At 51.3% G+C, this 72,089-nt stretch overlaps 1 protein-coding gene across 2 annotated transcripts; it reads right to left on the bottom strand.

The window, feature by feature from the left end:
- Positions 1-24,246: 24,246 nt before the first annotated feature.
- HEPACAM (hepatic and glial cell adhesion molecule) lies at positions 24,247-67,288 on the bottom strand. Of its 2 annotated transcripts, none has more exons than XM_075328595.1 (7): positions 66,910-67,288; positions 47,804-48,145; positions 45,130-45,411; positions 44,041-44,134; positions 32,863-32,936; positions 31,786-31,856; positions 24,247-24,711 (listed from the first exon to the last, which is right to left on the bottom strand). In XM_075328595.1, the coding sequence occupies exons 1-7, from the start codon at positions 67,013-67,015 to the stop codon at positions 24,430-24,432; spliced, it is 1,251 nt and encodes a 416-aa protein (XP_075184710.1). In that variant the 5' UTR covers positions 67,016-67,288; the 3' UTR covers positions 24,247-24,429. The 2 variants fall into 2 exon arrangements, with proteins under 2 accessions (XP_075184710.1, XP_075184711.1); XM_075328596.1 differs by having other exon boundaries at positions 24,247-24,708; positions 66,910-67,287.
- Positions 67,289-72,089: the final 4,801 nt, after the last annotated feature.

The raw sequence follows: 72,089 nt of genomic DNA, 5'->3' as shown, positions 1-72,089 counted from the left end.
TCCCCCTAGTGGTGGCTGTATAAATCTGTATGTAGTGAGCTCCTCTAGTGGTGGCTGTATAAATCTGTATGTAGTGAGCTCCCTCTAGTGGTGGCTGTATAATCTGTATTGTGAGACTGTGACCGGGGTTATCTATGACGGCCGGTATGTCTCGCCCCGATTGTGCTCACTCCATGATAGAAAGTGGATCCACTCTAGGGTTAATGCTGTTTCCCTACAGGATGAAGGAAGGGTTAAATGGAAACAGGAACGAGGGGCAGGTGTGCCGGGTGTGAGGGAGTGATCACAACTCCCTGAGTCTCTGCTGGAGAGACATGTATATTGCTGTGGATTTTTGTTTGGACATTAAACACCGTGTGCTGTGAACCTATATGCCTGGATCCCGTGTCTTCTGCTGCGCAGCCGACCGCGCTACCTCACATATGGTGGAGAATCGGCGGGCATGCCAGCCCGGTGAGGTGTACTTCCTTTTCTGGTGATCCGGTAGCACATGTCCTGGATTCAAGCAGCTATACTACGGCCCAAACCCAGCGACGCCATGGAGGACATACTAAGGCATTTGGCTCAGGCTAATGCACAGCAGCAGCAGGCTAATGCACAACAACAAGAGGCTAATGCACAGCAACAACAGGTGAATACCCACCTGCTCCGGACGTTGGAGCAACAGCAGCAACAGCACCAGCAATCCTTGAAATTGCAGGAAAAAAGGCACCAAGAACAGATGGTTCTCCTGGCCAAGTCAATCCGTGCCGGACCGGCAGCAACAACCCCGGGACCGGGTGACGACGGCAGCGTCCGGAAAGCGGTGAGACAAGCGTTGCAAAAGATGACCCCGGGGGATGATGTGGAAGCGTTCCTGGCAGTGTTTGAGCGGGTGGCCGAGCGGGAAAAGCTGCCGACCCCCCAGTGGGCTGAGGTATTGTCGCCCTATCTGACGGGGGAACCCCAAAAAGCGTACCTGGACCTCGGTACCGAGGACGCCATTGACTATGTGACCCTGAAAGCCGAAATACTGGCTCGGTTGGGGGTGAATACCTATGTACGGGCTCAGCGGGTAAATCAGTGGTTCTATGAGGAAGCCAAACCCGTACGCTCCCAGGCCTATGACTTATTACATCTTGTAAAAAAGTGGTTGCAGCCTGACACTCTGAGCCCGGCGCAAATGGTGGAAAGGGTAGTAGTGGATCGTTTTGTGCGCACTTTACCCGTCACCGTTCAACGGTGGGTAGGACTGGGTGACCCGAGTACCCTGGACCAATTAGTGTCCCTGGTAGAGCGGCATGTGGCTACGCAGGACTTGATACGGGACACTGAGACTTTGCGTACCGCCCGTCGGTCCGGCCCCTCCAAGCCTAGGGCCAAGGACCCACCGCCGACACCGGTACAGGAGTCCGCTACCATCCTGGCTGAGGCCGCGCCCGCCGTTCCTGAGGTCCGGAAGGCCATGTACCCTAAACGACAACTTGTCAAGGGGGTTTCCTTCCCTATTAGATGTTGGCGGTGCCAGCGGGTGGGACATATGGAAGCCCAGTGTCCCCTGACCACGGAGCCCATGGATTGTGGGGTTACCCGGCGGGGTTCAATGTATGCTCAGGTGGTGTGTACCGCTGACCTGGTTCCCCCAGAGACTGAGCCCCACTTGTGCCAAATACAGGTGAATGGATGTCCGGTTACAGGATTGTTCCTTTCTCTGCAGAACGTCCGGTTTACGGTTGAACACCGGGCCGGTAGGTTGCAGGTCAACGCCGATGCCTTGTCCCGCGGCCCGTGTTTGATGGCGGGAGTTCAACCCCGCACGCTTGAACTGAGGGGGGGGGTATGTGAGACTGTGACCGGGGTTATCTATGACGGCCGGTATGTCTCGCCCCGGTTGTGCTCACTCCATGATAGAAAGTGGATCCACTCTAGGGTTAATGCTGTTTCCCTACAGGCTGAAGGAAGGGTTAAATGGAAACAGGAACGAGGGGCAGGTGTGCCGGGTGTGAGGGAGTGATCACAACTCCCTGAGTCTCTGCTGGAGAGACATGTATATTGCTGTGGATTTTTGTTTGGACATTAAACACCGTGTGCTGTGAACCTATATGCCTGGATCCCGTGTCTTCTGCTGCGCAGCCGACCGCGCTACCTCACAGTATGTAGTGAGCTCCCTCTAGTAATGGCTGTATAAATCTGTATGTAGTGAGCTCCTCTAGTGGTGGGTGTATAAATCTGTATGTAGTGAGCTCCCCCTAGTGGTGGCTGTATAAATCTGTATGTAGTGAGCTCCCTCTAGTGGTGGCTGTATAAATCTGTATGTAGTGAGCTCCCCCTAGTGGTGGCTGTATAAATCTGTATGTAGTGAGCTCCCCCTAGTGGTGGCTGTATAAATCTGTATGTAGTGAGCTCCCTCTAGTGGTGACTGTATAAATCTGTATGTAGTGAGCTCCCCCTAGTAATGGCTGTATAAATCTGTATGTAGTGAGCTCCCCCTAGTGGTGGGTGTATAAATCTGTATGTAGTGAGCTCCCTCTAGTGGTGGCTGTATAATCTGTATGTAGTGAGCGCCCTCTAGTGATGGCTGTATAAATCTGTATGTAGTGAGTGCCTCTAGTGGTCTCTGTATAAATCTGTATGTAGTGAGCTCCCCCTAGTGGTGGCTGTATAAATCTGTATGTAGTGATCTCCTCCTAGTGGTGTCTGTATAACTCCTGATGTAGAGAGCTCCCTCTAGTGGTGGCTTTATTCATTTGAATATAGTGAGCTTCCCCTAGTGGTGGCAACAGGAAGTTGAGCCGCAGCTATGTCTGAGAAATACACTTATGGATCTACAGAAAAAATATGGAAGGAATAGCATAAATAATACTCAGTTACCTGTATATAATTTCTGGATGTGGAGGCCGTGTCCACATTTTCATCACAGAATACAGTTCCATGATCCGTGTCTCCATCGGTGCACACAACGATGATTTTTTATTCTTCTGCCATCATATCCAACCACAATCGTCCGCACACTCCTGAACCCTTGCATTGCTGACACCCGGTGATATCAGTACATGGCGCCATGCTGTTCTGTGTCTGCTCAGATCATTTTCGCATTGTAGCTTCTACTAATCCTCTCCAGGACGTCTGCTCCATAACATTCTTGCACACGCAGTGAGTATTCTATATAGTATTGGTCATATATCCCATATCATGTCACACGTATATGGCTTATTACTGGAGCAGGAAGAACAGCCGCTGCTATCCCATAGCCCGTGTATCACACATCACCACCGGCCTCCACTATCACATATTGCGTATATCACACATCACCACCGCCCTCCACTATCACATACACCGTGTATCACACATCACCACCGCCTTCCACTATCCCATACACCGTGTATCACACATCACCACCGGCCTCCACTATCACATACACCGTGTATCACACATCACCACCGGCCTCCACTATCACATACACCGTGTATCACACATCGCCACCGGCCTCCACTATCACATACACCGTGTATCACACATCACCACCGGCCTCCACTATCACATACACCGTGTATTATCTCACATCACCACCGCCCTCCACTATCACATACACCGTGTATCACACATCGCCACCGGCCTCCACTATCACATACACCGTGTATCACACATCGCCACCGCCCTCCACTATCACATACACCGTGTATCACACATCACCACCACCCTCCACTATCACATACACCGTGTATCACACATCACCACCGCCCTCCACTATCACATACACCGTGTATCAAACATCACAACCGCCCTCCACTATCACATACACCGTCTATCACACATTCCATACACCGTGTATCACACATCACCACCGGCCTCCACTATCACATACACCGTGTATCACACATCACAACCGGCCTCCACTATCACATACACCGTCTATCACACATTCCATACACCGTGTATCACACATCACCACCGGCCTCCACTATCACATACACCGTGTATCACACATCACAACCGGCCTCCACTATCACATACACCGTGTATCACAAATCACCACCGCCCTCCACTATCACATACACCGTGTATCACACATCACCACCGCCCTCCACTATCACATACACCGTGTATCACAAATCACCACCGCCCTCCACTATCACATACACCGTGTATCACACATCACCACCGGCCTCCACTATCACATACACCGTGTATCACACATCACCACCGCCCTCCACTATCACATACACCGTGTATCACACATCACCACCGCCCTCCACTATCCCATACACCGTGTATCACACATCACCACCGGCCTCCACTATCCCATACACCGTGTATCACACATCACCACCGCCCTCCACTATCACATACACCGTGTATCACACATCACCTCCGCCCTCCACTATCACATACACCGTGTATCACACATCACCACCGCCCTCCACTATCACATACACCGTGTATCACACATCACCACCGCCCTCCACTATCACATACACCGTGTATCACACATCACCACCGCCCTCCACTATCACATACACTGTGTATCACACATCACCACCGCCCTCCACTATCACATACACCGTGTATCACACATCACTACCGCCCTCCACTATCACATACACCGTGTATCACACACATCACCACCGCCCTCCACTATCACATACACCGTGTATCACACATTACCACCGCCCTCCACTATCACATACACCGTGTATCACACATCACCACCTCCCTCCACTATCACATACACCGTGTATCACACATTACCACCACCCTCCACTATCACATACACCGTGTATCACACACATCACCACCGCCCTCCACTATCACATACACCGTGTATCACACATCACCACCGGCCTCCACTATCACATACACCGTGTATCACACATTACCACCGCCCTCCACTATCACATACACCGTGTATCACACACATTACCACCGCCCTCCACTATCACATACACCGTGTATCACACACATCACTACCGCCCTCCACTATCACATACACCGTGTATCACACACATCACCACCGCCCTCCAGTATCACATACACCGTGTATCACACACATCACCACCGCCCTCCACTATCACATACACCGTGTATCCCACATTACCACCGCCCTCCACTATCACATACACCGTGTATCACACATCACCACCGCCCTCCACTATCACATACACCGTGTATCACACATCACCACCGCCCTCCACTATCACATACACCGTGTATCACACATCACCACCGCCCTCCACTATCACATACACCGTGTATCACACATCACCACCGGCCTCCACTATCCCATACACCGTGTATCACACATCACCACCGGCCTCCACTATCCCATACACCGTGTATCACACATCACCACCGGCCTCCACTATCCCATACACCGTGTATCACACATTACCACCGCCCTCCACTATCACATACACCGTGTATCACACATCACCACCTCCCTCCACTATCACATACACCGTGTATCACACACATCACCACCGCCCTCCACTATCACATACACCGTGTATCACACATCACCACCGCCCTCCACTATCACATACACCGTGTATCACACATCACCACCGCCCTCCACTATCACATACACCGTGTATCACACATCACCACCGCCCTCCACTATCACATACACCGTGTATCACACATCACCACCGCCCTCCACTATCACATACACCGTGTATCACACATCACCACCGCCCTCCACTATCACATACACCGTGTATCACACATCACCACCGCCCTCCACTATCACATACACCGTGTATCACACATCACCACCGCCCTCCACTATCACATACACCGTGTATCACACATCACCACCGCCCTCCACTATCACATACACCGTGTATCACACATCACCACCGCCCTCCACTATCACATACACCGTGTATCACACATCACCACCGCCCTCCACTATCACATACACCGTGTATCACACATCACCACCGCCCTCCACTATCACATACACCGTGTATCACACATCACCACCGCCCTCCACTATCACATACACCGTCTATCACACATTCCATACACCATGTATCACACATCACCACCGTCCACAGAGAATGACCGTCTGAGGGAGAGAACCGCCTCAGTTCTGTCTTACAGTGCTGAGGTAAAATGAAAGCTGAGCTCTTATTGGCTGCTCTGCTGTGCTCAAATGAAAACTAAGCTGTGATTGGTTTAATTGCTGAGGTAAAATAAACACTGAGATCTGATTGGTTGCTGTGGTGAAATGGAAGCTGAGCTGCTGAGCTGTGATTGGTTGCTGTGGGTAACCGTTTTCCTGTCAGACCTTCTGTCCGTGTTTCTTCACGGCCCGTTTTCCTCAGGAGTGTTGGATAATGGCGGCTCCTGCTTTAGCTGATGGTCAGTCAGTCAGGGATGAACACAGCAGGAAACCTAAAACTAAAGTAAAATGTGGGAAAACATTTCATGTGGTTGTTGGAGTGGTACATTACTAAGTAGGTTTCACCACAAAATTTGGGGACATTGAGATAATACCGATAACTCTCCGAATTCCCACAAATCCCTGGTGACCTGCTCAGTGGTGACTGCACTCCTCCATAGCCACATTCCCACCAGGGGGACGATGTTTGAGGCCGATAACCTCCGGCCAAGAAAGTGTCGCATCAGCCACCATCTCGAATATTTGCAGGACACCTCTCCGGTCTCCGAGCGCCCGCTCCCGCTTTCTGAAACGTCCCCCTTGAGATTCTGGTCACACGTGCAAGAAAAGAAAGACCCCTCCATTTCATGTGCCACCAACAATGGCCTCTTTCATGGTAAGACTTTCAGGCTGCAGTGTTTGCTAACATGAAACTGGAAATAAGACCGAAGATGTCTTTGTAGCTCTTCATCCCAAGAGCAAATAGATTGTAGCTTCCCTGACCATTATATTCATAGACTTGTAACAACGGACTGCAACATGTCTCCATATAACTGCAACCAAACACACGACTGTCCTCAGAAACAGCACTGCTATAATACTGCCCCTATATACAAGAATATAAATGCTATAATACTGCCCCTATATACAAGAAAGTAAATGCTATAATACTGCCCCTATATACAAGAATATAAATGCTATAATACTGCCCCTATATACAAGAATATAAATGCTATAACACTGCCCCTATATACAAGAATATAAATGCTATAACACTGCCCCTATATACAAGAATATAAATGCTATAACACTGCCCCTATATACAAGAATATAACTGCTATAATACTGCCCCTATGTACTAGAATATTACTGCTATAATACTGCCCCCTATGTACAAGAATATAAATGCTATAACACTGCCCCAATATACAAGAATATAAATGCTATAATACTGCCCTGATATACAAGAATATAAATGCTATAATACTGCCCCTATATACAAGAATATAAATGCTATAATGCAGCCCCTATATACAAGAATATAAATGCTATAATGCAGCCCCTATATTCAAGAATATAACTACTATAATACTGCTCCTATGTACAAGAATATAACTACTATAATACTGCCTCCTATGTACAAGAATATAACTGCTATAATACTGCCCCTATATACAAGAATATAGCTACTATAATACTGCCCCTATGTACAACAATATAAATGCTATAATACTGCCCCTATATACAAGAATATTACTGCTATAATACTGCTCCCTATGTACAAGAATATAACAATTATAATACTGCCCCTATATACAAGAATATAAATACTATAATACTGCCCCTATGTACAAGAATATAACTACTATAATACTGCCCCCTATGTACAAGAATATAACTACTATAATACTGCTTCTATGTGCAAGAATATAACTACTATAATACTGCCCCCTATGTACAAGAATATAACTACTATAATACTGCTCCTATGTACAAGAATATAACTACTACCGTATAATACTGCCCCCTATGTACAAGAATATAACTGCTATAATACTGCCCCCTATGTACAAGAATATAACAACTATAATACTGCCCCTATATACAAGAATATAAATACTATAATACTGCTCCTATGTGCAAGAATATAACTACTATATCATTGCTCCCTATATACTATTTTGCTGTTGTGTTCAGATACTGTGTAGCGGTCGTGTACTGATGCCATATAGCTGTAATGTACCGATGCCATGTGGCTGTCGTGCACGGATATTATGTGGCTGTTGTGCACTGATGCCATGTGGCTGTTGTGCACTGATGCCATGTGGCTGTTGTGCACTGATGCCATGTGGCTGTTGTGCACTGATGCCATGTGGCTGTTGTGCACTGATGCCATGTGGCTGTTGTGCACTGATGCCATGTGGCTGTTGTGCACTGATGCAATGTGGCTGTTGTGCAATGATGCCATGTGGCTGTTGTGCAATGATGCCATGTGGCTGTTGTGCAATGATGCCATGTGGCTGTTGTGCACTGATGCTATGTGGCTGTTGTGCACTGATGAAATGTGGCTGTTGCTGTTGTGCACTGATGCCATGTGGCTGTTGTGCACTGATGCTATGTGGCTGTTGTGCACTGATGCCATGTGGCTGTTGTGCACTGATGCCATGTGGGTGTTGTGCACTGATGCCATGTGGGTGTTGTGCACTGATGAAATGTGGCTGTTGCTGTTGTGCACTGATGCCATGTGGCTGTTGTGCACTGATGCCATGTGGCTGTTGTGCACTGATGCCATGTGGCTGTTGTGCACTGATGCCATGTGGCTGTTGTGCACTGATGCCATGTGGCTGTTGTGCACTGATGCCATGTGGCTGTTGTGCACTGATGCCATGTGGCTGTTGTGCACTGATGCAATGTGGCTGTTGTGCAATGATGCCATGTGGCTGTTGTGCAATGATGCCATGTGGCTGTTGTGCAATGATGCCATGTGGCTGTTGTGCACTGATGCTATGTGGCTGTTGTGCACTGATGAAATGTGGCTGTTGCTGTTGTGCACTGATGCCATGTGGCTGTTGTGCACTGATGCTATGTGGCTGTTGTGCACTGATGCCATGTGGCTGTTGTGCACTGATGCCATGTGGGTGTTGTGCACTGATGCCATGTGGGTGTTGTGCACTGATGAAATGTGGCTGTTGCTGTTGTGCACTGATGCCATGTGGCTGTTGTGCACTGATGCCATGTGGCTGTTGTGCACTGATGCCATGTGGCTGTTGTGCACTGATGCCATGTGGCTGTTGTGCACTGATGCCATATGGCTGTTGTGCACTGATGCCATATGGCTGTTGTGCACTGATACTATGTGGCTGTTGTGCACTGATACTATGTGGCTGTTGTGCACTGATACTATGTGGCTGTTGTGCACTGATATTATGTGGCTGTTGTGCACTGCTACTGTGTAGCTGTTGTGCACTGATGCTATGTGGCTGTTGCTGTTTTGCACTGATACTTTGTGGCTGTGGTGCACTGATATTATGTGGCTGTGGTGCACTGATACTATGTGGCTGTGGTGCACTGATATTATGTGGCTGTGGTGCACTGATATTATGTGGCTGTGGTGCACTGATACTATGTGGCTGTGGTGCACTAATATTATGTGGATGTTGTGCACTGATGCCATGTGGCTGTTGTGCACTGATACTGTGTAGCTGTTGTGCACTGATACTATGTGGCTGTTGTGCACTGATGCCATGTAGCTGTTGTGCACTGATACTATGTGGCTGTTGTGCACTGATGCTATGTAGCTGTTGTGCACTGATGCCATGTAGCTGTTGTGCACTGATGCCATGTAGCTGTTGTGCACTGATACTGTGTAGCTGTTGTGCACTGATACTATGTGGCTGTTGTGCACTGATCCCATGTGGCTGTTGTGCACTGATACTGTGTAGCTGTTGTGCACTGATACTATGTGGCTGTTGTGCACTGATGCCATGTAGCTGTTGTGCACTGATACTGTGTAGCTGTTGTGCACTGATGCCATGTAGCTGTTGTGCACTGATACTATGTGGCTGTTGTGCACTGATACTATGTGGCTGTTGTGCACTGATGCCATGTAGCTGTTGTGCACTGATACTGTGTAGCTGTTGTGCACGGATACTATGATGCTACCTTTTACACATATTTGAACTGTAACTTTTAGTCACCGTCATCTTATCATCTTTTGCCTTTTTTACGTGTGCTCGGAGACTTTACGCGGCAGACATAATACAGCAGGGGTCTAATATATACCGTAGGTGGGTGTATATATTATATAGGTAGTGTAACTGTCTGCAGTATTGTGTAGGGACCCCATTTCCCCCTCTTTATACCCTGGCATCTGTCAGGCCTGTTTTGCAGTCACCTGTGCACCGCGGCTGTCACTGGCAGAGGACACACTCCAGCCCGGCAGGCAGGTAGTCCCACCATAGACCGAAGCAGCATGAGCCCTTTCCACAGAGCTTGACCCTTAAATTGGACCCTAATCATCCCCACAGGGACCCTCCTCGGCTTTGTTGTGCCCCCTGAGGAGAGGCCATTTCTCTTTGCCCCTGGCTTTTTGTTGCACCATGTTGTCATTTGACAGCACACTGTGGAGCCCAATGCCTCTGCAAGAAATGGCTAAATTCTTCCTCTCTGCAGGTGAGCCATTTGGCGGTTACTTTTTGAGTCTTGCATTTGGCACAGGCCACACAAAACTCCCCTAGCAACTCCAGTGAGTGCAGCAGCCCGCGCCTTTCATCTTGCCTCTCTCCACAGCCCAACCTGCTGACCATGAAAGGGAATATGAAGTGTCGGAGCCTTTCACAGTCCCTCATAATGAACAGTACATGGCTCTGAATGGAGGGGACGTGTCCCGCAACGTGCTAAAAGGTGCTAAAAGTGGAATTTGGATAAATGCAGACAAAAAGGGGAAGAGGGATTTGAAAGGGCCGAGTCCGAGGTCTTCTTCTGCATGACTGATACTGAATGGCGGATCCTCAGCCTGTGAGGAAGGCCATTTCTTTGTCACTTCTTCCCAGCTGGATCCTGACAAAGGGTGCCATACACAATCTCCAATGACAGGGCGATACAGAGCAGTATTGTTCCTGGCTTTTTCCCACTCTGAGCGGGGAATGGTGGGGGGCGAATTAGTTGGCAGATCAAGGTGCTGCTGAGCCACCCATAGTTATGTAGATATTTCCACTCTTATACCGAAATCCCTGGGTATTGCCTCTACCGGGGCAGACAGAGATAGAAGAGGCCCCTGTGCAAGAACAGTATGGGGGCTCTCTGGAGTCTGATAGTTTATCATAATGCACCTTATGTGCTGCTCTGAAGGTGGGTGTGGGCCCCATTACCCCTTGGGCCCCTGTGTGGTGGCACTGGTGACACCAATGGTACACCCGCCCCTGCACTGGTGACACCAATGGCACGTCCGCCCCTGCACTGGTGACACCAGTGGCACGTCCGTCCCTGCACTGGTGACACCAATGACACGTCTGTCCCTGCACTGGTGACACCAATGGTATGTCCACCCCTGCACTGGTGACACCAATGACACGTCCGTCCCTGCACTGGTGACACCAATGGCACGTCCGTCCCTGCACTGGTGACACCAGTGACACGTCCGTCCCTGCACTGGTGACACCAATGGTATGTCCGCCCCTGCACTGGTCACACCAATGGTACGCCCGCCCCTGTACTGGTGGCACTAATTGTATGTCCGCCCCTGCACTGGTGACACCAATGGTATGTCCGCCCCTGCACTGGTGAGACCAATGGTATGTCCGCCCCTGCACTGGTGGCACCAATGGTATGCCTGCCCCTGCACTGGTGGCACCAATTGTACGCCCGCCTCTGCACTGATGGCACCAATGGCACGTCCGCCCCTGCACTGGTGACACCAATGGTATGTCTGCCCCTGCACTGGTAATGTGCCGCCACCATGCCAGCAGCCGCCGCTGCTCAGATCCGGACCTCCTAAGGGGGTGGCTCCAGGGTCTCTGGACCCAGGGGTCTCGCAGACACGCCGAATAAATGGGGGGACATAGATGTACGGGCTAGCCTGTATTAAGTTTGTGATGCCACTCACGGTGTGTGGTGAGTTGGGACACCACTGCTGCTGTTATGGGGCACCCGGGGAAGATGTAGTGGCAGATAGATGTTAACCCCTCCGTGGGTAGGGATGGTTGCCCTGGGACCCAGTGACTTCATGCAGGGTATAGCGATGGCAAGGGGATGCTTTATTACTCACAGTCAATGAATCACACGAGTCTTTGGTAAACCAAAGTGCTGGTGGCCGGCGCCGCGGCCGGTTGCATTCGGATCCCCCACCCGGGCTGGTGGTCTCTATCCTTTTCCTCTGCACTGACTTTGTGTATGGTGGACTGCCTGGTCTGGAACTCAGGAGTCTGCTCCTGGGTGGCTGTGGCCTAAGGAGCCATGCCTGCAGACGCTGGCCCGTGGGATCTATGGGCCCTGGCGGTGACCTCCTATCCTTATCGGTGGGCTGTTGGCTTCCATGAGGGACTTTCTGTGGGACAGGACCTCTAGTCCTTGCTTCAATCGGTTAATTAACCAGGCCGCTGATTTCCGGTCCTGGCTTCAGGGTCCGAGTACCCCCCTTTGTGCTCCGGTTTCCGGGTCGGTTCCCAGTGTCGGTGCCGGCGGGCTACAACCCTGTCCCGGTCCACCTTGGTTCTGCCGAGCCGTCTTCCTGTCTCATGCTGACGGAGACCACCGTCTGCCACCTAGCCAAAGGCACCGGGGCTCCTACCCTGGCACCGTTCAACTTGAACCTCCTCTGCTGGAGCTACACCTAGCCCTAGCCTACGCTCCTCTCCACTTGAACTACAAAGCTAGACTGCTTTTTTTCCCGCCCCGGGCCGTCTAGACCCCTGGGTGGGCGTCTCCAACCGCCTGGTCCCACCCACTGGTGTGTCTGTCTTTCCCTAAGGTGGGGTGACTAGGGTTTCAGGTCGGCTGTGTGTTTCCTAAGTCAGGGAAGGTGTTGTGCAGGGGCCTATCTGTGACTACCTGGTTTTGCCAGGGCGTCACAGTAACACCAGTGTTAAGCCTGGTTTACACGTTGCAATTTCGCATACGATTTCGTATGCGATTTGCAACGCCCCCATCGTATGTGTGGCACGTTCAATTTGTTGAACGTGCCGCACAAACGATTAACCCCCGTCACACGTACTTCCCCGTCCATATGACCTCAATGTGGGCGGCGAACGTCCACTTCCTGGAGTGGGAGGGACGTTCGGCGTCACAGCGACGTCACGCGGCAGCCGGCCAATAGAAGCGGAGGGGCGGAGCTGAGCGGGACGTAAACATCCCGCCCACCTCCTTCCTTCCACATTGTGGGCCGGGAGCCGCAGGACGCTGGTAAGATCTGTTCATCGTTCCCGGGGTGTCACACACTGCGATGTGCCCTACCCCGGGTACGATGAACAATCTGACGTGCAATTCTAGAGAAAAGTACGATGTGTATGTGATGAACGTTTTAACGTTCAATCACAATTGCACGTACCTGTCACACACTGCAATGTACTTACAATGCCGGATGTGCGTCACTTACGACGTGACCCCGCCGACACATTGTAAGATACATTGCAGCGTGTAAAGCCGGCTTTATGTCCGCCCCTGCACTGGTGACACCAATGTTATGTCCGCCCCTGCACTGGTGACACCAATGGTATGTCCACGCCTGCACTGGTGACACCAATGGTATGTCCGCCCCTGCACTGCTGACACCAATGTTATGTCCGCCCCTGCACTGGTGACACCAATGGTATGTCCACGCCTGCACTGCTGACACCAATGTTATGTCCGCCCCTGCACTGGTGACACCAATGGTATGTCCACGCCTGCACTGCTGACACCAATGGTATGTCCGCCCCTGCACTGGTGACACCAATGTTATGTCCACACCTGCACTGGTGACACCAATGGTATGTCCGCCCCTGCACTGGTGACACCAATGGTATGTCCGCCCCTGCACTGGTGACACCAATGTTATGTCCACACCTGCACTGGTGACACCAATGTTATGTCCACACCTGCACTGGTGACACCAATGGTATGTCCGCCCCTGCACTGGTGACACCAATGGTATGTCCGCCCCTGCACTGGTGACACCAATGGTATGTCTGCCCCTGCACTGGTGACACCAATGGTATGTCCACCCCTGCACTGGTGACACCAATGGTATGTCCACACCTGCACTGGTGACACCAATGGTATGTCCGCCCCTGCACTGGTGACACCAATGGTATGTCCGCTCCTGCACTGGTGACACCAATGGTATGTCCGCTCCTGGTTGCTTTGAGGCAAATCTTGTCCGGCATTGATGATTTCCCAACAGTGTACAATTATAGCTGGTGTGGGGGAGCCTGAAGGGCCCTAAATTGGAAGTTTATTGGGGTCAGGAGCCATGTGCACAGGTACAGGGGGCCAGGCTGGCACCATCCAGACTCTTCACTTTAGAGTGCGTTCACACTGAGTTTTTTGGTTGAGGCTTTGGAATAGAAACCACAAGGAGTTAATAAATTACAAGTTTTGATTGGAGAGTTTCTGCTCCAAATATTGGCTAAAAAAACTCAGTGTGAACACACCCTTAGGGCTTTTAGATAAAGACCTGGGCAGCAAAGTGCATCATTGCTGCAGGTGATGAGACCCCTTTAAGCAAGAAAGGTTCCCCCGCCCCATAGAAGTCCACTATATATCAGGTGGGAGCCATGTTACAGATTTTGTGAATCAGAGTGTGGTCGCAGCCACAGTGGAGTGTCAGCTCTTCTCCCGAGTCCTGATCGTTGTAGGTTCTGTTTTCGGGCACACAGGTCATCCACCTCCTCGCAGATTCCCTGGGCTCCAGCCTATTCTTGCCATAGATTAGGAGATAGATCCTGTTCATGCTCCATTCTTTGCTTTCACAAATCCGTTTTCTGTACAAGGAGAGCAGCGGATGATGGGGGGCGGCGCAGGACCCCGCTGAGCCGCACAATGCGCCAATGATTATGTGACCGCTGAGCCCTGACATTTATGACGTCCTGTCAGCGGAGGGGAACAATGTGTGAAGATGAGAGGCCGCCATGCCTGTCACTCCTCATCCCCAGCGCTAGTCACAGCCCAACCTCCGAGAATCCATCCTTGGGACCACCATCTACTACTCCCTGTTATCAGCCATTACTGGGGGAGGTGACTGTAGGAGAGGTGAGTACAATCTATTACTCCCTGTTATCAGAAATTACTGGGGGGGGAGGCGGCTGTAGGACAGGTGAGTACAGTCTATTGCTCTCTGTTATCAGCCATTACTGGAGGAGGAAACTGTAGGACAGGTGAGTACAGTCTATTGCTCTCTGTTATCAGCTATTACTGTGGGAGGAGACTGTAGGATAGGTGAGTACAGTCTATTGCTCTCTGTTATCAGCCATTACTGTGGGAGGAGACTGTAGGACAGGTGAGTACAGTCTATTGCTCTCCGTTATCAGACATTATTGTGGGAGGAGACTGTACTCACCTCTCCTACAGTCTCCTCCCACAATGTCTGATAACGGAGAGCAATAGACTGTACTCACCTGTCCTACAATCTATTACTCCCTGTTATCAGCCTTTGCTAGGGAGGAGACTGTAGGACGGGTGAGTAGAATCTATTACTCCCTGTTATCAGCCATTACTGGGGAGGAGACTGTAATGTTGTTCCACGTGATGTGGCAGGAGGCGCAGAATGTTCCGTCCCTTTCATTAGATGGCTCCCTCGGTGACGGGATTATTGGGGTCTGACTCAGGACCCCCACATTCCACTGTTTTTCTATATACACTATTGTCTGCTAGTGACGACCCATCGTCTTTTACGTCTCACGACCAGACAATGTCTTCTTTACTGTTCGTCGACAATCCGAAAAGATGAATGAACAGGGAAATGGGGCGCCGTGGACCCCTCAATACTTCAGCAAGTTCATTAATAATACGAGCTGTCCCCCGTCCACAGCCTGTGCCCCCGGTGTACCCAGCGCTCATCCACCATCATCGGCCTCCAGGATACACAACCGGAACTAATAGGATTGACTCTGTGTCATTAAATCCTCTTTCTTCGGGCCGGATTGGCTTCCATCACACGTAGCAAAACCTTTCCCCAACATCCATCCTGCGCTGAGGAATGCGGTGAGCTAATAGGACGCCATACATCTCGCCGGCCGCGCTCAAGGGGATTATGGCGCTGTTCCTTTAATACGTTTTCACGCTCATGGGCGTTTGGGTCGTGCATTTAATGTGCTGCTCCGAGCCGTGGGCGTGCTACATGTTTTATACATGCCATGCCTCACAATGAGCTGAACAGACGCCTTTATCAGCTCCGGCCCTTTTATCCGGCGGATTTTCTCAGATCATTGAAAGCTTCTTCATTTTGTGCCTCGGAGTCTATAAATATAAATCCAGGGTCCGGCGCAAACACCACAATGTTGGAAAGTGAAGGAACGGATTTTTTTTTTAGCCCAGCTGGACCTGTATGTCCTAAAGGACACATTTCTTAAAGGGATTGTCTGCCTAAGTGTAAATTTGATATATCTTGGCTTAATGTGGCCATAGTAGATGGAGAACGCAGCATTTTCAGTCCTATGGCTCTTTTTTACATTAATTTAATGGGAATTTTACCTTTTACCTAAGAGAAATCTGAGGCTGACTGCGAGGTAAACGCTGCCTGACAGCCTTCCTAAAAGACGGTGCGTGATACAGTGTATCTTTACCAACAAGACTGCGCCACCAATAGAAAAGGAGCCGCGGTGCAGAGGGGGAAAACTCTCATGTCAGGGCCACGCAGGAGAAGGTGACGGCACAGGACGGTGATACAGGTCATAACTGCTAAATATCAGTATGGAATAAAACTGATAGAAAGCCAGCCGAAGTACCCCCATAATAACGGCGACATCCACAGTGCCCCCCCCCCCGTAGCGACGGCGACATCCACAGTGCCCCCCCGTAGTAACAGCGACATCCACAGTGCGGCAGCCACAGTGCCCCCCCCCCCCCCCCCCCCGTAGCAACGGCGACATCCACAGTGCCCCCCCCGTAGTAACGGCGACAGCCACAGTGACCCCCCCATAATAACACAGCTCTGCCAGAGGCCCGTAGACATACGCGGCTCTGCTACAGGCCCGTAGACATACGCGGCTCTGCTACAGGCCTCTTCTCCATTAGCGTTTTTGTCCTGCATATTTCCTCGCCTTGAGAAACGGATTGCAATCTTGCAAATGGTTTCCTATGAGGCTGTCTCCATTTCCCCGTTTTTTAAGGACTCTACACAGGCTCTCCATGAAATCGCAGCATGCTGCGATTTGATGCGATTCTCAGCTCTGTCACCCTCATGCAAGTCAGAATCTGGGTGGCATGCGCATGTCACACGGATCCTGACACTTGCATACCGGGTCAGCCTGGCTACCGGAGGAATCTCCTGTAAAACCAGGCCTGACCGCTGTTACCTGCACTGACCCCCGAGCTGTCCCCTGAGCTCCAGACTGCAGCCTGAACAGCGAGCGCCGAGTGATGGATTCCCCGGCGATTGCTGGTCAGGCCAGCACAGCTGCAAACAGATCAGGCAGACGCTGGAGCTCAGATTACAGCTCTGGAGCTCAGTGCAGGTAACCGCGGCCAGGACTGGTTTTACAGGAGATTTCTCCCGTAGCCAGTCTGACGCTGCTTACCTAAAAACTCACATAGCACTCGCATGATGCTCACATGTCATACGGATGCTATGTGAGGAAAAAAACACACACTGTACGCAGATCACACGCAGATCACACGCAGGATACTGGACTCACATTTTGAGCCGAGTATCGCTGTGATTTAAAAAACGCTAGTGGAGAAGGGGCCACAGGCCCGTAGACATACGCGGCTCTGCTTCTGACCTCTTCTCCACTAGCGTTTTTTTTTAATCACAGCGATACTCAAAATGTGAGTCGAGTATCCTGCGTGTGATCTGCGTGATATATGCGTACGGTGTGTGTTTTTTTCCTCACATAGCATCCGTATGACATGTGAGCATCATGCGGGTGCTATGTGAGTTTTTAGGTAAGCAGCGTCAGACTGGCTACGGGAGAAATCTCCTGTAAAACCAGTCCTGGCCGCGGTTACCTGCACTGAGCTCCAGAGCTGTAATCTGAGCTCCAGCGTCTGCCTGATCTGTTTGCAGCTGTGCTGGCCTGACCAGCAATCGCCGGGGAATCCATCACTCGGCGCTCGCTGTTCAGGCTGCAGTCTGGAGCTCAGGGGACAGCTCGGGGGTCAGTGCAGGTAACAGCGGTCAGGCCTGGTTTTACAGGAGATTCCTCCGGTAGCCAGGCTGACCCGGTATGCAAGTGTCAGGATCCGTGTGACATGCGCATGCCACCCGGATTCTGATTTGCATGAGGGTGACAGAGCTGAGAATCGCATCAAATCGCAGCATGCTGCGATTTCAAGGAGAGCCCGTGTATCGTCTGGAAAAAAAGGGGAAATGGAGACAGCCTCATTAGAAACCATTTGCAAGATTGCAAACCGTTTCTCAATGCGAGGGAATTTGCAGGACAAAAACGCTAATGGAGAAGAGGCCACAGGCCCATTTCCTTACTCACACTATACATTACCTCATCTTGCAGTTCCTGATTGGTGCAGAGCAGGAGAGGAAACACTGAGACCTGCACAGAGGCTGCAGCAGTTTAGCAGCTGCATGAAATTCCAATGCACTTGTCTGGTCATGTGATTAGGCACATGACCAGTCACATGACCTGAAAGGTCCTGAATTTTCTCGTGCAGAAGGTCCTTCAGCTGCTCAGCTTCTGCATCCCCTGGTCAGGTAGCTTCCTCTCCGGCTCTGCAACTCCCCCCCTTTGCTTCTGCTCTATAGGCCTCATAATAATGCCCTGATGGTGGCCTATTATAACAGTGATATCCACAGTGCCCCTATAACAGTGTTATCCACAGTGCCCCCATTATAACAGCATGTCCACAGTGAGTCCATTATAACAGCTATATCCACAGTGCCTCCATAGCAGTGATATCCACAGTGCCCCATAATAAGTGATATCCACAGTGCCCCATAATAAGTGATATCCACAGTGCCCCCATATTAACAGTGATATCCACAGTGCCCCAATAATAAGAGTGATATTCACAGTGCCCCCCATAGTAACAGTAACAGTGATATTCACAGTGCCCCCATAGTAACAGTAACAGTGATATTCACAGTGCCCCCATACTAACAGTGATATCCACAGTGCCCCAATAATAACAGCAATATCCACACATAACAGTGTCCCCATAACAACAACACCCACAGTGCCCCCATACTAACAGTAATATCCACAGTGCCCCCATAATAACAGTGATATCCACAGTGCCCCCATAATAACAGTGATATCCACAGTGCCCCCATAACAACAGCGATATCCACAGTGCCCCCATAATAACAGTGATATCCACAGTGCCCCCATAATAACAGTGATATCCACAGTGCCCCCATAATAACCGTGATACCCAGTGCCCCCATAATAACAGTGATACCCAGTGCCCCCATAATAACAGTGATAACCACAGTGCCCCCATAATAAGTGATAACCACAGTGCCCCCATAATAAGTGATAACTACAGTGCCCCCATAATAACAGTGATATCCACAGTGCCCCCATAATAACAGTGATATCCCACAGTGCCCCCATAATAACAGTGATATCCACAGTGCCCCATAATAACAGTGAAACCCAGTGCCCCCATAATAAGTGATAACCACAGTGCCCCCATAATAAGAGCGATATCCACAGTGCCCCCATAATAAGAGCGATATCCACAGTGCCCCCATAATAAGTGATAACCACAGTGCCCCCATAATAACAGCGATACCCACAGTGCCCCCATAATAACAGCGATACCCACAGTGCCCCCATAATAACAGCGATACCCACAGTGCCCCCATAACTGTGATACCCACAGTGCCCTCATAATAACAGTGATACCCACAGTGCCCCCATAATAACAGTGATACCCACAGTGCCCCATAATAACAGTGATATCCACAGTGCCCCCATAATAACAGTGATACCCACAGTGCCCCCATAATAACAGTGATACCCACAGTGCCCCCATAATAACAGTGATACCCACAGTGCCCCCATAATAACAGTGATACCCACAGTGCCCCGATAATAACAGTGATATCCACAGTGCCCCCATAATAACAGTGATATCCACAGTGCCCCCATAATAGAGACATCCACAGTGCCCCCATAATAACAGTGTTATCCACAGTGCCCCCATTATAACAGCATGTCCACAGTGAGTCCATTATAACAGCTATATCCACAGTGCCTCCATAGCAGTGATATCCACAGTGCCCCATAATAAGTGATATCCACAGTGCCCCATAATAAGTGATATCCACAGTGCCCCCATATTAACAGTGATATCCACAGTGCCCCAATAATAAGAGTGATATTCACAGTGCCCCCCATAGTAACAGTGATATCCACAGTGCCCCAATAATAAGAGTGATATTCACAGTGCCCCCATAGTAACAGTAACAGTGATATTCACAGTGCCCCCATAGTAACAGTAACAGTGATATTCACAGTGCCCCCATACTAACAGTGATATCCACAGTGCCCCAATAATAACAGCAATATCCACACATAACAGTGTCCCCATAACAACAACACCCACAGTGCCCCCATACTAACAGTGATATTCACAGTGCCCCCATAATAAGAGTGATATCCACAATGCCCCCACAATAAGTGATATCCACAGTGCCCCCATAATAACAGTGATATCCACAGTGCCCCCATAATTACAGTGATATCCACAGTGCCCCCATAATTACAGTGATATCCACAGTGCCCCCATAATAACAGTGATATCCACAGTGCCCCCATAATAACAGAGACATCCACAGTGCCCCCATAATAACAGTGATATCCACAGTGCCCCATAATAACAATGATATCCACAGTGCCCCCATAATAACAGTGATATCCACAGTGCCCCCATAATAACAGTGATATCCACAGTGCCCCCATAATAACAGTGATATCCACAGTGCCCCCATAATAACAGTGATATCCACAGTGCCCCCATAACAACAGTGATATCCACAGTGCCCCCATAATAACAGTGATATCCACAGTGCCCCCATAATAACAGTGATATCCACAGTGCCCCCATAATAACAGTGATACCCAGTGCCCCCATAATAACAGTGATACCCAGTGCCCCCATAATAAGTGATAACCACAGTGCCCCCATAATAAGAGCGATATCCACAGTGCCCCCATAATAAGAGCGATACCCACAGTGCCCCCATAATAACAGTGATACCCACAGTGCCCCCATAATAACAGTGATATCCACAGTGCCCCCATAATAACAGTGATACCCACAGTGCCCCCATAATAACAGTGATACCCACAGTGCCCCCATAATAACAGTGATACCCACAGTGCCCCCATAATAACAGTGATATCTACAGTGCCCCCATAATAACAGTGATATCCACAGTGCCCCCATAATAGAGACATCCACAGTGCCCCCATAATAACAGTGATATCCACAGTGCCCCCATAATAACAGCGATATCCACAGTGCCCCCATAATAACAGCGACATCCACAGTGCCCCCATAATAACAGCGACATCCACAGTGCCCCCATAATAACAGACATCCCCAGTGCCCCCATAATAACAGACATCCCCAGTGCCCCCATAATAAGTGATATCCACAGTGCCCCCATAATAAGTGATATCCACAGTTCCCCCATAATAAGTGATATCCACAGTGCCCCCATAATAACAGTGATATCCACAGTGCCCCATAATAACAGTGATATCCACAGTGCCCCCATAATAACAGCGACATCCACAGTGCCCCCATAATAACAGCGACATCCACAGTGCCCCCATAATAACAGTGACATCCACAGTGCCCCCATAATAACAGTGACATCCACAGTGCCCCCATAATAACAGACATCCCCAGTGCCCCCATAACAGCGATATCCACAGTGCCCCCTTGACAGCCACAGTCTTTTTCATAGCAGTGGGCAGATTGCTTTCATGGCAGTGATTCCTGCTTTACGGCTCCAGTGCCCCCTGGACTGTGTCCCCCCGACTATGCCTCCCCAGACTGTGCCCCATAGCAGGGCCTGTGCCGTGTTATTACTCCCCTGCCGGTCATTATACACCTGATAACACTGTAAGACCGGGGTCACAAGAAGTATTAGAAATCGGTTCCATTTTCATCCAGAAAAGTAGGACATTTTTTTCTCAGCAACTGTTATTTATTTACAGTGTTTTATGCTACAGAATTGTATCTGTAAGAAATGGACGTCACTAGGATGGTCTGTGTGCTCTCAGTGTGCTGACCGTGTGGCGTCTGTGTGCTCTCAGTGTGCGGTCTGTGTGCTCTCCGTGTGCTGTCTGTGTGCTCTCAGTGTGCTGTCAGTGTGCTGACCGTGTGGCGTCTGTGTGCTCTCAGTGTGCTGTCAGTGTGCTGACCGTGTGGCGTCTGTGTGCTCTCAGTGTGCTGTCAGTGTGCTGACCGTGTGGCGTCTGTGTGCTCTCAGTGTGCTGACCGTGTGGCGTCTGTGTGCTCTCAGTGTGCTGTCAGTGTGCTGACCGTGTGGCGTCTGTGTGCTCTCAGTGTGCTGACCGTGTGGCGTCTGTGTGCTCTCAGTGTGCTGTCTGTGTGCTGACCATGTGGCGTCTGTGTGCTCTCAGTGTGCTGACCGTGTGGCGTCTGTGTGCTCTCAGTGTGCTGACCGTGTGGCGTCTGTGTGCTCTCAGTGTGCTGACCGTGTGGCGTCTGTGTGCTCTCAGTGTGCTGTCTGTGTGCTGACCGTGTGGCGTCTGTGTGCTCTCAGTGTGCTGACCGTGTGGCGTCTGTGTGCTCTCAGTGTGCTGTCAGTGTGCTCTCAGTGTGCTGACCGTGTGGCGTCTGTGTGCTCTCAGTGTGCTGTCTGTGTGCTGACCGTGTGGCGTCTGTGTGCTCTCAGTGTGCTGACCGTGTGGCGTCTGTGTGCTCTCAGTGTGCTGACCGTGTGGCGTCTGTGTGCTCTCAGTGTGCTGACCGTGTGGCGTCTGTGTGCTCTCAGTGTGCTGTCTGTGTGCTGACCGTGTGGCGTCTGTGTGCTCTCAGTGTGCTGACCGTGTGGCGTCTGTGTGCTCTGTGTGCTGACCGTGTGGCGTCTGTGTGCTCTCAGTGTGCTGACCGTGTGGCGTCTGTGTGCTCTGTGTGCTGACCGTGTGGCGTCTGTGTGCTCTCAGTGTGCTGTCTGTGTGCTCTCCGTGTGCTGTCTGTGTGGCTTCCGTGTGCTGTTTGTATGTCGTCCATGTGCTGTCCGTGTGGCGTCCGTGTGCTGTTTGTATGTCGTCCATGTGCTGTCCGTGTGGCGTCCGTGTGCTGTTTGTATGGCATCTGTGTGCTCTGTGTGGCGTCCGTGTGCTCTCAGTGTGGCGTCCATGTGCTCTCAATGTGCTGTCTGTGTGCTGTCAGTATGGCGTCCGTGTGCTGTTTGTATGGTGTTCATGTGCTCTTTGTGGTGTCCATGTGCTTTCAGTGTGGCATCCGAGTGCTCTCAGTGTGGCGTCCGTGTGCTGTCCGTGCTGTCTCAGTGTGGCGTCCGTGTGCTGTCCGTGCGCTCTCAGTGTGGCGTCCGAGTGCTCTCAGTGTGGCGTCCGAGTGCTGTTCGTGCGCTCTCAGTGTGGCATCCGAGTGCTCTCAGTGTGGCGTCCGTGTGCTGTCCGTGCGCTCTCAGTGTGGCATCCGAGTGCTCTCAGTGTGGCGTCCGTGTGCTGTCCGTGCGCTCTCAGTGTGGCGTCCGAGTGCTCTCAGTGTGGCGTCCGAGTGCTGTTCGTGCGCTCTCAGTGTGGCATCCGAGTGCTCTCAGTGTGGCGTCCGTGTGCTGTCCGTGCGCTCTCAGTGTGGCATCCGAGTGCTCTCAGTGTGGCGTCCGTGTGCTGTCCGTGCGCTCTCAGTGTGGCGTCCGAGTGCTCTCAGTGTGGCGTCCGTGTGCTGTCCGTGCGCTCTCAGTGTGGCGTCCGAGTGCTCTCAGTGTGGCGTCCGTGTACTCTCAGTGTGGCGTCCGAGTGCTCTCAGTGTGGCGTCCGTGTACTCTCAGTGTGGCGTCCGTGTGGTGTCCGTGTGCTGTTTGTATGGCGTCCGTTTTTCCTCACACCCATTGACTTGTATTGGCGAGTCTCGCACGATTTCGGCATACCCTCGCAGCAGGCGGCAGACCTCTCCATTATCCGGTGATTTTGGTTGCTGCGGTGGACACGTCCCCTGTGGGTGTTCGCTCCTCCGGGGCGGCCGCTCCTGGAGGTTATTGACGATGAATATTGTCAGCAGGGTTCAATCCACTGACACTTTATTCTATAGATCTACGGTCAGGCGCCATCTTGTTACAAGACAGCGATCTACGCTACAAGCTTTAGACAATCATGCTGACTACCTAATCTGCACCAGCGGCACCCGGTGATTGTGGGGTGATTACAGTTTGTGCCCCTCCCCCGGCCCCCCAGTTCTTGTGTATCTCAGGTGGTACTCTGCACCGCAGGCTCTTCATCTTGTTCACGGATAACGTGTACTCCGGCTGCACGTGAGGATCGGGCAGAACTCCGGGGTCCGGCAGACTTGGGTGGGGGCTCTTGCTCTGTGCTGTCTGGTGGTGACCTCACAGGGGAGTGGTGGTACCTGTGGCCGGAATGAGTGGTGTGTCCAGTGGACCTGCTGCTTGTATAACTGGGGGACCCCGATGTGTCAGAGGCCGTCCTCGATTCTGTGGGTGAGTCTTCCTCCACCTCCGTAGACTCCTGCTGAACAGAGCACAAAGCCGGTCATCACAGTATCCAACAACATGGATTACAGGGGGTCTACAGGGGGCATGTATGGGGGTACAGTCCCTACAGCCAGCATCTATGGAAATATCTACAGCTGGCACCTGAGGGGTATATATGACTGGTACCTACAGCTGGCACCTGAGGGGTATCTATGACTGGTACCTACAGCTGGCACCTGAGGGGTATCTATGACTGGTACCTACAGCTGGCACCTGTGGGGTATATATGACTGGTGCCTACAGCTGGCACCTGTGGGGTATATATGACTGGTGCCTACAGCTGGCACCTGTGGGGTATATATGACTGGTGCCTACAGCTGGCACCTGAGGGTCTATATGACTGGTGCCTACAGCTGGCACCTGTGGGGTATATATGACTGGTGCCTACAGCTGGCACCTGAGGGGTATATATAACTGGTGCCTACAGCTAGCACCTGAGGGGTATATATGACTGGTGCCTACAGCTGGCACCTGAGGGGTATCTATGACTGGTACCTACAGCTGGCACCTGTGGGGTATATATGACTGGTGCCTACAGCTGGCACCTGAGGGGTATATATGACTGGTACCTACAGCTGGCACCTGAGGGTATATATGACTGGTGCCTACAGCTAGCACCTGAGGGGTATATATGACTGGTGCCTACAGCTGGCACCTGAGGGGTATATATGACTGGTGCCTACAGCTGGCACCTGTGGGGTATATATGACTGGTGCCTACAGCTGGCACCTGTGGGGTATATATGACTGGTGCCTACAGCTGGCACCTGAGGGTCTATATGACTGGTGCCTACAGCTGGCACCTGTGGGGTATATATGACTGGTGCCTACAGCTGGCACCTGTGGGGTATATATGACTGGTGCCTACAGCTAGCACCTGAGGGGTATATATGACTGGTGCCTACAGCTGGCACCTGAGGGGTATATATGACTGGTGCCTACAGCTGGCACCTGTGGGGTATATATGACTGGTGCCTACAGCTGGCACCTGTGGGGTATATATGACTGGTGCCTACAGCTGGCACCTGAGGGTCTATATGACTGGTGCCTACAGCTGGCACCTGTGGGGTATATATGACTGGTGCCTACAGCTGGCACCTGTGGGGTATATATGACTGGTGCCTACAGCTGGCACCTGAGGGGTATATATGACTGGTGCCTACAGCTGGCACCTGAGGGGTATATATGACTGGTACCTACAGCTGGCACCTGAGGGTATATATGACTGGTGCCTACAGCTGGCACCTGAGGGGTATATATGACTGGTACCTACAGCTGGCACCTGAGGGGTATCTATGACTGGTACCTACAGCTGGCACCTGTGGGGTATATATGACTGGTGCCTACAGCTGGCACCTGTGGGGTATATATGACTGGTGCCTACAGCTGGCACCTGAGGGGTATATATGACTGGTACCTACAGCTGGCACCTGTGGGGTATATATGACTGGTGCCTACAGCTGGCACCTGTGGGGTATATATGACTGGTGCCTACAGCTGGCACCTGTGGGGTATATATGACTGGTGCCTACAGCTGGCACCTGAGGGGTATATATGACTGGTACCTACAGCTGGCACCTGAGGGTATATATGACTGGTGCCTACAGCTGGCACCTGTGGGGTATATATGACTGGTGCCTACAGCTGGCACCTGAGGGGTATATATGACTGGTGCCTACAGCTGGCACCTGTGGGGTATATATGACTGGTACCTACAGCTGGCACCTGAGGGTATATATGACTGGTACCTACAGTTGGCACCTGAGGGTATATATGACTGGTGCCTACAGGTGGCACCTGTGGGGTATATATGACTGGTACCTACAGCTGGCACCTGTGGGGTATATATGACTGGTATCTACGGCTGGCGCCTGAGGGGTATATATGACTGGTGCCTACAGCTGGCACCTGTGGGGTATATATGACTGGTACCTATGACTGGTACCTGTGGGGTATATATGACTGGTACCTACAGCTGGCACCTGTGGGGTATATATGACTGGTACCTATGACTGGTACCTGTGGGGTATATATGACTGGTATCTACAGCTGGCACCTGTGGGGTATATATGACTGGTGCCTACAGCTGGCACCTGTGGGGTATATATGACTGGTACCTATGACTGGTACCTGTGGGGTATATATGACTGGTATCTACATCTGGCACCTGTGGGGTATATATGACTGGTGCCTACAGCTGGCACCTGAGAAGGTTATATATGACTGGTACCTACGGCTGGCACCTGTGGGGTATATATGACTGGTACCTACAGCTGGCACCTGTGGGGTATATATGACTGGTATCTACAGGTGGCACCTGTGGGGTATATATGACTGGTACCTACAGCTGGCACCTGTGGGATATATATGACTGGTATCTACAGGTGGCACCTGTGGGGTATCTATGACTGGTACCTACAGCTGGCACCTGTGGGGTATATATGACTGGTGCCTACAGCTGGCACCTGAGGGGTATATATGACTGGTACCTACAGCTGGCACCTGAGGGTATATATGACTGGTACCTACAGCTGGCACCTGAGGGGTATCTATGACTGGTACCTACAGCTGGCACCTGAGGGGTATCTATGACTGGTACCTACAGCTGGCACCTGTGGGGTATATATGACTGGTGCCTACAGCTGGCACCTGAGGGGTATATATGACTGGTACCTACAGCTGGCACCTGAGGGTATATATGACTGGTGCCTACAGCTGGCACCTGAGGGGTATATATGACTGGTACCTACAGCTGGCACCTGAGGGGTATCTATGACTGGTACCTACAGCTGGCACCTGTGGGGTATATATGACTGGTGCCTACAGCTGGCACCTGTGGGGTATATATGACTGGTGCCTACAGCTGGCACCTGAGGGGTATATATGACTGGTACCTACAGCTGGCACCTGTGGGGTATATATGACTGGTGCCTACAGCTGGCACCTGTGGGGTATATATGACTGGTGCCTACAGCTGGCACCTGTGGGGTATATATGACTGGTGCCTACAGCTGGCACCTGAGGGGTATATATGACTGGTACCTACAGCTGGCACCTGAGGGTATATATGACTGGTGCCTACAGCTGGCACCTGTGGGGTATATATGACTGGTGCCTACAGCTGGCACCTGAGGGGTATATATGACTGGTGCCTACAGCTGGCACCTGTGGGGTATATATGACTGGTACCTACAGCTGGCACCTGAGGGTATATATGACTGGTACCTACAGTTGGCACCTGAGGGTATATATGACTGGTGCCTACAGGTGGCACCTGTGGGGTATATATGACTGGTACCTACAGCTGGCACCTGTGGGGTATATATGACTGGTATCTACGGCTGGCGCCTGAGGGGTATATATGACTGGTGCCTACAGCTGGCACCTGTGGGGTATATATGACTGGTACCTATGACTGGTACCTGTGGGGTATATATGACTGGTGCCTACAGCTGGCACCTGAGAAGGTTATATATGACTGGTACCTACGGCTGGCACCTGTGGGGTATATATGACTGGTACCTACAGCTGGCACCTGTGGGGTATATATGACTGGTATCTACAGGTGGCACCTGTGGGGTATATATGACTGGTACCTACAGCTGGCACCTGTGGGATATATATGACTGGTATCTACAGGTGGCACCTGTGGGGTATATATGACTAGTACCTACAGCTGGCACCTGTGGGGTATATATGACTGGTATCTACGGCTGGCGCCTGAGGGGTATATATGACTGGTGCCTACAGCTGGCACCTGTGGGGTATATATGACTAGTATCTACAGGTGGCACCTGTGGGGTATATATGACTAGTACCTACGGCTGGCGCCTGAGGGGTATATATGACTGGTATCTCCAGCTGGCACCTGTGGGGTATATATGACTGGTATCTCCAGCTGGCACCTGTGGGGTATATATGACTGGTATCTACGGCTGGCGCCTGAGGGGTATATATGACTGGTGCCTACAGCTGGCACCTGTGGGGTATATATGACTAGTATCTACAGGTGGCACCTGTGGGGTATATATGACTAGTACCTACGGCTGGCGCCTGAGGGGTATATATGACTGGTGCCTACAGGTGGCACCTGTGGGTTATATATGACTGGTATCTACAGGTGGCACCTGTGGGGTATAAATGACTGGTATCTATGGCTGGCACCTGTGGGATATATATGACTAGTACCTACAGCTGGCACCTGTGGGATATATATGACTAGTACCTACAGCTGGCACCTGTGGGGTATATATGACTGGTATCTACGGCTGGCGCCTGAGGGGTATATATGACTGGTGCCTACAGCTGGCACCTGAGGGGTATCTATGACTGGTACCTACAGCTGGCACCTGTGGGGTATATATGACTGGTGCCTACAGGTGGCACCTGTGGGTTATATATGACTGGTATCTACAGGTGGCACCTGTGGGGTATAAATGACTGGTATCTATGGCTGGCACCTGTGGGGTATATATGACTAGTACCTACAGCTGGCACCTGTGGGGTATATATGACTGGTATCTACGGCTGGCGCCTGAGGGGTATGTATGATTAGCACTTAGCTCCATTATAATCCAGCAGCTCATAAGCGCCAAAAAAATACACATCCCCTTAAAGTGACTCCACCCTGCTTTCTGCTATAATTAATTTCATAATATGCCTCTATAGCAGGTAAATCTCTCTCTCTGTGTTATATATCTATTAAAGAATATATATTTTTTTTGATCCATTGCTTCAAAGCCTTTGTAAAGACACGATGCGTGCTTCCTCATGCCTCACCACTAGAGGGAGCTCAGGGGCTTTCTGCATACTGCCCCATGATTAGCTGGAATTAAAGGTTCTACGTCTGTGCAGGGGACTTGTGCCTCTGTATCCGGAAAATAAAACTCTGGCCTTTAGAAAGATATATTGAGAAATTTATCACCACCAAAATTTGGACCTGTTGTAATAGAGATACAAAGCTTGAACTTTCTGTTTATTCAATGGTAACATACAGTAATTACCGAAAGTGTTGGCGCCCTTGAAATTGTTCCACAAATTTATTGAAATTACACGTTTTGTCATACACATGATTATTTTATTTGTGTGTTTGGGAAAAACATAAAAGAATAGAAAATATAAGCAAATTGGACACAATTTCCCACAAAACCTCCAATAGAAGCTGAACAAAATTGTTGGCATCTTTACAAAATTGTTGGTAAAGAATGTTTCAAGCATGTGATGCTCAATCAGACTCACCTGTGACAAGTAACAGGTGTGGGCAATATGAAAATCACACCTAAAACCAGATAAAAAGGGGAGAAGTAGACTCAGTGTTTGCATTGTGTGTGCCTCACTAAGCATGGAGAACAGAAAGAGGAGACAAGAACTGCCTGAGGACCTGAGAACCAAAATTAGTGAAAAATATTAACAATCTCAAGGTTAAAAGTCAATCTCCAGAGATCTTGATATTCCTTTGTCCACAGTGCGCAAACATAATGAAGAAGTTTACAACCCATGGCATTGTATCTAATCTCCCTGAACATGGACAGCAGAGAAACACTGATGAAAGGTTGTAATGCAGGAAAGTCCGGATGGTGGATAAGCCCCAATCAAGATCGAAAGAAATTCCAAGCCGTCCTGCAGCTCAGGGGCAACAGTTTCAGCACAAACCTATCCGACCACATGTGAATGACATGAAAAACTATGAAGGAGACCCCGGAGGACCCCACTGCTGACACCAAGACAGAAAAAAGCAAAAATGAGTAACCAAAATCCTTCTGGGAGTGCATGTTGTGGACAGATGAGACCAAGACAGAGATTTTTTTGTAAACCGAATCATACTACTGTTTACTGGAAATGGAATCAGGCCTACAAAGTAAAGATCACAGCACCTACAGTCAGATATGGTGGAGGTCAGAGATGTTTTGCTGCCTCTGGCACTGGGGGCCTTCACTGTGCGCAAGGAACCATGAAATCTGAGGATTACCAAAGGATTTTGGGTGGCAATGTAGATCCCAGTGTCAGAAAGTCGGGTATAGTCCTAGGTCAGGGGTCTTCCAGCAGGACAATGCCCCCTAACACTTCAAGAAGCCCCAGAAATGGATGGAAACAAAGCGCTGGAGAGATCTGATGAGGCTGCAATGAGTCTGGATCTAAATCCCATTGACACCTGGGGAGAGATGTGAAGATTGGGAGAAGAGAAGAGAAGGAGAAGAGAGGAGAGAAGACGAGAAGTGAGAAGAGAAGATGCCTTCAGATATGAGAGACCTGGAGATGTTTATACAGAAGAGTCTGAGACTCCAGGTGAGAGGAGGAAGAAGCTGTGGACGGCGACAGGGGGCGACTGATGGAAGGGATTTACTGCAAAGGTTACAACTAAATATTAGGATGAGGGAGACAACAATTGTGTCCGGACCATTTTTGGAGTTTTCTGTAAAATTTTGGCCAATTTGCCTTTTTTTTGTGTTGTTCCAATACACACAAAGTAAATAACCATGTGTGTAATATAATGGATAATTACAATAATTTTCTGCTAGAAAACATCGTTTTCTGGAACCATGTCAATGGCGCCAATGCTTTCGGCCATTACTGTATTGATATAGCCCTGTGCTTCCTCCATATCGGCTATGAATGTCCTATGAAGGGAAAGTACTTCATTCTTTTTTTTGTGTTTCTTTTTAGTGTAGATCTTGGGCTCTCAAAATCTGTATAAAATTGTTAATGAATCCTATTTATGCAGGAGGAGAAAGAGCAACTCTGAAAAAGACGGATAAAGGAGTTACAGAATGAGCTCACTGACAGATCTCAGCTAACTCATTCTGCAGCCAGCAATAGACAGCAGCTATAGATGTATATATATTTAATGCAGCCCAATAGCAAAATTTATTTTAATCCAAAATACATGCATTTAATTAAGAAAAAAACAAACCCCTTGTCTCCAATTGTTTCCTGCGCTGTAATTCTGTCTCCAAATAAAACTACTATAAACTTTCTACAAATGAAATATAGGGCAAATGCTGACACCTAGTGGATGAAAGCTGCATTACATGACATGGGGGACGCATTGGTACCTTATCCTTCAGGATGTACAGAGTCACAGGATTCTTGTTCTCTCGTTCTATCGTCCGGGAATTAACTTCAACTACAATGAGAAGAACACAATGAGAACGACGTCTGCAGCGATGACTGCCCGCAGCATTTCCTCCATCACTCCACCTAGAAATCTACCAATATCAGCTCCGTATCTACAAATCTGAGGGTCTCCAGTATGAAGGTCTTCATATAACAGTGCAAGACAATGCATATATATGAAGGCTGGATTGCACTCATCCACAGTTTCTCCTATGGTCGTTTTTCATGGACATACTAACCATATAATAATCCTGTATATGCAGAAATAATACTGCCATACAGTGTCATGTAGGGCATAGATAGTACTTACTTTATATATAATCACTACAAACAGTGCCAATGTATTACTGTGACCAAGGTGCCAATGTAATAGCAGGCATATATATATATATATATATAAAATATATATAATATAGTGTAGTAATGCTGCACTGCGCACATATAGCAGCACCATACAGCGGCGGTGTTACCTGACTGTCCTCAGTCCCACTGCAAAACCTCCAAGGGGACCCAACTGTTAAGGATCTTTAGTAGTACTGGTATTGTCATATGGGCCAATGCGACTGCAACCCCTGCACCTACCATAGTGACACCCCTGCCATACAGAACCAATGTAATGGTGAGAAACAGGTGTATATTGTGCAATACAGAGCCTATAGAATAATGCTGCACAGTGTATATATAGCAGCACCATATGGGGCCGATGTGATGGTGAAACATAGTATACAGCATCTATATAATAACGCTGCACAATGCAAGTATCATAGTACCATAAAGAGAGTATTTACTATGCTAGTACCATAAAGAGAGTATATACTATGCTGTGCCGATATAATCTTGCCATATAGAGTGTATATATACAGTATACCATTATATTCTTGCTCTATAGAGCATTTTATACCCATCCATAGGTCCCTCCAGGGAGGAGGGTGAGAGTGGGCTGTACATGGTGGAGACTGGGGGTTATTTGGCCCCAAAATGATGGCACTGTCACCCGTACTAACTGTAATAATCACCTTCATGTTTCAGGGGGTCCTCGGGGTGGTCGGTGTAGTCACAGGATGCCTGTGCTTCCAGCTTGTGCTTCTCTCTAGAAGGTTAGAATCCGTTCATTATATGACATTACCCGAAATATCCGTCCCCCACATCACTAATCTGTAAGCTGAGGATCAGCCATGAATACAGGTTTCTATAGCCCTACAATATCAATATCAATAGGCAATGCAAAAAAGAAATCAAACAAGCAAAACTAGCTACTGAAACAAAAATTGCCAATGACATTAAAATAAATCCCAAAATCTTTTATAAATACATTAATGCCAAAAGGAAAACAAAGGATAGTATTGGCCCCTTAAAATATAATAACAAGTTAGTTATAGAGGACAAACAAAAGACTGAGATATTAAATAGGCATTTCTCATCTGTGTTCACCAAGGAACTGACTGTACCAGGCATCATTCAACAAGTGAAAAATCAAAGTTCCCCACCAGATATAATCAATTTAACACAAGAAGAAGTACGCCTACGTCTGAGTAAAATAAACATTGACAAATCCCCAGGGCCAGATGGCATTCATCCACGAATATTGAGGGAATTGAGCTCCGTAATTGACAGACTGCTGTATCTCATCTTTTTAGACTCGCTTGTAACAGGGTTGGTGCCTTAGGATTGGAGAATTGCTGATGTGGTACCGATATTTAAGAAAGGTAAGAGGGTAGATCCAGGCAACTACCGTCCAGTAAGCCTGACATCAGTAGTATGCAAAGTTTTTGAGGGCATTTTAAGGGATGACATGCAAAAATATACTGCAGAAAATAATATAATAACTGACAGACAGCATGGATTCATGAAAGATAAGTCGTGTCTAACCAACCTGTTGGGGTTCTATGAGGGTGTAAGTGCAAACCTGGATATTGGTAATGCAGCTGATGGGATTTATTTGGACTTTGCAAAGGCATTTGATCCTGTACCACACAATAGCCTTATACTTAGGCTATGTGCCCACGCTGCGGATTTACCGCGGATTTTGCCGCGGATTTGCCGCGGATTTGCCGAAAATCTGCAGCAGCGGCACTTCCAAGCCATTTCAATGGCATTTTGGAAATGCTGTGTCCATGCTGCGTATTTTTCCGCTGCGGATTTGCCGCGGATTTTGATCCGGAAAAATCTGCAGCATGTCAATTGTTTGGTGCAGATTTGGTGCGGATTTTTGGTTTTGAATGGGGAAAAAAAAAAATCCGCATCAAATCCGCAGTAAATCCGTGAAAGTTGCGGATTTTCAGGCAGAAAAATCCGCAGGTACATTCTACCGTGGACACATAGCCTAAAGCTCCAGAAGCAAGGACTAGGGGAAACTGTATGCAACTGGGTAAGGAATTGGCTAAAAGATAGGAAACAAAGAGTAGTCGTAAATGGTACATTCTCTAAATCAGCAGTGGGGTGCCGCAGGGATCTGTGCTAGGACCAATTCTTTGTAATCTCTTTATTAATGACCTTGTGGATGGGATTGATAGTAAAGTGTCAGTCTTTGCTGATGACACCAAACTATGTAGGATATTAAAAACTGACCTTGATAGTATAATATTACAAAAAGATCTGGATAAGATGTCAGAATGGGCAGATACTTGGCAAATGAGATTTAATGTCGATAAATGTAAAGTAATGCACCTAGGACGGAGTAATCCTATAACTGCGTATACATTAAATGGAAGTAAACTCGGGACCAAAGAACAGGAGAAGGACTTGGGTATTCTCATTACAAATAAGCTGAGCAGCAGCATCAATGTCAGGCAGCAGCTGCAAAAGCAAACAAGATTCTAGGGTGTATAAAAAGAGAGATTAGATTCCGCGATTCCAACGTATTATTACCCCTCTATAAATCACTTGTAAGACCACATCTGGAATATGGGATCCAGTTTTGGACTCCACATTTTAAAAAGGACATTCAGAAGTTAGAGTCAGTTCAAAGGCGGCAACTAGACTATTACAAGGAATGGAGGCCGCCCGTATGATGAGTAATGAAGGCCTCCCGTATGATGAGGAATGGAGGCCGCCTGTATGATGAGTAATGGAGGCCGCCCGTATGATGAGTAATGAAGGCCGCCCGTATGATGAGTAATGGAGGCCGCCCGTATAAGGAGTAATGGAGGCCGCCCGTATGATGAGTAATGGAGGCCGCCCGTATGATGAGTAATGGAGGCCGCCCGTATGATGAGTAATGGAGGCCGCCCATATGATGACAGGTTGAAAAAGTTAGATATGTTTAGCTTAGAAAAAAGACGTCTCAGAGGAGATCTCATTTATATGTATAAATACATGTGTGGTCAATATAAAGGACTGGCACATGACTTATTTCTTCCAAAGACAGTACTAAGGACCAGGGGCAGTCACTGCGAGTGGAAGAAAAGCGATTCCGACAGCTGAATAGGAAAGGGTTCTTTACAGTTAGAGCAGTCAGACTGTGGAATACCGACCACAAGAGGTAGTAATGGCAGATACTATAACAGCTTTCAAAAAAGGGCTGGATGATTTCCTCAGTACACACAACATTGTTGGTTATAAATGACTTAGTGATCAAATGTAGAACTGGTGGAGGAAGAGGAGCTAGATGGACCGAGGGCTTTTTTCAAAATTAGTAACTATGTAACTATGTAACAATGACTTAAAGGGATCTGACACCAGATTTCACAAAACAAATTGCATAATTAGATAATTCCTAGACCTGATGAGATGGGTGAACGTACTGTGAAAATCCATGCCTGACTGGATGTATAATTCTTTATAAAAATGTAAACTTATTCTCCACCCACCTGACAGCTCAGTGTCCCTCCTCCCTGCTGAATGACTGCCCACCTAGCCAGGTTGACAGTTTATGAGAGTCCCTACTCGCTGCTTCTGTTGATTCTCCACCCACTTAGTCTGATTGACAGCTCCTCAATGTCCCTCCTCCCTGCTACTGTTGATTCTTCACCAATTTAGCTTGATTGACAGCTCCTAAGTGTTCCTTCTCCATGCTGGATCTCCACCCACCTAGCCTGATTGACAGTTCCTCAGTGTCCCTTCTACATGCTGAATAGCTGCCCACCTAGTCTGATTGACAGCTCCTAAGTGTTCCTCCTCCCTGCTGAATCTCCAGCCATCCTGCCTGATTCACAACTCCTCAGTGTCCCTCCTCCCTGCTGAATCTCCAGCCATCCTGCCTGATTCACAACTCCTCAGTGTCTGTCCTTCATGCCGAATCTCCGCCCACTTAGCCTGATTGACAGCTCCTCAGTGTCCCTCCTCCCTGCTGAATCTCCGCCCACTTAGCCTGATTGACAGCTCCTCAGTGTCCCTCCTCCCTGCTGAATCTCCGCCCACTTAGCCAGATTGACAGCTCCTCAGTGTCCCTCCTCCCTGCTGCCCACCTTTCTTGACTTATAGGAGAGAAGGTTACGTGATCACTCTGATGATAGAAAAATGGTGGTTTGGGTGAATCCACTTTATCTGGAGAACGGTAGACAGCCCCGACCGTGCACCCGTGTGAACAGCGTTCTGTAAAGCGGCAGAGCGCCGGTGTGTGCACCCTGATGAAGGTGAGTGCACTGCGAGTAGTTAATTACCTTTATTACAAATCCTTAAATCACAAACTGGTTTTCAGCTCCAGATCGGACACTCAAAACATTTATATATTCTGCAAGACCCTTCTATAAAAACCCATCCACATAAACCAATTATCAGAAGAGCGGCAACCCGCAAAATATGAAGCACCCGGCAAAATAAAACATCAACGGCCAAAACCACAAAAATGAGGAGACTTAAGTGCAGTCCCTTGAGATGTCTGTACAATCTGCGATAAAGTGGAAAGCTCCTGACACAAAGAAACCTTCACCAGACACCAAACTGTCACTCAGAGTCACTCAGAGGTACGGAAATCCACACTGGACACACCGCGCTCCCCGGTCTGAGGCCTCACTCACCGGAGCGTATCAATACGACAAGCGCAATGGAAGAAAGGGACGGCGCCCACAACAATGTGACTCAATGAGGCAGTGTCCATTTGCAGACTCTCATCGGGGTGAGAAAAAAAAAATCGCAGCATCATGGGCGCATATATCAGACGAGACTCACCAATGCAAGTCTATGGGTGCAAGGAAAAAACGGACGTCACACGGACAATCTGCATGCTGCCCGTGTTTACTGATACACCACCATTCTGTAGCATAGAACACTGTAAATGATAGTAAAATAATATCTCATGATAAAAAAACGGATGGAAAGCAAGAAAATAATCGCACCCTCGCACTGCACCCGTATGATGTATGGAAAGCCAAACGTTTTTCACTCTTCCTGCTCTCATGAATGGGAATCATAGTGTGACGTCGGTCTCAGCTGATGGCGAAACGCTGACATCTGCTGGACCAAAGGAGAACTGCATCCGATCAGCTACCACAATGATACAAACCGTAAAACCCAAAAGGGTACTGTCACACTTGCGTTTTTTTCCTTCCGTCACAATCCGCCCTTTTGGAAAACAGCGGAATCCATTAACGGATTCCTCTGTTTCGCATAGACTTGTATGGATGACGGATTATGCCAAAAGTACCTGCGTTGCTTCCGCTGGCCGACGCTGCGTTACGTCCGCCGGGCGGAAGGAACGCATTATGTACCTTTTTTTTAGCGGCGGAATCCTCTATTTTTCACTGTGCATGCTCATCTTTTTTTTTTTTTTTTATCACAGAAACTTTATTTTGTCTCTCGGTGGCCGAACGTTCAGCTGATCGCCCGGCCGCCGGTATGTGAGAGCGCTCAGCTGATCACCCGGCTGCCGGCATGTGAGAGCGCTCAGCTGATCGCCCGGCAGCCGTCATGTGAGAGCGCTCAGCTGAGCGCCCAGCCGCCGGCTATTGAGAGCTCTCAGCTGAGCGCCCGGCAGCCGGCTATTGAGAGCTCTCAGCTGAGCGCCCAGCAGCCGGCTATTGAAAGCTCTCAGCTGAGCGCCCGGCAGCTGACATGTGAGAGCTCTCAGCTGAGCGCCCGGCAGCCGACATGTGAGAGCGCTCAGCTGAGCGCCCGGCAGCCGACGTGAGAGCTCTCAGCTGATCGCCCGGTAGCCGGCATGTGAGAGCGATAAGCTGAGCGCCCGGCAGCCGGCATGTGAGAGCTCTCAGCTGAGCGCCCAGCAGCCGGCTATTGAAAGCTCTCAGCTGAGCGCCCGGCAGCCGGCATGTGAGAGTGCTCAGCTGAGCGCCCGGCAGCCGACATGTGAGAGCTCTCAGCTGATCGCCCGGCAGCCAGCATGTGAGAGCGATAAGCTGAGCGCCCGGCAGCCGGCATGTGAGAGCTCTCAGCTGAGCGCCCAGCAGCCGGCTATTGAAAGCTCTCAGCTGAGCGCCCGGCAGCCGGCATGTGAGAGCTCTCAGCTGAGCGCCCGGCAGCCGACATGTGAGAGCGCTCAGCTGAGCGCCCGGCAGCTGACATGTGAGAGCTCTCAGCTGATCGCCCGGCAGCCGGCATGTGAGAGCGATAAGCTGAGCGCCCGGCAGCCGGCATGTGAGAGCTCTCAGCTGAGCGCCCGGCAGCCGACATGTGAGAGCGCTCAGCTGATCGCCCAGCAGCCAGCATGTCAGAGCGATAAGGTGAGCGCCCGGCAGCCGGCATGTGAGAGCGATAAGCTGAGCGCCCGGCAGCCGGCATGTGAGAGCTCTCAGCTGAGCGCCCGGCAGCCGACATGTGAGAGCTCTCAGCTGAGCGCCCGGCAGCCGGCATGTGAGAGCTCTCAGCTGAGCGCCCGGCAGCCGGTATGTGAGAGCGCTCAGCTGAGCACCCGGCAGCCGACATGTGAGAGCTCTCAGCTGAGCGTCCGGCAGCCGACATGTGAGAGCTCTCAGCTGAGCGCCCGGCAGCCGACATGTGAGAGCTCTCAGCTGAGCGCCCGGCAGCCGGCATGTGAGAGCGATAAACTGAGCAGCCGGCATGTGAAAGCGATAAGCTGAGCAGCCGGCATGTGAGAGCGATAAGCTGAGCGCCCGGCAGCCGGCATGTGAGAGCTCTCAGCTGAGCGCCCAGCAGCCGGCTATTGAAAGCTCTCAGCTGAGCGCCCGACAGCCGGCATGTGAGCTCTCAGCTGAGCGCCCGGCAGCCGACATGTGAGAGCGCTCAGCTGAGCGCCCGGCAGCCGACATGTGAGAGCTCTCAGCTGATCGCCCGGCAGCCGGCATGTCAGAGCGATAAGGTGAGCGCCCGGCAGCCGGCATGTGAGAGCGATAAGCTGAGCGCCCGGCAGCCGGCATGTGAGAGCTCTCAGCTGAGCGCCCGGCAGCCTGCATGTGAGAGCGATAAGCTGAGCGCCCGGCAGCCGACATGTGAGAGCTCTCAGCTGAGCGCCCGGCAGCCGACATGTGAGAGCTCTCAGCTGAGCGCCCGGCAGCCGACATGTGAGAGCTCTCAGCTGAGCGCCCGACAGCCGACATGTGAGAGCAATAAGCTGAGCGCCCGGCAGCCGACATGTGAGAGCTCTCAGCTGAGCGCCCGGCAGCCGACATGTGAGAGCTCTCAGCTGAGCGCCCGGCAGCCGACATGTGAGAGCTCTCAGCTGAGCGCCCGGCAGCCGACATGTGAGAGCTCTCAGCTGAGCGCCCGGCAGCCGACATGTGAGAGCTCTCAGCTGAGCGCCCGGCAGCCGGCATGTGAGAGCTCTCAGCTGAGCGCCCGGCAGCCGGCATGTGAGAGCGCTCAGCTGAGCACCCGGCAGCCGACATGTGAGAGCTCTCAGCTGAGCGCCCGGCAGCCGACATGTGAGAGCTCTCAGCTGAGCGCCCGGCAGCCGACATGTGAGAGCTCTCAGCTGAGCGCCCGGCAGCCGGCATGTGAGAGCGATAAACTGAGCAGCCGGCATGTGAAAGCGATAAGCTGAGCAGCCGGCATGTGAGAGCTCTCAGCTGAGCGCCCGGCAGCCTGCATGTGAGAGCGATAAGCTGAGCGCCCGGCAGCCGACATGTGAGAGCTCTCAGCTGAGCGCCCGGCAGCCGACATGTGAGAGCTCTCAGCTGAGCGCCCGGCAGCCGACATGTGAGAGCTCTCAGCTGAGCGCCCGGCAGCCGGCATGTGAGAGCGATAAGCTGAGCGCCCGGCAGCCGGCATGTGAGAGCTCTCAGCTGAGCGCCCGGCAGCCGGCATGTGAGAGCGCTCAGCTGAGCGCCCGGCAGCCGACATGTGAGAGCTCTCAGCTGAGCGCCCGACAGCCGACATGTGAGACCTCTAAGCTGAGCAGCCGGCATGTGAGAGCGATAAGCTGAGCGCCCGGCAGCCGACATGTGAGAGCTCTCAGGTGAGCGCCCGGCAGCCGACATGTGAGAGCGATAAGCTGAGCGCCCGGCAGCCGGCATGTGAGAGCGATAAGCTGAGCGCCCGGCAGCCGGCATGTGAGAGCTCTCAGCTGAGCGCCCGGCAGCCGGCATGTGAGAGCTCTCAGCTGAGCGCCCGGCAGCCGGCATGTGAGAGCTCTCAGCTGAGCGCCCGGCAGCCGGCATGTGAGAGCAATAAGCTAAGCGCCCGGCAGCCGACATGTGAGAGCTCTCAGCTGAGCGCCCGGCAGCCGACATGTGAGAGCTCTCAGCTGAGCGCCCGGCAGCCGACATGTGAGAGCTCTCAGCTGAGCGCCCGGCAGCTGGCATGTGAGAGCTCTCAGCTGAGCGCCCGGCAGCCGGCATGTGAGAGCGATAAACTGAGCAGCGGGCATGTGAAAGCGATAAGCTGAGCAGCCGGCATGTGAGAGCGATAAGCTGAGCAGCCGGCAGCCGGCATGTGAGAGCTCTCAGCTGAGCGCCCGGCAGCCGGCATGTGAGAGCGATAAACTGAGCAGCCGGCATGTGAAAGCGATAAGCTGAGCAGCCGGCATGTGAGAGAGATAAGCTGAGCGCCCGGCAGCCGGCATGTGAGAGCTCTCAGCTGAGCGCCCGGCAGCCGACATGTGAGAGCGCTCAGCTGAGCGCCCGGCAGCCGACATGTGAGAGCTCTCAGCTGATCGCCCGGCAGCCGGCATGTCAGAGCGATCAGCTGAGCGCCCGGCAGCCTGCATGTGAGAGCGATCAGCTGAGCGCCCGGCAGCCGGCATGTGAGAGCGATAAGCTGAGCGCCCGGCAGCCGGCATGTGAGAGCTCTCAGCTGAGCGCCCGGCAGCCGACATGTGAGACCTCTAAGCTGAGCGCCCGGCAGCCGGCATGTGAGAGCGATAAGCTGAGCGCCCGGCAGCCGACATGTGAGAGCTCTCAGCTGAGCGCCCGGCAGCCGACATGTGAGAGCGATAAGCTGAGCGCCCGGCAGCCGGCATGTGAGAGCTCTCAGCTGAGCGCCCGGCAGCCGGCATGTGAGAGCTCTCAGCTGAGCGCCCGGCAGCCGACATGTGAGAGCTCTCAGCTGAGCACCCGACAGCCGACATGTGAGACCTCTAAACTGAGCGCCTGGCAGCCGGCATGTGAGAGCTCTCAGCTGAGCGCCCGGCAGCCGACATGTGAGAGCTCTCAGCTGAGCGCCCGGCAGCCGGCATGTGAGAGCGATCAGCTGAGCGCCCGGCAGTCGGCATGTGAGAGCGATAAGCTGAGCAGCCGGCATGTGAGAGCTCTCAGCTGAGCGCCCGGCAGCCGACATCTGAGAGCTCTCAGCTGAGCGCCCGACAGCCGACATGTGAGAGCTCTCAGCTGAGCGCCCGGCAGCCGGCATGTGAAAGCGATCAGCTGAGCGCCCGGCTGTTGGCATGTGAGAGCGATCAGCTGAGCGCCCGGCAGCCGACATTTGAGAGCTCTCAGCTGAGCGCCCGGCAGCCGACATGTGAGAGCTCTCAGCTGAGCGCACGGCAGCCGGCATGTGAGAGCGATAAGCTGAGCGCCCGACAGCCGGCATGTGAGAGCTCTCAGCTGAGCGCCTGGCAGCCGACATGTGAGAGCTCTCAGCTGAGCGCCCGGCAGCCGACATGTGAGAGCTCTCAGCTGAGCGCCCGGCCGCCGGCATGTGAGAGCGATCAGCTGAGTGCCCGGCCGCTGGCATGTGAGAGCGATCAGCTGAGTGCCCGGCCGCCGGCATGTGAGAGCGATCAGCTGAGCGCCCGGCCGCCGGCATGTGAGAGCGATCAGCTGAGCGCCCGGCCGCCGGCATGTGAGAGCGATCAGCTGAGCGCCCGGCCGCCGGCATGTGAGAGCGATAAGCTGAGCGCCCGGCCGCCAGCATGTGAGAGCGATCAGCTGATCGTTCACAATAGTCTGCTGGCAATAAAACTGTAAAGAAGGAAAAAAAAAAGCTTTCCGTTGTTTTGTACGATCCGTTACATCCGTTGTGCCATCATATGCAACGCATCCGTTGCATCCATCACACAACGCAATGCAACGGATGCCGTTCAACGCAAGTGTGAAACTAGCCTTAGACATGTGTATAAAACTTGTCGTGTAAAGCCGGTACCGGTATCATCTGTATTTTTCCAGTAGAAAGAAAAATATAAAGAATTAAAGATTACAAAGTTTGCCCTATACTTTCAAAGTTATACATGTACAGCACACACTGCACACTAATTATACACTGACGCCCTGCGTGTGCTGTACGGGTTTTTCGTGGACTTGTATTGGCTCTTGTCATCTGGAAAAAAACGCATGTGTTGTATCTGTGAAAAAAACGGAAAAAACACGCATCGGAAACACGGAGCTGTGATGGGGCCTCCAAAGTATTAACTGCAATTTCCCAAAACAATAACAATAATGAATGGACGGGTGACTTCCTTCCCTCTGTATTATTTCTCCCTACAATTATTTTGAGACCAAATGATCGTCTAATGATGCAGCCATAATGATGGGTTTTTACTTGTACGGTATTTCTTGTTTTTTGGTTAATTTTAACAAGCAGTTTATTTAATTACACTATAATGAATTTTATAGGAAGTTATTTAATACTTTTAATCAATATTTATGCATAGAAAATAGTTTTGTAAACTGATGCTGTTTTGGCGGTAAAAATGTAATTTAAACAGCGCTTAGCGCTTACTTTATACAGGCAGCTGACAAGGGCTCAGGTCCGGAGCTAAAAACCAGTTTGTGAATTGAAGATTTATAATACTCACCTTTCTTCATTGAGTAGCACACCGACACTTCACTGCTTCCCAGATCACCTAGCTAGACTGACAGTTCCTTCTTATCTGTCCTTCTGGCTGCCTTGCGATCTCTGCCACTTAGTCAGAATGGTAGCTCCTCAATGTCCCTCCTCCCTGCTGCTGTGGGATTTCTGCCCACTTAGTCTGATTGACAGCTCCTCAATGTCCCTCCTTTGGAATCTCTGCCCACCTAGTCTGACTGGCAGCTCCTCAAGGTTCCTCCTCCCTGCTGCTGTTGAATCTCTGCCAATCTAGTCTGATTGACAGCTTCTCAGTGTCCCTCCTCCCTGCTGCTGTTGAATTTCTCCCCACCTAATCTGATTGACAGCTCCTCAATTTCCATCCTTCCTGCTGATGAATCTCTGCCCACTTAGTCTGATTGACAGCTCCTCAATATCCCTCCTTTGGAATCTGTGCCCACCTAGTCTAAATGGCAGCTCCTTAAGGTTCCTCCTCCCTGCTGCTGTTGAATCTCTGCCCACTTACTCTGATTGACAACTCCTCAGTGTCCCTCCTCCCTGCTGCTGTTGACTCTCTGCCAATCTAGTCTGATTGACAGCTCCTCAGTGTCCCTCCTCCCTGCTGCTGTTGACTCTCTGCCAATCTAGTCTGATTGACAGCTCCTCAGTGTCCCTCCTCCCTGCTGCTGTTGACTCTCTGCCAATCTAGTCTGATTGACAGCTCCTCAGTGTCCCTCCTCCCTGCTGCTGTTGACTCTCTGCCAATCTAGTCTGATTGACAGCTCCTCAGTGTCCCTCCTCCCTGCTGCTGTTGACTCTCTGCCAATCTAGTCTGATTGACAGCTCCTCAGTGTCCCTCCTCCCTGCTGCTGTTGAATCTCTGCCCACTTAGTCTGATTAGATAAAGGCATGGGGGATCTGCGTTGGAATGACCGCGCTGCTGCAGCAGATGAGCGGTTCCAAAGTTAATACAAGTAGTTTTATAAATAAAACTACATTTTGACACCTGATAATTGTAGCATTACACATGGATATTGGTTATTCTTCTCTTATATAACAATGGTGAAGACCCCCCTTAATCTTTGGGGGTCTTGAGGTGGAGTGCATGCTTGTCACCCTACTTCCTAGACGGCTTCCAGCAAGCGCAGACTGTGACCAGTGTAACGAGCAGGAATATTCCCCCGGTGGACAGGACGATGTACAAAGAGCTTCTTCCTGTGAGATAGAAGACGTCTTGTTATTATCAGATTAGGAGAGAACTGTGCATCCATAGAAAAGACATAATGTCAATCATATAAGGTCAGTCCGCTAGGAGAGGAAGGGTGCGGGATCCTCAAAGTGACCTCACCTAGGGTCTCCACAGGTAGCCCAATTAAGGCTGGGTACAAACATCCTGGTAGTGCCAGACCTGTGTATGGGGTGGGAAGTAATGAGGGTCCAACCCCTATAATCTCATCTGACCCCTCAGCTCCTTAGTCACTCAGTGTGACTGCAGACTTGTGAATCCTCACAGTGCGCAGTTTTCACGCTGTCAGGATTCTCTGGTTCCGGCTCGAGGAGCTGGCAGGAACGTGACCACAAGTATACAATTTGGATACATGCACTCACGTGCCAACTAGACGTGCAAAGCCTCCCTCAATACAAGTGGATTTATAGAGGCCAGATAAGTCTAGTCAGAATGTGGACAGAAGTATGCAAATCACATGACTTCCCTGCTCCAAGAATCGGAGAATCCTGACAGCGCATGCATTGCACGCTGTCAGGCTTAACAAGGCTGCAGTCATATAGAGTGACTAAGGCTGGACAACCCTTTTAAGTGGGAGATAACAACAAGCTTACTGACTGCTTTTAATAATAAAATGGCAGAATAGTGAGTGCAGCTCTGGGGTATAACACAGGATGTAACTCAGGATCAGTGATGTATGTACAGAGTGACTGCACCAGCAGAATAGTGAGTGCAGCTCTGGAGTATAATACAGGCAGTAACTCAGGATCAGTAATGTAATGTATGTACACAGTGACTGCACCAGCAGAATAGTGAGTGCAGCTCTGGAGTATAATACAGGAGGTAACTCAGGATCAGTAATGTATGTACACAGTGACTGCACCAGCAGAATAGTGAGTGCAGCTCTGAAACTGTAAAAAAGAACACATATATATGTTTTTTATGACTAATGATTGAGATGTGTTTCATATTACTAATTACTCACTGTAGACGGTTATCTTTATAGGAGAGCTACGTCCGCTGCTAATAGGGTTCTCTACCAGGCAATTATAGATTTCATCATCAGACATTATCACTCTGGTGATGGTCACCACCTGATGGTTTGGGGACAGGAGGATCCTGGAGTCATTAATCAGCGTCTTTCCAGCCTTCAGCCAAGTGTAGAGCGGCTTAGTCCCATTATCATGGACGCAGCTCATAGTGAGGTTTTCTGTCAGCTCCAGGACCGTGGATGATGGAACGGATACCCGAGGCTTCGACACGGGCACTAGTCAGGAATGAAAGAATAGACGAGATAACAGAACTACAGGACAACATCAATATAGTGACTGTGTCTGCTAATGTTATGGAGGAGGTGTCTGTGACCGGTAATGTTATGGAGGAGGTGACTGTGTACGGTAATGTTATGGAGGAGGTGACTGTGGCCGGTAATGTTATGGAGGAGGCGACTGTGACCAGTAATGTTATGGAGGAGGCGACTGTGACCAGTAATGTTATGGAGGAGGTGACTGTGGCCGGTATTGTTATGGAGGAAGCAAGTGTGACCGGTAATGTTATGGAGGAGGTGACTGTGACCGGTAAGTTATGGAGGAGGCGACTGTGACCGGTAATGTTATGGAGGAAGCAACTGTGACCGGTAATGTTATGGAGGAGGTGACTGTGGCCGGTAATGTTATGGAGGAGGCGACTGTGACCGGTAATGTTATGGAGGAGGCGACTGTGACCGGTAATGTTATGGAAGAGGTGACTGTGGCCGGTAATGTTATGGAGGAGGCGACTGTGACCGGTAATGTTATGGAGGAGGCGACTGTGACCGGTAACGTTATGGAGGAGGTGACTGTGGCCGGTAATGTTATGGAAGAGGTGACTGTGGCCGGTATTGTTATGGAGGAGGTGACTGTGGCCGTTAATGTTATGGAGGAGATGACTGTGAGCGGTAATGTTATGGAGGAGGCGACTGTGAGCGGTAATGTTATGGAGGAGGTGACTGTGACCGGTAATGTTATGGAGGAGGAGACTGTGACCGGTAATGTTATGGAGGAGGTGACTGTGACCGGTAATGTTATGGAGGAGGCGACTGTGACCGGTAATGTTATGGAGGAGGTGACTGTGACCGGTAATGTTATGGAGGAGGTGACTGTGACCGGTAATGTTATGGAGGAGGAGACTGTGACCGGTAATGTTATGGAGGAGGTGACTGTGACCGGTAATGTTATGGAGGAGGTGACTGTGACAGGTAATGTTATGGAGGAGATGACTGTGACCGGTAATGTTATGGAGGAGGCGACTGAGCGGTCTTGTTATGGAGGAGGTGACTGTGACCGGTAATGTTATGGAGGAGGTGACTGTGACCGGTAATGTTATGGAGGAGGTGACTGTGACCGGTAATGTTATGGAGGAGGAGACTGTAACTAGCACAGATGAAGTATATTGCAGAGCTGACAGCCACCAGTTACAAGTGCAGCAATAGCTATAGTGATCGCCAGCCTATCAGAGGCCAGCAGCTGATGTCAACTTGCTCTTCACAGGTGTTGCATGACGTCACTGACATGAGCTGCCCACCTCCTGCAGTGACTATGGAGGAGGAAGATGTGGTTGTTCACCACGGGAGCACGGACAGGTAAGGAGAATCATTTATTTTTTTAAAAGTCTTTGAGGAGAGGCAAAGATGTAGACGACTATTATAGGAAGGGGCCAAGATGGGAGCCTTAATTATAGGAAGGGGCCAAGATGGGAGCCTTAATTATAGGAAGGAGCCAGAATGGGGCCTTTATTATAGGAAGGGGCCAGGATGTCGGACATTATTATAGGAAGGTGCCAGGATGGGGAACATTAATATAGGAGGGGGCCATGATGGAGGATATTATTATAGGAAGGGGCCAGGATATGGGCCATTATTATAGGAAGGGGCCAGGATGGGTGATGTTATTATTAAGGGGCTAGAATGAGGGCCTTTATTATAGGAAGGGGCAAGAATGGGGGACATTACTATTGGAAGGGGCCAGGATGGGGGACATTAGTATAGGAAGGGGCCAGGATAAAGCACATTATTATAGGAAGGGGCCAGGATATGGGCCTATATTAAAGGAAGGGGCCATGATGGGCGACATTATTATTATCATCATTATTATTATTATTATTAATAATAATAACGGGCTAGGATGGAGGCCTTTATTATCGGAAGGGGCCAGTATGGGCAACATTATTATAGGAAGGGGCCAGGATGGGTGACATTATTATTGGAAGGGGACAAAATGGGGGACATTACTATAGGTAGGAGCCAGGATGTGGGCCATTATTTTAGGAAGGGGCCAGGAAGTGGGACATTTAATCGGAAAGGGCTAGGATGTGGGCCATTATTATAGGAAGGGGCCAGGATGGAGAACATTATTATAAGAAGGGGCCAGGATGGGGGACATTATTATATGAAAGGGCAAAGATTGGGGATGAGGCTTGGATGGGTGACAACATTACAGAATGGGGCCAGGATGGGGGAGATTATTACAAGATGGGAAACATTGCTACAGGAAGAATGGGGGACATTATTAAAGAGGGCAGGATAGGATGGGGACAATTATTACAGGATGGAGGACATTATTATAGGGGCCCATCGCAGAATATGCCACTGGTGAGTAGTGATGGAGGCCCTGGGATCTTACCGTCCACAGTGAGGTTGATGGACTTTTCTCCGGTGAACGTGTCATCAGTTATGGAAACCTCCACATCGTACGTCCCTTCGTCAGACAGGAGAAGGTGGCTTATTAATAGGGATCCATTTTCAAAAATCTGTATCCGATCTTTGTAATCCGGCCGCAAATTCCCAATGATCTCGGTGCCCACGGACTGCACCACAGTGACGGGCTTCTCCCTCCTCACTTGCCATTTGACCACCGGCTTGTCACTGCTGGAGCTGCTGTACTGCACCGAGAGCAGCGCGGACCTGCCGAACGTGCCGTGGATGAGCTGGACGTGACTGCTGATGTTCACAACCTCGACGAGCTCTATGGAGGCACAAGAGACGCCAAATGTTACAATCATTGTGCTGCTGAGCCGTGCATCTAATCTTATCCTGTATGATACTGTCAGCTGAGCTGTGTATCTAATCTTATCCAGGTTCCTGTCCACCTATAAATTGTAGGCTTTTTAACCTAAAGAGAGGCATTAGTTTGATAGGGACCCAACAAAATTGATTTCGCCATGCTGTTGGCTGTGGGGCTCACATAAAACTTGCCATTTTTGTCTAAATATCTCACTGTTTACATGTTCTCCACAGCGGTAATGCATGTCTATATTCCCATATTCATCGTTCCACATGTCTTAGCACTTCAGAGTGCAACGGTCTCCTTTTTTTGCTGCAGAGGTGACATGACCCGGCTTTTCGAATACCTTGTGGAATGCCTCCAGGAAATCTGGCAGGTCAGAGATAACTCGATCACTTCTCTCTCATAGTGGTGTGATTCAGAAGAGCACCTCACCAGTCAGAAGAGACGTCAGAAAGGTCACTGTGTCCTGATCAGAAGCAAAGTGGTGCGACAAAAGTTCAAAGTGCACTGGTGTATGAATTCTCTGCATTGCTTGGGGCAGCCATCAAACCGCGGCGGAGCAGACAAGCGTGGACCAAAAGCAAGAACCGGCCTGCCTGCCGGAGGAGGCACTACAGCCAAGACAGGATCAGGTGGTTTCTTTGGTGTCAAGGTGTGCAGACGGATGTCCACTAGCCGCAAGTAGGTCAGGATTCAGTCTTATTGTTCCCATTGATGGACCAACTCTTGTTGCAGACCTGCGAGCTGGGTGGTTCTGGAGGCAGCGGGGTCCATGGCCTGAGCAGACTGTGACTTTGGTGGGTGTGGACGCACTGTGCCACAGCAGCGGCTCACCCTGGAGAGGTGTGACTAAGCGACTACCTCGTCTAGAACCAGTGTGTCACGCCCGGGTAACCGGACAAGGAGGAAGTGGGTCCACTAGTCCAAGGTACCGTTCACTGACCCAGAGGAGCAGACCTGAGCGGCCACTGAGGCTGCACTAAAAGCACCGGAGGTGGAAGCAGGTACACACGCAAATACGTGACCGGCCAGGATGCAGCCCCGGGGAATCCTGATACCTCGGCAGCTGGCGCCACAGGGCAGAGATCAGGAACCGGAGCGGATGAGGCAGAGGCTGGTGTGGTCCAGAAGAGGCTGGTACTGGTGGTCACAGGCAGGCGGTAGGAGCTTGCAGGAACTGGAGAAATCAGGATGGTCACAGGCGGGTAAACGGGGCACCACTAGACGGAACAGAGTCACAAAACAAATCGGAATGCGGGTTATACCATGGAGACCTGACAACTAGCACGAGCAAGCTATCTGCAGGGACACATTGAACAGGCACCTCCCACTGGGGGAGGATGCCTTAAATACAATGTACCTATTGAGTTGGACTGAGAGGCACTTCCGGGTTAGGTCGCACTGGCCCTTTAAGAAAAAGGAGAGCAGCTCGGCCTAAGCATGCTCCTGAGAGCCCTATCACGCATGCATGGGCCTCGGGAGCCAGGAACCGAACCAGGAAGCATGAAGCAGGCAAGGACACGTCGGCATTCCTGGCACACAGGCAGAGGGGGCGCCGACAGCTGAACAGGGAGGGACCTAAGGGCAGCGGGGCCGAACGGAGGCAGAGGGGACACAGGAGGTGAACCTGGAGGATTGTCAGCACTCATGGGCTGGGAGTGCTGACGGTATAACACTGTGATGGTGAGGATAGGCTTGAGCAGGAAGGCAGCCACCAGGTGCTACTCAGGGAATATCACGGCATTGTGGCAGCTGACCCCAGGGGTTGAGGATGCAGGGATGAGCTCAGATGCAGACAGGACGGCTGGTTCAGGCCAATGCAATGGGTACGGCGGGTACAGCAGGAACTAGAACACAGGTACAGATTAGTGGGTACAGGTAACGGACACAGGATATAGGGAATGGGATTGGACAGCTGCCGTAGAAACGTGTCTCAAGCAGCAAAAATATATTGCTCAGGCACCTTCCATAGGGTGAGGTTGCCTTACGCTGCTAGTGCCTCTCAGCCATAAACTGAAAGGCACTTCCGGATTAGAGCATGCTGGCCTGTTAAGAGCAGGGAGGAGTGTCCGCAGGGCCCGGGAGCTAGCACACGAGACTGAAGCAGACGGCACCGCTGAGCAGTCGGGAGGGTGAGTGCGCCGAAGACTCTGCTGGAAGGAAGAAGATGGAAAGTGTGGGGATGCCGGCTACAGCGTTACATAAGCCTCCTTACACTGACATGTCTCCACAAGGAGAAACCATATTCCTTAGACTAGAGTACTAGTGGTTCAGACTCCTGCCCTACAATAGGTTTCGCTTTCACAGTTTCACCTGTGCATTATATAAAAGTGTAGGATTGCAGAGGCGCAGACTCCTGCCCCACACTGGGTTTCGCCTTCACAGCGTCTCCTGTGCTTTATATAAGTGTAAGATTCCAGTGGCGTTGACTCCAACCTCACACTAGGTTTCACTTTCACAGCTTCTGCCGTGCATTATATAAGTGTAGGTCCCACCCTGGGTTTCACTTCCACGGCTTCACCTGTAGTGTACTATACTGGTGGCGCTGACTCCAGCCCCACACTGGCTTTCGCTTCTGCTGTGCATTATATAAAAGTGTAGGATTCCAGTGGCGCTGACTCTGGCCCCACACTGGGTTTCGCCTTCACAGCTTCTGCTGTGCATAATATATAAGTGCAGGATTCCAGTGGTGCTGACTCCAGCTCCACACTGGGTTTCGCTTTCACAGCTTCTGCTATGCGTTATATACTGTATAAATAATATACAGTATAAATGTAGAATTCCAGTGGCGATGACACCGGCCCCACACTGGGTTTCGCCTCCATAGCTTCTGCTGTGCATTATATATGTATAGAATTGCTGTGGCGCTGACTCCGGCCCCACCCTGGGTTTCGCCTCTATACCTTCTGCTGTGCATTATATATGTATAGAATTGCTGTGGCGCTGACTCCGGCCTCACACTGGGTTTCGCCTCCATAGCTTCTGCTGTGCATTATATAAGTATAGAATTGCTGTGGCGCTGACTCCGGCCCCAAACTGGGTTTCGCTTTCACAGCTTCTCCTGTACTTTATATATAAATGTATGATTTCAGTGGCGCTGAATCCAGCCCTACCCTGGGTTTCACCTCCATAGCTTCTGCTGTGCATTATATAAGTATACAATTGCTGTGGCGCTGACTCTGGCCAACCCTGGGTTTCGCTTCCATAGCTTCTGCTGTGCATTATATATGTATAGAATTGCTGTGGCGCTGACTCTGGCCAACCCTGGGTTTCGCTTCCATAGCTTCTGCTGTGCATTATATAAGTATGGAATTGCAGTGGCGCTGACTCCGGACCACCCTGGGTTTCGCCTCCATAGTTTCTGCTGTGCATTATATAAGTGTAGGATTCCAGTGGCGCTGACTCCGGCCCCACACTGGGTTTCGCCTCCATAGCTTCTGCTGTGCATTATATACAGTAAGTATGGAATTGCTGTGGCGCTGACTCCGGCCCCACCCTGGGTTTCGCCGTCATAGCCTTTGCTGTGCATCATATAAGTATAGAATTGCTGTGGCGCTGACTCCGGCCCCACCCTGGGTTTCGCTGTTTCGCTTTCACAGCTTCTCCTGTGCATTATATATAAATGTAGGATTCCAGTGGCACTGACTCCGGCCCCACACTGGGTTTCGCCTCCATAGCTTCTGCTGTGCATTATATAAGTATAGAATTGCTGTGGCGCTGACTCCGGCCCCACACTGGGTTTCGCCTCCATAGCTTCTGTGGCGCCCTGGACAAGCCAAGGGCCACAGAGCACAACACCCACAGCACCCCACACTCCCGGTCAGGCACACCGAAGTCAGACAAAAACCCTTGTTGCCTTCCTCCAGGGGCTAATGTTCACACCAGGGGGCGGAGCCAGGCAGTTGGTCCCGCCCACCGAGGAGTTCACAGTCCTGGAGGCGGGAAAAGCAGACAGTTCAGTTTTGACAGTGAAAGTGGAAGGAGGAAAGTGTGGTAGTGGAGCAACTGACTGACAGCGTCCGGGTGTGTGGCCCGGGCGAGACAGCAAGGTTGGCAGACGGTGGTGACCGTCTGCAGGAGTGGCCTATCAGAGTTACCGTAAGGACCGTGGACGGGCGGTGGCCCGGCGGTACCGGACCGGTACACGAAGAGAAGTCAGCACCATCTGGCAGGGGCTTTCGGACCCCGGCAAGGCTAGGAGTCGCCGTGAATTTGCCGAATCCGTTAGTGAAGGGAACCTCCTGGGTTTCCAAACAGCTAAGTCCCGACAGAAGGCAACAGTCCAACCAGGAGAGGGAGACACCGCCACCGCCAAGGCAACCGTTTCTCAGGGCCAGAGCCTGCGGGCAAGAAGGGGCTCCTTCAGCCCATATCCAAGCTGGGGAGCGGGTTACCGGTGGGAACCCATCGGAACCAACAACCGTACACAGGTGGAGGGAAAGGCAGTCACCATCAACCTGCCGGGAGCAACAACACCGCAGCCGTCTGTGGGACCCGTCCATCCAGCCGAGTGTTTTACCGAGAACTGTGTCTTCATCATTGGGCTGAGTGAGTACCACCGTGCTGTGCGGCACAGCGCTGCCCCCGCGACCCTGCACCTCGCCAGGCCCCGTAACCCGCCTGCCATCCATCCCTACCCCATCACCGGGCCCCGGGACTACCAACCCCCTACCCACGGAGGGGAGAACTAACAACAAAGCTGCTCCCAGTCATCGCTCCCGGGATCCCCGTACAGAGCAGCGGTGGTGTCACCAATCTGACCACAACCGTGGGTGGCGTCACGGACAATAACCATCAATCCCCACAATCAATCCCCTTTTCACTCACGGGAGAGGAGCGCCGCTCGAGTCCCCGGGATTCGGCCCACCGCTCGAGCCACCACCGAGCAGCAGCAGCAGCAGCGGCCGGAGCAGAGAAGTGGGAGAGCGCGGCGTCCCCTCCTCCGCCCGCGACACTTCTGCTGTGCATTATATAAGTATAGAATTGCTGTGGCGCTGACTCCGGCCCCACACTGGGTTTCGCCTTCTTAGCTTCTGCTGTGCATTATATAAGTATAGAATTGCTGTGGCGCTGACTCCGGCCCCACACTGGGTTTCGCTGTTTCGCTTTCACAGCTTCTCCTGTGCATTATATATAAATGTAGGATTCCAGTGGCGCTGACTCCGGCCCCACCCTGGGTTTCGCCTCCATAGCTTCTGCTGTGCATTATATAAGTATACAATTGCTGTGGCGCTGACTCCGGCCCCACACTGGGTTTCGCCTGCATAGCTTCTGCTGTGCATTATACAAGTATACAATTGCTGTGGCGCTGACTCCGGCCCCACACTGGGTTTCGCCTCCATAGCTTCTGCTGTGCATTATATAAGTATACAATTGCTGTGGCGCTGACTCCGGACCCACACTGGGTTTCGCCTCTATAGCTTCTGCTGTGCATTATATAAGTATACAATTGCTGTGGCGCTGACTCCGGACCCACACTGGGTTTCGCCTCCATAGCTTCTGCTGTGCATTATATAAGTATACAATTGCTGTGGCGCTGACTCCGGACCCACACTGGGTTTCGCCTCCATAGCTTCTGCTGTGCATTATATAAGTATACAATTGCTGTGGCGCTGACTCCGGACCCACACTGGGTTTCGCCTCCATAGCTTCTGCTGTGCATTATATAAGTATACAATTGCTGTGGCGCTGACTCCGGACCCACACTGGGTTTCGCCTCCATAGCTTCTGCTGTGCATTATATAAGTATACAATTGCTGTGGCGCTGACTCCGGCTCCACACTGGGTTTCGCCTCCATAGCTTCTGCTGTGCATTATATAAGTATACAATTGCTGTGGCGCTGACTCCGGACCCACACTGGGTTTCGCCTCCATAGCTTCTGCTGTGCATTATATAAGTATACAATTGCTGTGGCGCTGACTCCGGACCCACACTGGGTTTTGCTTCGGTGACTGATGATCATAATCAACAAATAACTAAACCTCCAGAGGAAAACAGATGATTATTAGGAAATTCCCGAGCACAGATAAGGGGAGGAGCCTCCACAGAGGGGAGGGGCTGCAGAGTCCGGCGCAGTGGTGCACGCTGTGGTTGTCCCCGGTGCTGGCTCCGTCACTTCAGGACTTTTGGCACAAAATCAGGACTGACATTGGGACACAAAACACAGAACAGGCCATACATCAAGTGTCAGGAACACGGAGGCCGACTCTGCGGGAGAGGGGCCAGGACCACAATACAGCTCCTTGTGTAGATAAACCCATCCATCCCTGCACCAGGGCCTCAGTACAGGAGCCACCGCACCATGAAGCGCGTCCTCCGCCTGGAGCCCGGGTCCGCAGCTCCATCATCCAAAACAGCGGAGGCTTATCCGTGCTAAAGACGAGGCGAAACGAGGGAACAAATCCTAAATATAAAACCTGCACTCAATAATGTACATAAATAAGTATAAACACATAACCCCCATAACAGCAACATCCACAGTGCCCCCCTAACAGTGACATCCAGTGCCCCCATAATAAGTGATATCCACAGTGCCCCCCTAACATCGACATCCACAGTGGCCCCATAATAACAGCGATATCCACAGTGCCCCCATAATAGAGACATCCACAGTGCCCCCATAATAAGTGATATCCACAGTGCCCCCCTAACATCGACATCCACAGTGCCCCCATAATAACAGTGATATCCACAGTGGCCCCATAATAACAGAGACATCCACAGTGCCCCCATAATAACAGTGATATCCACAGTGCCCCCATAATAACAGCGATATCCACAGTGCCCCCATAATAACAGCGATATCCACAGTGCCCCATAATAACAGCGATATCCACAGTGCCCCATAATAACAGCGATATCCACAGTGCCCCCATAATAACAGCGATATCCACAGTGCCCCCATAATAACATCGATATCCACAGTGCCCCCATAATAACATCGATATACACAGTGCCCCCATAATAACAGTGATATCCACAGTGCCCCCATAATAACATCGATATCCACAGTGCCCCCATAATAACAGCAATATCCACAGTGCCCCCATAATAACAGCGATATCCACAGTACCCCCATAATAACAGTGATATCCACAGTGCCCCCATAATAACAGCGATATCCACAGTGCCCCATAATAACAGCGATATCCACAGTGCCCCATAATAACAGTGATATCCACAGTGCCCCCATAATAATAGTGATATCCACAGTGCCCCCATAATAAGTGATATCCACAGTGCCCCCATAATAACAGCGATATCCACAGTGCCCCCATAATAAGAGACATCCACAGTGCCCCCATAATAACAGCGATATCCACAGTGCCCCCATAATAACAGTGATATCCACAGTGCCCCCATAATAACAGTGATATCCACAGTGCCCCCATAATAACAGCAATATCCACAGTGCCCCATAATAACAGTGATATCCACAGTGCCCCCATAATAACAGCGACATCCACAGTGCCCCATAATAACAGCGACATCCACAGTGCCCCATAATAACAGTGATATCCACAGTGCCCCCATAATAACAGAGACATCCACAGTGCCCCCATAATAACAGCGATATCCACAGTGCCCCCATAATAACAGACATCCACAGTGCCCCCATAATAACAGTGATATCCACAGTGCCCCCATAATAACAGTGATATCCACAGTGCCCCCATAATAACAGCGATATCCACAGTGCCCCCATAATAACAGACATCCACAGTGCCCCCATAATAACAGCGATATCCACAGTGCCCCCATAATAACAGTGATACCCACAGTGCCCCCATAACAACAGCAATATCCACAGTGCCCCCATAATAACAGCGACATCCACAGTGCCCCATAATAACAGCGACATCCACAGTGCCCCCATAATAACAGTGACATCCACAGTGTCCCCATAATAACAGCGATATCCACAGTGCCCCCATAATAACAGAGACATCCACAGTGCCCCATAATAAGTGATATCCACAGTGCCCCATAATAACAGTGATATCCACAGTGCCCCCATAATAACAGCAATATCCACAGTGCCCCCATAATAACAGAGACATCCACAGTGCCCCCATAATAACAGCAATATCCACAGTCCCCCATAATAGAGACATCCACAGTGCCCCCATAATAACAGTGATATCCACAGTGCCCCCATAATAACAGCGATATCCACAGTGCCCCCATAATAACAGCGACATCCACAGTGCCCCCATAATAACAGTGACATCCACAGTGCCCCCATAATAACAGAGACATCCACAGTGGCCCCATAATAACAAAGACATCCACAGTGCCCCCATAATAAGTGATATCCACAGTGCCCCCATAATAACAGCAATATCCACAGTGCCCCCATAATAACAGAGACATCCACAGTGCCCCCATAATAACAGCAATATCCACAGTCCCCCATAATAGAGACATCCACAGTGCCCCCATAATAACAGTGATATCCACAGTGCCCCCATAATAACAGCGATATCCACAGTGCCCCCATAATAACAGCGACATCCACAGTGCCCCCATAATAACAGTGACATCCACAGTGCCCCCATAATAACAGAGACATCCACAGTGGCCCCATAATAACAAAGACATCCACAGTGCCCCCATAATAACAGAGACATACACAGTGGCCCCATAATAACAGAGACATCCACAGTGCCCCCATAATAACAGCGATATCCACAGTGCCCCATAATAACAGTGATATCCACAGTGCCCCCATAATAACAGACATCCACAGTGCCCCCATAATAACAGCGACATTCACAGTGCCCACATATTACCAGTAAGATCCACAGCACCCCCATAACGGGCAACATCCACAATGCCCACACAATACCAGCGATATCCACAGCCCCCATAACAGCAACATTCACAGTGCCTCCACAATACCAGTGATATCTACAATGCCCCCCCAATACCAGTGACATCCACAGTGCCCCCATAACAGCAACATCCACATTGCCCCCACAATACAAGTGATATCCACCACAGCCCACCATAACAGCAACATTCACAGTGCCCCCCCAAAATACTAGTGATATCCACAGTGCTCCCACAATACCAGTGACATCCACATTGCCTCCCCAATACCAGTGACATCCACATTGCCTCCCCAATACCAGTGACATCCACAGTGCCCCCACAATAATAGCGACATCCACAGTGCCTTCATAATACCAGCGACATCCACAGTGCCCCAATAATACCAGCGGCATCCAAACTGCCCCCATAACAGCGATATCCACAGTGCCCCCATAATAATAGTGATATCCACAGTGCCCCCATAATAAGTGATATCCACAGTGCCCCCATAATAACAGCGACATCCACAGTGCCCCCACAATAATAGCGACATCCACAGTGCCTTCATAATACCAGCGACATCCACAGTGCCCCAATAATACCAGCGGCATCCAAACTGCCCCCATAACAGCGATATCCACAGTGCCCCCATAATAATAGTGATATCCACAGTGCCCCCATAATAAGTGATATCCACAGTGCCCCCATAATAACAGCGACATCCACAGTGCCCCATAATAACAGTGATATCCACAGTGCCCCCATAATAACAGCGATATCCACAGTGCCCCCATAATAACAGTGATATCCACAATGCCCCTATATTAACAGAGACATCCACAGTGCCCCCATAATAACAGACATCCACAGTGCCCCCATAATAACAGACATCCACAGTGCCCCCATAATAACAGCGATATCCACAGTGCCCCATAATAACAGTGATATCAACAGTGCCCCATAATAACAGTGATATCCACAGTGCCCCCATAATAACAGCGATATCCACAGTGCCCCATAATAACAGTGATATCAACAGTGCCCCATAATAACAGTGATATCCACAGTGCCCCCATAATAACAGACATCCACAGTGCCCCCATAATAACAGCGATATCCACAGTGCCCCATAATAACAGTGATATCCACAGTGCCCCATAATAACAGTGATATCCACAGTGCCCCATAATAACAGTGATCTCCCCAGTGCCCCCATAATAACAGCAATATCCACAGTGCCCCATAATAACAGCGATATCCACAGTGCCCCATAATAACAGTGATATCCACAGTGCCCCCATAATAACAGCGACATCCACAGTGCCCCATAATAACAGCGACATCCACAGTGCCCCATAATAACAGTGATATCCACAGTGCCCCCATAATAACAGCGATATCCACAGTGCCCCATAATAACAGAGACATCCACAGTGCCCCATAATAACAGCGATATCCACAGTGCCCCATAATAACAGCGATATCCACAGTGCCCCCATAATAACAGTGATATCCACAGTGCACCCATAATAACAGCGATATCCACAGTGCCCCATAATAACAGCGATATCCAAAGTGCCCCATAATAACAGACATCCACAGTGCCCCCATAATAACAGCGACATTCACAGTGCCCACATATTACCAGTAACATCCACAGCGCCCCCATAACGGGCAACATCCACAATGCCCACACAATACCAGCGATATCCACAGCCCCCATAACAGCAACATTCACAGTGCCTCCACAATACCAGTGATATCTACAATGCCCCCCCAATACCAGTGACATCCACAGTGCCCCCATAACAGCAACATCCACAATGCCCCCACAATACAAGTGATATCCACCACAGCCCACCATAACAGCAACATTCACAGTGCCCCCCCAAAATACTAGTGATATCCACAGTGCTCCCACAATACCAGTGACATCCACATTGCCTCCCCAATACCAGTGACATCCACATTGCCTCCCCAATACCAGTGACATCCACATTGCCTCCCCAATACCAGTGACATCCACAGTGCCCCCACAATAATAGCGACATCCACAGTGCCTTCATAATACCAGCGACATCCACAGTGCCCCAATAATACCAGCGACATCCAAACTGCCCCCATAACAGCGATATCCACAGTGCCCCCATAATAACAGTGATATCCACAGTGCCCCCATAATAATAGTGATATCCACAGTGCCCCCATAATAAGTGATATCCACAGTGCCCCCATAATAACAGCGACATCCACAGTGCCCCATAATAACAGTGATATCCACAGTGCCCCCATAATAACAGTGATATCCACAATGCCCCTATATTAAGAGACATCCACAGTGCCCCCATAATAACAGCGATATCCACAGTGCCCCATAATAACAGTGATATCCACAGTGCCCCCATAATAACAGTGATATCCACAATGCCCCTATATTAACAGAGACATCCACAGTGCCCCCATAATAACAGACATCCACAGTGCCCCCATAATAACAGACATCCACAGTGCCCCCATAATAACAGCGATATCCACAGTGCCCCATAATTACAGTGATATCCACAGTGCCCCATAATAACAGTGATATCCACAGTGCCTCCATAATAACAGTGATCTCCACAGTGCCCCCATAATAACAGCGATATCCACAGTGCCCCCATAATAACAGTGATATCAACAGTGCCCCATAATAACAGTGATATCCACAGTGCCCCCATAATAACAGAGATATCCACAGTGCCCCCATAATAACAGCGATATCCACAGTGCCCCCATAATAACAGCGATATCCACAGTGCCCCCATAATAACAGCGATATCCACAGTGCCCCCATAATAACAGTGATATCCACAGTGCCCCCATAATAACAGCGATATCCACAGTGCCCCCATAATAACAGCGATATCCACAGTGCCCCCATAATAACAGCGATATCCACAGTGCCGCCATAATAACAGCGATATCCACAGTGTCCCCATAATAACAGTGATATCCACAGTGCCCCCATAATAACAGCAATATCCACAGTGCCCCATAATAACAGTGATATCCACAGTGCCCCCATAATAACAGCGATATCCACAGTGCCCCATAATAACAGCGATATCCACAGTGCCCCATAATAACAGCGATATCCACAGTGCCCCATAATAACAGCGATATCCAAAGTGCCCCATAATAGAGACATCCACAGTGCCCCCATAATAACAACGACATCCACAGTGCCCCCATAATAACAGCGACATCCACAGTGCCCCCATAATAACAGTGACATCCACAGTGCCCCCATAATAACAGTGACATCCACAGTGCCCCATAATAACAGTGATATCCACAGTGCCCCATAATAACAGACATCCACAGTGCCCCCATAATAACAGCGACATTCACAGTGCCCACATATTACCAGTAACATCCACAGCGCCCCCATAACGGGCAACATCCACAATGCCCACACAATACCAGCGATATCCACAGCCCCCATAACAGCAACATTCACAGTGCCTCCACAATACTAACAACATCCACAGTGCCCCCACAATACCAGTGATATCCACAATGCCCCCCCAATACCAGTGACATCCACAGTGCCCCCATAACAGCAACATCCACAATGCCCCCACAATACAAGTGATATCCACCACAGCCCACCATAACAGCAACATTCACAGTGCCCCCACAATATCAGAGACATCCTTAGTGCCCCCCAAAATACTAGTGATATCCACAGTGCTCCCACAATACCAGCTACATCCACATTGCCCCCCCAATACCAGTGACATCCACATTGCCCCCCCAATACCAGTGACATCCATAGTGCGCCCACAATAATAGCGACATCCACAGTGCCTTCATAATACCAGCGACATCCACATTGCCCCCCCAATACCAGTGACATCCACAGTGCCCCCACAATAATAGCGACATCCACAGTGCCTTCATAATACCAGTGATATTCGCAGTGTCCCCATAATACCAGCGACATCCAAACTGCCCCCCATAATAACAGCAATATCTACAGTGCCCCCATAATAACAGCGATATCCACAGTGCCCCCATAATAAGAGACATCCACAGTGCCCCCATAATAACAGCGATATCCACAGTGCCCTCATAATAACAGCGATATCCAGTGCCCCCATAATAACAGTGATATCCACAGTGCCCCCATAATAACAGTGATATCCACAGTGCCCCCATAATAACAGTGATATCCACAATGCCCCATAATAACAGCGATATCCACAGTGCCCCCATAATAACAGCGATATCCACAGTGCCCCCATAATAACAGCGATATCCACAGTGCCCACATAATAACAGCGATATCCACAGTGCCCCCATAATAACAGACATCCACAGTGCCCCCATAATAACAGTGATATCCACAGTGCCCCATAATAACAGAGACATCCACAGTGCCCCCATAATAACAGCGATATCCACAGTGCCCCCATAATAACAGCGACATCCACAGTGCCCCATAATAACAGCGATATCCACAGTGCCCCATAATAACAGTGATATCCACAGTGCCCCATAATAACAGTGATATCCACAGTGTCCCCCATAATAACAGCAATATCCACAGTGCCCCATAATAACAGCGATATCCCACAGTGCCCCATAATAACAGCAATATCCACAGTGCCCCATAATAACAGCGACATTCACACTGCCCCATAATAACAGCGACATTCACACTGCCCCATAATAACAGCGACATTCACACTGCCCCATAATAAGAGACATCCACAGTGCCCCATAATAACAGCGACATTCACACTGCCCCATAATAACAGCGACATTCACACTGCCCCATAATAACAGCGACATTCACACTGCCCCATAATAACAGCGACATTCACACTGCCCCATAATAAGAGACATCCACAGTGCCCCATAATAACAGCAATATCCACAGTGCCCCATAATAACAGCGACATTCACAGTGCCCACATATTACCAGTAAGATCCACAGCGCCCCCATAACGGGCAACATCCACAATGCCCACACAATACCAGCGATATCCACAGCCCCCATAACAGCAACATTCACAGTGCCTCCACAATACTAACAACATCCACAGTGCCCCCACAATACCAGTGATATCCACAATGCCCCCCCAATACCAGTGACATCCACAGTGCCCCCATAACAGCAACATCCACAATGCCCCCACAATACAAGTGATATCCACCACAGCCCACCATAACAGCAACATTCACAGTGCCCCCACAATATCAGAGACATCCTTAGTGCCCCCCAAAATACTAGTGATATCCACAGTGCTCCCACAATACCAGCTACATCCACATTGCCCCCCCAATACCAGTGACATCCACATTGCCCCCCCAATACCAGTGACATCCATAGTGCGCCCACAATAATAGCGACATCCACAGTGCCTTCATAATACCAGCGACATCCACATTGCCCCCCCAATACCAGTGACATCCACAGTGCCCCCACAATAATAGCGACATCCACAGTGCCTTCATAATACCAGTGATATTCGCAGTGTCCCCATAATACCAGCGACATCCAAACTGCCCCCCATAATAACAGCAATATCTACAGTGCCCCCATAATAACAGCGATATCCACAGTGCCCCCATAATAAGAGACATCCACAGTGCCCCCATAATAACAGCGATATCCACAGTGCCCTCATAATAACAGCGATATCCAGTGCCCCCATAATAACAGTGATATCCACAGTGCCCCCATAATAACAGTGATATCCACAGTGCCCCCATAATAACAGTGATATCCACAATGCCCCATAATAACAGCGATATCCACAGTGCCCCCATAATAACAGCGATATCCACAGTGCCCCCATAATAACAGCGATATCCACAGTGCCCACATAATAACAGCGATATCCACAGTGCCCCCATAATAACAGACATCCACAGTGCCCCCATAATAACAGTGATATCCACAGTGCCCCATAATAACAGAGACATCCACAGTGCCCCCATAATAACAGCGATATCCACAGTGCCCCCATAATAACAGCGACATCCACAGTGCCCCATAATAACAGCGATATCCACAGTGCCCCATAATAACAGTGATATCCACAGTGCCCCATAATAACAGTGATATCCACAGTGTCCCCCATAATAACAGCAATATCCACAGTGCCCCATAATAACAGCGATATCCCACAGTGCCCCATAATAACAGCAATATCCACAGTGCCCCATAATAACAGCGACATTCACACTGCCCCATAATAACAGCGACATTCACACTGCCCCATAATAACAGCGACATTCACACTGCCCCATAATAACAGCGACATTCACACTGCCCCATAATAACAGCGACATTCACACTGCCCCATAATAACAGCGACATTCACACTGCCCCATAATAACAGCGACATTCACACTGCCCCATAATAACAGCGACATTCACACTGCCCCATAATAAGAGACATCCACAGTGCCCCATAATAACAGCAATATCCACAGTGCCCCATAATAACAGCGACATTCACAGTGCCCACATATTACCAGTAAGATCCACAGCGCCCCCATAACGGGCAACATCCACAATGCCCACACAATACCAGCGATATCCACAGCCCCCATAACAGCAACATTCACAGTGCCTCCACAATACTAACAACATCCACAGTGCCCCCACAATACCAGTGATATCCACAATGCCCCCCCAATACCAGTGACATCCACAGTGCCCCCATAACAGCAACATCCACAATGCCCCCACAATACAAGTGATATCCACCACAGCCCACCATAACAGCAACATTCACAGTGCCCCCACAATATCAGAGACATCCTTAGTGCCCCCCCAAAATACTAGTGATATCCACAGTGCTCCCACAATACCAGCTACATCCACATTGCCCTCCCAATACCAGTGACATCCACATTGCCCCCCCAATACCAGTGACATCCATAGTGCCCCCACAATAATAGCGACATCCACAGTGCCTTCATAATACCAGTGACATCCATAGTGCGCCCACAATACCAGTGACATCCACATTGCCCCCCCAATACCAGTGACATCCACAGTGCCCCCACAATAATAGCGACATCCACAGTGCCTTCATAATACCAGTGATATTCGCAGTGTCCCCATAATACCAGCGACATCCACATTGCCCTCCCAATACCAGTGACATCCATAGTGCGCCCACAATACCAGCTACATCCACATTGCCCTCCCAATACCAGTGACATCCATAGTGCGCCCACAATAATAGCGACATCCACAGTGCCTTCATAATACCAGTGATATTCGCAGTCCCCCCATAATAACAGCGACATCCAAACTGCCCCCATAATAACAGCAATATCTACAGTGCACCCATAACAGCAATATCTACAGTGCCCCCAAAATAACAGCGATATTCGCAGTGCCCCTATAATAAGAGATAGCCCCCCATTATAGCAGTGATATCTACAGTGCCCCCATAAATAATAACACCACATTCCCAGTGCCCCCATAATAAGGGATATTTGCAGTTCCCCCCATAGTAACAGTGATATTTGCAGTGCCCCCATAATATCAGCGACATCCACAGTGCCCCCATAATAAGGGATATTTGCAGTTCCCCCCCATAGTAACAGTGATATTTGCAGTGCCCCCATAATATCAGCGACATCCACAGTACCCTCATAATAATGGCGATAGCCACAGTGCCCTATACCAATGACATCCACAGTGCCCCCATAATAACAGTGATATCCATAAAGCCCCCATAATAACAGTGATATCCACAGTGTCCCCATAATAACATCGATATCCACAGTGCCCCCATAATAACAGCGATATCCGCAATGCCCCTGTCAGCCCCTGTTCAGACCACATCACTGGGCCCCAGGGTGTGCACAGGTAACACATTCCTCCAGCTGACCCTGTGGTGATACTTTGCAGCCGAGGACGGCCGGGGTTTATGTTCAGCCCCATTGGGGAGTGCAGGCTGTGTGCACCTTGCTGCGCTCTGCACCCTGTGTCTGTGTCATACAGCGGGGGGTCACATAACGCAGCGGGGGGAGGGGGGTCACATAACGCAGCGGGGTCTTAAAAATGAGGAATTAAAATGCAGATTAAGAAAGTTCTCAAAACTTGTGCAAGAAGTGAAGCAGTTTCCCATGACAATGTGAAGATGAATGGCGCCAAGCAAAACCGCAGCATGTGAATTGTGGCAGCGCCTCCTGAGGAGCAGACATTATACCATCAGCTATACAGGGAAGAGCCTGGACTGAAGAGCTGACACTCCAGCAATGCAGCAGCCTCTTTCCTGTGTGGACGGCCGGCAGCCTCTTTCCTGTGCGGACGGCCGGCAGCCTCTCGCCTGTGCGGACGGCCGGCAGCCTCTCGCCTGTGCGGACGGCCGGCAGCCTCTCGCCTGTGCGGACGGCCGGCAGCCTCTCGCCTGTGCGGACGGCCGGCAGCCTCTCGCCTGTGCGGACGGCCGGCAGCCTCTCGCCTGTGCGGACGGCCGGCAGCCTCTCGCCTGTGCGGACGGCCGGCAGCCTCTCGCCTGTGCGGACGGCCGGCAGCCTCTCGCCTGTGCGGACGGCCGGCAGCCTCTCGCCTGTGCGGACGGCCGGCAGCCTCTCGCCTGTGCGGACGGCCGGCAGCCTCTCGCATAGGCGGACGGCCGGCAGCCTCTCACCTGTGCGGACGGCCGGCAGCCTCTCACCTGTATGGACGGCCGGCAGCCTCTCACCTGTATGGACGGCCGGCAGCTTCTCACCTGTATGGACGGCCGGCAGCCTCTCACCTGTGTGGACGGCCGGCAGCCTCTCGCCTGTATGGACGGCCGGCAGCCTCTCGCCTGTATGGACGGCCGGCAGCCTCTCGCCTGTGTGGACGGCCGGCAGCCTCTCTCCTGTGTGGACGGCCGGCAGCCTCTCGCCTGTGTGGACGGCCGGCAGCCTCTCGCCTGTGTGGACGGCCGGCAGCCTCTCGCCTGTGTGGACGGCCGGCAGCCTCTCGCCTGTATGGACGGCCGGCAGCCTCTCGCCTGTATGGACGGCCGGCAGCCTCTCGCCTGTATGGACGGCCGGCAGCCTCTCTCCTGTGTGGACGGCCGGCAGCCTCTCGCCTGTGTGGACGGCCGGCAGCCTCTCGCCTGTGTGGACGGCCGGCAGCCTCTCGCCTGTGCGGACGGCCGGCAGCCTCTCGCCTGTGCGGACGGCCGGCAGCCTCTCGCCTGTGCGGACGGCCGGCAGCCTCTCGCCTGTGCGGACGGCCGGCAGCCTCTCGCCTGTGCGGACGGCCGGCAGCCTCTCGCCTGTGCGGACGGCCGGCAGCCTCTCGCCTGTGCGGACGGCCGGCAGCCTCTCGCCTGTGCGGACGGCCGGCAGCCTCTCGCCTGTGCGGACGGCCGGCAGCCTCTCGCCTGGGCGGACGGCCGGCAGCCTCTCGCCTGTGCGGACGGCCGGCAGCCTCTCGCCTGTGCGGACGGCCGGCAGCCTCTCGCCTGTGCGGACGGCCGGCAGCCTCTCGCCTGGGCGGACGGCCGGCAGCCTCTCACCTGTGCGGACGGCCGGCAGCCTCTCACCTGTATGGACGGCCGGCAGCTTCTCACCTGTATGGACGGCCGGCAGCTTCTCACCTGTATGGACGGCCGGCAGCTTCTCACCTGTATGGACGGCCGGCAGCCTCTCCCAGTATGGACGGCCGGCAGCCTCTCACCTGTGCGGACGGCCGGCAGCCTCTCACCTGTGCGGACGGCCGGCAGCCTCTCACCTGTGCGGACGGCCGGCAGCCTCTCACCTGTGCGGACGGTCGGCAGCCTCTCACCTGTGCGGACGGTCGGCAGCCTCTCACCTGTATGGACGGCCGGCAGCCTCTCACCTGTATGGACGGCCGGCAGCCTCTCACCTGTGCGGACGGCCGGCAGCCTCTCACCTGTATGGACGGCCAGCAGCCACAGCAGGTGCAGCAGAGCCCGCAGGTCGCCCGCTCGCTCTGCCTTCATCTTGGTGAAGCTGGGCACCCCAGCAGTGATTTGCATGTCTTCTCCACGCTGGGCACGTCTTGTAGTGCTGCTCAGTGGCTTGTGCCAGTGTCTTCTGAATAGAGGCAGCTCTGTCCTTTGTTCTCACTTCCCAACAACCACTTTTATGCCAAGTCCTTTGTAAAATAACATCTCTCTTTAAATACCCTGAAAACCCCCCAAAAGCAAAAAGAACAGCAGAGAAGAGGCTGAGGCTGCACCAATCCCCCCAAAATGAGTCTTATTAAGCTGGATGAAGGATAGAGATGGATCCAGCTGTTGTGGATGTGATGTGGGGGGGCGCGGAGTGAAGGGGGCTGTCAGGGGCGCGTTACTCACAGATTGTTGCTGGTCCATTGCTCTCACTGGGTGGGATCATCTGTGGAAGGAAAGAAAATTAAAGGGACTTTCCCTAAAGAAGATGTCAAGTTTTATGTGGTGAGGATGGACGCTCCTCAGATCCTGAGCGCCCGACCTACGGGACCATGAGAAATGCCAACCAGCCCACCAGGACTAGGCAGCACCCAGCATGTCTGGAGGTTCTCGTCTTTACTGTGGTGTCTGGGGGGCTGCTCCCCGCACCGCCTGCCCCCCTGATTACCGCACGTGGGGATGTACCAGTCCGTCAGTAAGGGCACGTCCACACGGGTGGGACATTGATAAGATTTTATCAAGGGACAATAATGAAAATCTGCAGCGTATGTTGTCAGCGCTACGGAGTCGTTTTCTGCATTTTTCCGCGGATGTCAACGTTTCCGATGCAGAGAGTGAAATCTGCGGTAAATCCACACAGAATGGCACTTTTGTTGCTGCAGATTTTCCTAATTCTGTCCCTCGGCCAACTCTGCTGACACACGGGGCGGCCCCACTTATGGCTCTCCTCTGGTGCCTCACGTGGTCGCACCGCACTCAGCCACACTGGTGCCAAACAGTGGTTAAATGGGCCGTCCAGTGACTGCAGACTTGTGAATCCTCACAGTGTATACAGTGCGCATTGTCAATATTCTCCAGTGCCAGAGGTTATCAGCTCTCGGACACATTCCGACTAGACGTGCGCTGCCTCTCTCAGTTCTCTTGTACTAAGCGAGGTTAGGCTCGTCTAGTCTGAATGTGGCCGGGACAATGTATATCACATACATGCCATCACATGACCGCCTGCTCCTAGTGCCGAAGAATCTTGACTGTGCACATGGTGAGGATTCACAAGTCTGCTGTCACCTAAAGGGACTGTACACTTTCATGCCAAACATGGACAACCCCTTTAACACCTTCTCTGCGCCCCCTCCTGCCAGCACTGTGCCACAACTCTCACCCCTGGCACCTGCTCCTCATGGGTTCTCATTACCAGCAGTCGGGTGGCACCACCCTGTCCCCGTCCTCCGGCCCTCTATATACATGGGCACAACATAATCTAGCACCAAACATGGCACAAAAAACTCTTAAGGGGGCTTTACACGCTACGATATCGTTAATGTTTTGTCGTCGGGTTCACGTTGTTAGTGACGCACATCCGGCGTCATTAACGATATCGCAGCGTGTGACACTGACCAGCGACCCTAAGCGACCTCAAAAATGGTGAAAATCGTTCACCATGGAGAGGTCGTCCCAAAACCAAAAATCGGTAAGGGTTGTTTAGCGTTGTGGTTCATCGCTCATGCGGCAGCGCACATCGCTATGTGTGACACCGCAGGAGCGAGGAACGTCTCCTTACCTGCCGCCGGCCCCAATGCAGAAGGAAGGGGGTGGGCGGGATGTTAAGTCCTGCTCATCTCCGCCCCTCTGCTTTGATTGGCCGGCCGTTTAGTGACTTTGCGGTGACGTCGCTGTTATGCCGAACACCCCTCCCCCTTGAAGGAGGGATTGTTCGGTAGTCACAGCGACGCCGCCGACCAGGTAAGTATGTGTGACGCTGCCGTAGCGATAATGTTCGCTACGGCAGCAATCACAAACAATCGCATGCGCGACGGGGGCGAGTACTTACACGCTCGCTATCGCTACAAATTGCTAGCGATATCGCTACCGTGTAAAGCCCCCTTTAAAGTGACATATGCACTATTCTAACATATGGCTTTGTAGGAAATCTGAGCGACAACCAGAGGGGTAACTATGGGGGTGCAGAGGGATCAGTGCTGACTGCGGCCCCTCTACTGTGAAACATGGCCAGGGCTGCAAGAATCACATAGTACAGAGAGGTCCAGAAATATTTGGTCAGTGACTGAATCTTCGTGATTTCAGCTCTGCAGCCACTATTTTTGATTTTAAAAATTAAACAACTGAGATGTGTGTTATGTCCCAGTGGTGGATCCTCTGGGCCGTGCACCGGACTCCTCCAGTGAGGCAATCCGGAGCTAACCCCTGTACAGGGACTGTCCGATCACCCCACCAGAGGGCCTAGATGCACGGTAGCCGGAGCACTAACGGTACAGGAACAGAGTCCTTCAGGAGACTGGAATGATGATGTCTCCGGGTCCACGGAGCTCCTGGAGGTAGTCCAGATGACGAGGCTCAGGTCCCGGTGCTGGGGAGAGACGTCAGGCGGGATCCAGGTCCAGGTGAACAAGTGGGCAGGTCCACAGGTGAAGCCGAGGATCAGAGACGGGTTCAGGCTAGAGAAGATGGTGGGGTCACAGCCGACAGTCACTGAAGGACTTCCAGGGCGAACCGTGGTCAGGACCGGGTTAGAGTGGCAGGAGTGGTTCTGTGAAATACACAAGGTTAATAGGAGACTAGGCAAGAGGGGACCTGAACACCAAGCTAATGAAACACGTTGAACAGGCACCGCCCACTTGGCAGGAAGGTCTTAATATAGCCTGTACCTGAATTTGGCAATATCCTGTTTCTGGAACGCTGGCCCTTTAAGAGGAGGTCAATGACCGCGCGCGCCCTAATGCGCATGCGCGAAGCCCGAGTGTTGGAGGCCAAAGCAGGAAGCGGTGCAGAGGATGCAGGAGAGCCCGACAGTGTGTCCTGGGTGGCACGGGAACGCCGGGAGCGGGGGACAGAGAGCATGGAGGACGCAGAGGAGGAAGAGTGAGCTGTGTGGCCGGGGGCAGGAGGACCGGAGCGGTGAGTGAGGGACGGTGTTGGGACCCGGGGAGCGTGACAATGTGATTGAAGTGGAGACTTTCAGGTTTAAATAAAGAGGTGGAACTAAAATCCCCTGTGAAACGTTCAGGCGTTGCAGCCAAGTTTCTACAAATTCTCCTCATTTCTGGGCTCAAAAGAAACTGGACAAAATGACTATCATAAATAAAATGTCCATTTTTAATCCTTTGCAACAATAACTGCCTGAAGTCTTTCGGCCATGGACATCTCCATCGCTGGTCTCCTCCACCGCTCCTGGGATGGGGGCTCCTGTTGTGGGCAGGGTAGATGTACTGCCGCTCCTGGGATGGGGGCTCCTGTTGTGGGCAGGGTAGATGTACCGCCGCTCCTGGGATGGGGGCTCCTGTTGTGGGCAGGGTAGATGTACCGCCGCACTGGGATGGGGGCTCCTGTTGTGGGCAGGGTAGATGTACCGCCGCTCCTGGGATGGGGGCTCCTGTTGTGGGCAGGGTAGATGTACCACCGCTCCTGGGATGGGGGCTCCTGTTGTGGGCAGGGTAGATGTACCGCCGCTCCTGGGATGGGGGCTCCTGTTGTGGGCAGGGTAGATGTACCACCGCTCCTGGGATGGGGGCTCCTGTTGTGGGCAGGGTAGATGTACCGCTGCTCCTGGGATGGGGGCTCCTGTTGTGGGCAGGGTAGATGCACCGCCGCTCCTGGGATAGGGGCTCCTGTGGTGGGCAGGGGGGATGTACCGCCGCTCCTGGGATGGGGGCTCCTGTTGTGGGCAGGGTAGATGTACTGCCGCTCCTGGGATAGGGGCTCCTGTGGTGGGCAGGGGGGATGTACCGCCGCTCCTGGGATAGGGGCTCCTGTGGTGGGCAGGGGGGATGTACCGCCGCTCCTGGGATAGGGGCTCCTGTGGTGGGCAGGGGGGATGTGCCGCCGCTCCTGGGATAGGGGCTCCTGTGGTGGGCAGGGGGGATGTACCGCCGCTCCTGGGATGGGGGCTCCTGTGCTGGGCAGGGGGGATGTCCCCGGTGCTCCTGGGATGGGGGCTCCTGTGGTGGGCAGGGGGGGGGTGTACCGCTGCTCCTGGGATGGGGGCTCCTGTGGTGGGCAGGGGGGATGTCCCCGGTGCTCCTGGGATGGGGGCTCCTGTGGTGGGCAGGGGGGATGTCCCCGGTGCTCCTGGGATGGGGGCTCCTGTGGGGGATGTACCGCGGCTCCTGGGATGGGGGCTCCTGTGGTGGGCAAGGGGGGGTGTACCGCTGCTCCTGGGATGGGGGCTCCTGTGGTGGGCAGGGGGGGGGTGTACCGAGGCTCCTGGGATGGGGGCTCCTGTGGTGGGCAGGGGGATGTACCGCCGCTTATACTCATGAATCGCTGGACGACTTTATGTCACCAAGAAAAACAATCCCGAGAGTCACGAGAGAAACGAGCAAACAATGGCGCGTCCGGCCGCCACTGGTGACTGATGTGTGGGAAAATCCACAGAGCGAGAAGATCGATGGCTGAACTAGAGCCGGCCCAGAAGCAGAGCACAATGCCCTGCACAGAACCCCCGGGGCCGGACCCCCGCACTCCACACCGCAGGGGGGACCCCGACACACAGCATCTCCTGCTCCCACAACAGCCAAGAGTATCACAGGATGGGATTAGATACACGGCTCAGCAGATAGTATCACACAGGAGAGGATTAGATACACAGCTCAGCAGACAGTATCACACAGGCTAGGATTAGATACACGGCTCAGCAGACAGTATCACACAGGCTAGGATTAGATACACGGCTCAGCAGACAGTATCACACAGGCTAGAATTAGATACACGGCTCAGCAGACAGTATCACACAGGCTAGGATTAGATACACGGCTCAGCAGACAGTATCACACAGGAGAGGATTAGATACACGGCTCAGCAGACAGTATCACACAGGAGAGGATTAGATACACAGCTCAGCAGACAGTATCACACAGGCTAGGATTAGATACACGGCTCAGCAGACAGTATCACACAGGCTAGGATTAGATACACGGCTCAGCAG

The sequence above is a fragment of the Anomaloglossus baeobatrachus genome, chromosome 11 (assembly GCF_048569485.1).
Source record: "Anomaloglossus baeobatrachus isolate aAnoBae1 chromosome 11, aAnoBae1.hap1, whole genome shotgun sequence".
NCBI lineage: Eukaryota > Metazoa > Chordata > Amphibia > Anura > Aromobatidae > Anomaloglossus > Anomaloglossus baeobatrachus.
The sequence above is the reverse complement of the archived record's forward strand: the minus strand, read 5'-3'. Positions and strand labels throughout refer to the sequence as shown.

Bases quoted from the DNA above. Each gene is read 5' to 3' on its own strand.
- HEPACAM (XM_075328595.1), bottom strand. From the start codon at position 67,015: ATGCAAATCACTGCTGGGGTGCCCAGCTTCACCAAGATGAAGGCAGAG. The intron at 45,412-47,803 runs GTAAGATCCCAG...ATTCCTGACTAG, and splicing joins CATCAACCTCACTGTGGACG to TGCCCGTGTCGAAGCCTCGG. The intron at 32,937-44,040 runs GTAGGGTGACAA...CTAACCTTCTAG, and splicing joins TGCTGGAAGCCGTCTAGGAA to AGAGAAGCACAAGCTGGAAG.